Source organism: Haliotis rubra, unplaced genomic scaffold, assembly GCF_003918875.1.
Source record: "Haliotis rubra isolate DU_JTF1 unplaced genomic scaffold, ASM391887v1 Scf717, whole genome shotgun sequence".
Taxonomy (NCBI): Eukaryota; Metazoa; Mollusca; class Gastropoda; order Lepetellida; family Haliotidae; genus Haliotis; species Haliotis rubra.
Genome location: NW_025767432.1, coordinates 206,259 through 265,012, shown reverse-complemented (window position 1 = coordinate 265,012; position 58,754 = coordinate 206,259). Strand labels below are relative to the sequence as shown.

Here is a 58,754-nt window from a genome sequence, read left to right as displayed (position 1 = left end):
AATCAGAACCTAACCTTCAAAGGAAACCGCAGGTCGGCGTCCTGAGACTAGTGGAAAAATCAAAAGGTCGGCGTCCTGAGACGACACCGAGAAAAAACCCGCATTGCTGATTTCTGCACTAATCTCTCATCAGTAAAATCCTTCTTTTACGTTTCCTATCTCCCTCCCACTGAGACTGTAGTTAGGCCGAACTTAGTTTAACAAATATTTCACACTTTCGCATATTAACTACCTAAATTGTAGATATAAATGTGAAAAAACATTTTTTTTCGATTTCCGACAGTACTTTAATCCTTTTCTTAGTGAATAAAATAAGTTTAAAACAAAACGTGAACACTGAAACAAATACAACAGGCTATATGTAAGTCGGAGCATGGGAGTAACATAAATGAATACACCATAAATATAGCAACAAAACCGCTTAGTCTAGATCTACTTGTACATGGTACATGAACAACCTGTTCATTGATCCAGGGGCGGATACAGCATTTTTAAAAAGGGGGGGTGCATACTATTGAGAAAAGGGAGGGTGCACATTTCATATCCACCCGAGTTTCAATGGTCATTTAATAAAATTTCAGAACAAAAGCGGGATCCGCATGTGATCCATGCGTATATTTCATCTCGGATGGACTACTGCAACTGTCTACTCTATGGCCTGCCTCAATCCTCAATAAGAAAGCTCCAACGCGACAGAACTTTGCTGCTAGACTTGTCTCCAGATCACAGAAATACTCTCACATAACTCCTGTTCTGCAGAGATTACATCGTCTTCCCATATCAGAGAGAATCAAGTCCGAACTCAACCTTTTTGTTTTCAGATGTCTCAATAACATAAGCTCTAAAGTGAGTGAGTTTAGTTTTACGCCACACTCAGCAATATTCCAGCTATAGGGGGGCAGTCTGCAAATAATCGAGCCTGGACCAGACAATCCAGGGATCAACAGCATGAACATCGATCTACGCAGTTGGGATACGATTACTAAAGACCAATTGAAACCCGGACCTTCACGGGTCCCTAGCTCCAAAGAATCTCTCTGGTCTGGTCACCAGATGTCAGCTTAACCGAAATCTTCGATCTGAAAATCTTGGTCGTGTACCAGGTTTGGGGATCGATCATTTCAGGTGGCAGGACCCACTCTCTGGAATCAACTTCCACTGGAGTTGAGGACAATTAACAACCTGAAGATTTTCAAATCTAAACTAAGGACATACCTTTTTAAGAAAACATACATTGTCTAACTTTTCCTTCTCTAGTTCAATAGTCATTTAATAAACTTTCAGGACAAAAAGTGGGGGTGCGCACGCCTGCTCTCTCTCACACACACACACACACACACACACACACACACACACACACACACACACACACACACACACACACACACACACACACACACACACACGGACCCTTCTGGATCCGCCCATGAGAATGTTTGATTTTGATTGTTGAAAACAAGTGAGTAAATGAGTTTAGTTTCACACCGATATCAGCAGTATTCCTGCTATATGGCGGTGGTCTGTGAATAATCGAGTCTTGACCAGACAATTCAGTGATGACATATGTCAACCAAGTCAGCGAGCCAGACCGGTCCACCCGATCCCGTTAGTCGCCTTTTACGACAAACATGGGTTACTGAAGATCAATTCTGACCCGGATCTTCACGGGTGTGTTGAAAACAAAATTAAAATGGTTTCCTGTGCTCGGTTCCAGCTTAGAATAAGAAGTATAGAATCTACAATAAGACTGCCTCAAATTTCAAATCCGGGGCATATATCTCCCAAATGAACTATGCACGTTGCAGAAAATGACACACCTGTAACCAGAGACCATATAATATTATATGGTCTCTGCTGTAACCTGTTGCCGGCCCTCGCAGTTCGTATCAACCACGAACAAAAAGTAGCAGAGACCTGTCCACAGCTTTAGTAATTATTTACAGCCACAATGTCACTCTCGTCTAGTAACTTTATGTCAACCTCGACTCTAATGTGTATCACGTATCTAGTCATAGCCTGCTGACTTTGATGGATTAAAATATCGGGGCGTTATTGATAATGATGAATTGGGTCATGCGAATATTATCGTTATCGGTTATGGTTTTCTTTGAACATGATGAAATACTTCAGGCCGGGGAGCAATGCCAGCCTGTGCAACATATATATAGTCTCCCTTGTGCAACAAATAGTATATTCTCCATGGCCAGCTCTGTAAACAAAAACCTGACACTTTCAATTTCAAATCCCTTTGTATAACCATTTAAACAGTACGTTCATGTTTCATGCGTTTGTTGAATTTGATTTCAAAGAATTGACATAAAAATGATTATACAACTAATAATAATGCATTAGATTATGGAATGAGTATGAAACTGATGTTTTAGCGGTTTCCCATATCGACGGAGTTATCTTCCTTGCATGACTCTCTATGCAGCGTCCTTGACATTGATTACAAGCTGATGCAACTGCAACCATGTGAAATTTTCGCCGCTTCGCGATTTATTTAACTTACGATTTAAGTATACGATCTCCAGTTCGTGGCCCAGATTGTGTTTTTGATACAAAGTTACTGTGTTTGGTAATATTTCAAGCAAACAGTCATGGCAGATGAAGAGTTGGTGAGTAAATCTTGTTGGCTCGATGTCTGATCTTAAGCAATATGGCGGCGTCCATATTGAACATTTTCGGGCACGTGTGGTGAACAGATGAAAGTGGATTATGTTACATTCTCAACAGAATTCTGTTCAAATCTATTCATTCATTGTGAGAAATGTATATGTTGCAAACGAAATTTATTTCCGAAATTATAGGTGTGAAGTAAAGGTTTCGCAATCTGCGTAAACATGTTAGGGACAGATCGACATGATCCGGCTGTTTTAGGTGTGTAGGTTAGGTATTTTAGTATATTTCGATAACACAAACGCATCGGTTAACTACGTAATATTAACGCCTGTTGATGATTAACTTCCTTGGTTTACTGCGTAAAAGTTGAACAGCTGTTCAAGACCTTGATCATACCTTTGAGCATTGTTGAGTTCCAAATTGACAAATAGGGATATGTTCGATCGTACATAACAGATTGTAGATACAAACATGGGGCGTATATTGATATCAGTACTTTTTGTCTGGTGTAAAATATTTGTTATGACAAATGTAAACATTGTCGACATGTGTACCACTAGCCTCTCAAATGACCCAAATCAACAAAATATCTCGAATACTTGGCTTCATATTTTCCCTGAAGGATATATTACTATATAGTATTTGCGGTATTCTTATCAAAGATAATGTGTTGCAAGTCATAGAATCGTTGCTCTCTGCTACTGCGCCTTATGCATGAAATATGGTGGTAACAGATGGTATGAATTAGTCTGCTGTTAGTTATAGTAACTTATGCCGTGCATGCTGTTCACATTCATTATATAAAACCAAACCTTTCTCTAACCTTTTTGACTGATTATTATGGATTAAAAGATGTAGACACATTTACAGTGAACTCAGTAACTTTGGATCCTTTTCCGCTTGCCTTTTGCAATGTTTGTTTTTCACATTCTTGCCCCTAAGGCAACGACTGCTGGATGCTGTATGCGACCTCACAGATTCTGTCAGAGAGCAGAAATGTGATAACCCCAAACTATGTATGTCATTGTTGTCAGTAATTGTCTGAAGAGAGGGTTTTCAGAATAACAAGAGTCAAGACTAAACATGCTGAAATGTTTCACTGTATTTCAGTGTATTGCTAGGACCATGACATGAGTATGACTATAAGTATTGGAAATCAACATTTACAATTTAATACAAAGTGTATGAGGCTATAAACATAACAACTAACCATAGGTCTTGTTAAAATCAAGGAACATAGCTGCAAATGACTGAACATATGATCATGAATCAACTGTCATAATATCTTTCCAGCCCCTCTTTGATCCTAATTTGAAAAAGAAGAAGAAAAAGAAGAAGACTCCATTTGATCTCGATGCGGCCATGGGGGAGAACGAGAGCGGGGCGGCTGATGGAGCGCCTTCGGCTCCAGCTGAAGAGGCAGTGGAGGAGCCAGCCGAGAAACCGGACGAAGGTGGGTGATTTGGTGAAGTGTAAATGGTTGGAGATGCCGTTGAAGCTTTTGGGAAGTATGGCCGAAATAATGCGTTCTGTTTTTAGTTATAGGAAGCCTGGAGCAAAAAAATAAAATGCTTGATTGATGCATACTATTCTTGGATAAAACAATGAGCAAGCTATCCCCTGAGCCATCCCTCCTTCTCAGCACATCCGCATGGATGCTTCTCAATTCTAAGTAGCACAGCATTCTGAGCACCTCATTGACTTATGTGTCAAATAAAAACCCTAAACTAAACTGTCAGTTCCAAATGGTATGTGATAAAGGCTGCACTATGATGTGGAAATTTGAGATTTTCTCCCAGCTCTTGTAAATGGCATGTAAAAGTAGTTAAGCACTCTACAACTAAACTTGTTGACCGTGTCATTAACTCCACCCTCAACCCAGCACCCAAACCACCACTAGCAAGCCCGACTCCGCTCCCATTCACATCTCACTACCCTTCATCGGCAAAACTTCACATCACATCAGTTGCTTACTTAGACAGCAAGCAGGCATCAGGGGTGGAAATAACCCATTGCCCGACTCCCGAGTCCAGTGTTTTTTTCTGTCGGGCAAGCAAATTTGTATATCACACTGTACCGGTATCCAGTTGATATTCCAATGTTAGTTATGTTGTTAATTTAAAAAATCAACAAGAAAACGGCCGGTATAGTGGAAAAATTATCAGGGCAAGTGATTTTACATGTGCCACTATACCGGAGTACACTAGCAATTTTAAAGTTATTTCCACCCCTGGGCATAGACACATACTTCTCCACGGCCACGTCTTTCCAAACTATCAATGATCATTAAGGCAAACGGTAGGAAACACACTACAAAACAAAAACAGCCCAAAGGTGTGGTCTACAACATCAGCTGCGACTGTGGCAGCAACTACATTGGTGAAACATCCAGACCACTCAACATACGCATCAAAGAACATGAGACATCCACAAACAAAGCAGACACCAAATCAGCCATTTCGGAACACATCACCAACTTTCCTCAACACAACATCAACTGGGACACTGTCAAAACACTTGCAAACAACAAACTTGATTACACTCAGCGGAAATTGGCCGAAGCATTACAAAAACGACATTTTAAGCCCTCTATTTATAGAGATCAAGGCTATTACATCCCCTCAGCTTACAACCACCTAATCCACAAATAATTATCCACTCAACCCACTCTGGCTTCTCATCAACCTTCATACTCACATTCCTCACCACTGGCTTCTCACTAATTAATCCCCCCACCACCTTGGCTTCTGCATAATTAACTTACATTCACGAAATGTCATGGTAATCCCACTCATCTCATTTTGTTATCTTCAGCTCATCATCATGTCATTGTAGCTCATCATGTAACTTTCTTTGATGCTTTGTTTCCCCACCTTTGTTATTGTTATCCCATTATCTTATCTTGTATATAAACTGGTGTACCCCATCATTCCCCCATATGCTTGAAGACGGTATAAGAACCTATACTGAAATGTCGCTATTGTTAAAATAAACAAGTTGATCATCCATAAAGTTGTGTCATCTCCACTGTACATAGTTTTCAAGGCAATTGGCAATGAAGCTGAATTATTTTTAGAATGTTTTTAAACCTGACATATGCACAGGATGCATCTATAAAACGTTCAAAACATGTTTTGATCATTGGACAGCGTTTGTTAAAACTTCACATGACTTTGGAGATTGTTTGAGATAAAACAAATGTTTATCATTAGGAATACCATCAGAGATATTAATGAGATGGTATCATGCATCCTGACTCCTAGACTCAGAGTTTACTTGAATGTATTTATATCATGCTGTATTTTCAAATTGTAGAGGTATTTGGAGGATTAAAGAAGAAGAAAAAGAAGAAGAAGCCATTTGACTTGGATGATGTTGGAGATGCTTTGCCGGTGAGAGAAATAATTACATTAACTTTGTATAACATAGTGTTTCCTCATTCCTTGACTATGCTTTGTGTATCAAGACCCCAAATATCACACACATGATTGTCTAGTCCAAACTGAATTATGTACAGATCACCTTCTGTCTCATTGTAATAAAGACATTGTTCAGCCATATTATCCTTACTTAATACTAATTTCATGTTTTGTTCCCAAGTACTATGCCATTTTACTTTTTTTAACCTGTTTGTCCATTTCATTCTGTTAGTAAGATTGAAAAGTAATCAAGTTTCTATTTTCTCTTGTGAAGGTTAAATTCTGATAAATTCCGTTAAATATAGCTCAAACATCTTTGTCTATGATAAAATTTCCTTCTAGCGCCAGTCTCATTTGAGCATTTTTAGTTAATTTTTTTTCATAAACTGTTTCCATCTGAACATTTTTCGACCGCCATATCAGTACACCGCCATTATACAAACATTTCATCAGGCTATCATGTATGAGCTGATCGCTGTGTATAGTGGTCTCTACATATCAAGGTGCTATAATTAAGGAATGGAATCATGATCCCCAGTCGGCAGCGTTATATCGAGGGTTGGTTTATGTTGCATCACATTGTGATTTCATCAGATTTTATGGTGTATATAACTGTTAGTAACCAGCACAGTTCATCAGTTATAGTAGTTATACAGCTTGGATCACGTTAGAGGAATACAGTCAGAATTGGATGAACGAGATAGGAAGTTAATTGAGGAATATTCTAAGTGTTGTGTTCATATTTACGATGAAGGTGAAGAAGAAAACCCGCTTCATGGTGTGTATTTTGATTTGTTTCAAGTATTGTGGCGGAGGTTTGTTTTTGTCTTTTGAAATAGCATGTTTGTAATATTCATAATCATATCATCATGTGACCTGGGGGGGCGGTGGGGTAGCCTAGTGGTTAAAGCGTTGGCTCGTCACGCCGAAGACCCGGGTTCGAATCCCCACATGGGTACATTGTGTGAAGCCCATTTCTGGTGTCCCCAGCCGTGATGTTGCTGGAATATTGCTAAAAGTGGCGTAAAACCATACTCACTCACTCACTCACTCATAAGACCTGCCCAGTTGATATTTACGAGATTGGCTCAGTGACAAGTGTAATTGGTAGCTTTTCACTTGTTGGATGAAATAAACAAGCTATTTGACAAGAAATTATGAATGTTATATTTATATGTATTTTCTTTCTGATCTCTGTTCATGACTTTATGTACAGCTAATATATATGATAAATATTTGACTCATTACCATCGATTTCATCATGTTACTGGTATAGTACAGTTAATAGTATGATGAAATACATAAGCAATAAAGTTAGGTGTCAGGTATATTGTTTTGAGTAAACTTCAGTCTCCGTTCTACTAACTGTACCTCATCGTCACAGCGGGTTAGGTTGCTGAGTACTGTGGTCTGGCGATTAGGGGCCTGACTCTGACTCGTCTGAGAGGGTGGGTTTGAATCACGTGTAAGACTCAATCTACGGGCTACTAGAATCTGTACTTCTTTGAGAAAGAGTTATCCCAAATATAACATAAGTTACATTTGGCCAATTTCTGAGTAGCATTTTGTATTCATGACAATTTCTTCACTAGCCTTTAAATGCAATATTTGAAATTGTCTGTAAGGCATAGTTTAACAAGCTCATTATACCCAAAGCAAAGTATGAAATACAAATATGGGTAATGTTGATCAAGATAATTGTCTTTGAGAAATGTTTGGTTCAACAAAGATAAAATTAACAACTGTATGGTGCTTGACACCTGTGTGTCTAGAAGCTCTTTTCTACTAGAAATTTCTGTTCTGCCAAGGTTGTTACTTCATACTTGGTTGTTTAATGCCACAGTGAGTATTTTGCGGCTATGTGAAAGCCTGTATATAATTGAGTCTGGACTAGACAAACAAATTACCAGAATAGAGAAAAGATAGTGAAAAGGTAATGATCTTACCTAAAATGTCAAAGACTTTTAGTTCTTACTAATATCTTAGTACTGATACCACATGTACAGAACCTGTAACCATGGTTACACTTTCAATGAGTTGAATGACACTTTTTCTCGTGCAGGACGGTGGGGAGGGAAGTGAAGCTCCAGGGCAGAACGAGGGAGATGAGGGCGGGCCGAGGGATGAAGCAACAGACGAAACATTTTCCCTGGACTTCTCCATCAAGAAGAAGAAAAGAAGGAGGAAGAGGGTGGACTTTGGAGAGCAGGGTGTGGAGGAAGAGGTGGAGGATGGTAAGTTTCCAACAAGAATTGTAATTTGTCACAGGTATAATGTGACCATTTGTATATTGAATGAGCAGAAGTATTAACTTGCACAGCAAAGTTCGAAGAAAAGCTTTTATGTCCTTGTCATAATCCTAATAATCAAATCAAGACTTTTCTAGTCATTAATACAATTATAAAAATGCCCCCTGGTACCCTGTTTTAGTGTTTATTTATTTGAAATTCATAGTTCCGTATCCATATCTTGTTTATTTTATTTCAAACATTTTGTGAGCAATAAGAGTAAGAAATGAGTTGATGAAATGTTTAAAAGTAGAATGGAGGCATCAGACCTCTACCTGTATAATCCACATGGGAATGGAGTTTTGTGTGCAGTGTTTGAATGGAGTGTATTCATGTCTTTCAACTCAGGGAACCCTAAGTAAATCCTCTTTTAATATTATGGTTTATATGACTGGGCGTTCATGCTCAATTTTAAACCATGCATGTGTGCACATAAGGGCTACAAGGAGTCCAGTATGAGGCAAATTGATACAATCATGTATATTGGTAATGGATACAATTATTGGTTAATGAGTACCAGAACAAGTCAGCAGTTGATGTATTTTCTGATTTATATTGAAACAATATCAAAATGATTCTTTGACCTGCTTTAATCATGTTGACAGTGTCAATGACCAGTGATGACATATAGTCAAAGTAGATGTACAAGAGTGTTGAATATTTTCCTGCCTGTCTTATTTGACTTCCTTATTGTATAGACCCGTGAAGGTCCCGGGTTAGAATTGGTCTTCAGCAACCCATGCTTGCCACAAAAGGCTTACTCTAAAACCGTGTTGTCGTAAGAGGCTTACTAACGGGATTGGGTGGTCAGGCGAGCTGACTTGATTGACACATGTCATCGGTTCCCAATTGCGCAGATCGATGCTCATGCTGTTGATCACTGGATTGTCTGGTCCAGACTTGATTATTTACAGACCTCCACCATATAGCTGGAATATTGCTGAGTGTGGCGTAAAACTAAACTCACTCACTCACTCCTCTTTGTATACCTAGTTTTGATAAATAACACTCAAATTCAAGTAGAAACTCTCATTTTCATAAAATTCATGAATATTTGATTTACTTGGTAAAAAATAATGAATTCAAGTCATAGAGGGATATGGTTGGATTCACTGAATACGTGAGTGAATCGTAACAGCCTTAGTGCACAAAACAAAAAGGATTTACAACATTGACAGCGAGTCCTTCCTGGATATACCATTGTTATCATTTGATACTGATGTGAGTAAGGGAAAACAACAGACACATCAGCTACACTTCAATTGCTACTGTAAAGGATGCTACAGTATCATTAGTTTTGAAAGTTCTTATCACTACGAATGGAATTATCTAGGGGACACAACATGGTGAATACATTTTGTTGTACTGTTGCAGAGGAAATAACCGATAAGGATGGAAAACCTGGGGATACCAAATCATGGATTGGTTCTGACAGGGATTACACATATGATGAGGTGAGATATTGAGATGACACGAGCAAGTGTGTCATACGACTTGCACCCGACTTGTACAGAAACAATGGTTGCTAGGAAAAAGTGATATGTGCACATGTGCTCATATGATATATATGACACCGGTTAGGTTTCACCATATGGGTAATAAAGCTGGCTTCTGTTTACTTACAGTATTATTAACCTGTGAAAATATACTATGAAAAGTCCTTGTTTGTGAACTTTCGTTTTGAACAAAAGTAACAAAGAACAATTTTTGATGAACTCTATTTCAAGTCTTTAAGATTCGGAATTATTTGTTTACAGCTTCTGACACGGGTATTTGACATAATGCGGGAGAAGAACCCTGACATGGTTGCCGGGGAGAAGAAGAAGTTTGTCATGAGACCACCTCAGGTGCTAAGGGTTGGCACCAGGAAGAGTTCCTTCGCTAACTTTGCAGATATCTGCCGATTGTAAGTACATGATCACAAATCAGTGTCTGTGGGAACTAAAATAATGTTGTATCGCAGTGTTCAAGTGGTAAACACTGACAAATCATTACATCACTTACATCACATGGGCGGTGGGCACATAGCCTAATGGTTAAAGCGTCGGCTCGTCATGCTGACGACCCGGGTTCGAATCCCCACATGGGCACAATGTGTGAAGCCCAATTATGGTGTCCCCCGCCGTGATATTGCTGGAATATTGCTAAAAGCGGCGTAAAACCCAACTCACTCACTTACATCATTATGTAAGGAAATGAGGCTGGGCACATTCCACTGACGAATCTCAGTACATACTTCAGTTTTGACTTTAGGAAACTGTAATTGAAAGACCACTTTGTGAAATGGGTCTACATGGCTGCATTTTAGTTCAGTCTCATTATGTTCAGGTCTCTTACTGCCAATTCCATATGGTCTCTTTTTGATATCGCAAAATATCTTCCATGGCAAATTTGTTTGGTAATTTTGGTCCACATTTCTCGTTTCAGATTACATAGGCAGCCAAAACACGTGCTGGCCTTCTTGTTAGCTGAGTTGGGTACAAGGTGAGTTGCTGGCAATACACTATATAGGTTCCTTTCCTTGGGGAGTGCAATGTTGTTGATTCTATGGAATAAACATCATTAGTTAAACTTCGATCCGTCAAAATACTCAAGATGTCTAATTCTTAGTTTAATATGTAAATCTATGATATAACTATAAGCAATAATGAGTAAATCGAACACTGGTGCTGATTGGTGGATAGGTAGGAATAAAAAATAAACCCTTCTTGGCAGCCAATCAGAAATAAGTATGATTTCAATGCAGAAATCATGTAGCTATAGCAGATATATATTCATTACAACTTCTAACTGATCAGTTACCACCTACAGTTTTTATTTGATATACCTGGATATAAGCTAATGGGTATGTCATTGCTGTTCAAAACATTGACCATGACGTGTGTTACTATTAGTTTTCTGAAAATGCTATTTTTGTCCAAGCACAGTAATTATTTCTTGCTGAAAAGGGTTGGCACCTCTGTCGGAGTAGTAAAAGCAGACACACCCACATGCATATCGATCCTGCCGTGATATTGCTGGAATATTGCTGAAAGCGGCATAAAACTAAACTCGCTCACTCACTCCCCAATTTCCCCAAATCTGTCGTGCAGCAATGCAGGTTTAGACTTAACAAGCCAAACAGATTGGTAGATGTTGGTTGGTATTTTTGAACCTAATTGTATTCAAATTTAATTGTTATGTTTCCAAATATTAATATGCAGCAGAGCACAAGGTACAAATTATTGTCATGTTAACCTGTTTTCATGTAACATTGTTTTATAACTGAGTAATTTGATCTAATATGCTCTGTGTGACTGTTTCAGCGGATCTGTCGACGGCAACAACCAGCTGATCATTAGAGGGAAATATAATCAAAAACAGATAGAAAATGTTCTTAGGCGATATATAAGTAAGTACAGCGTTATATTTGTAACAATTGTGACAGCTGGAAACAACAGTTTTTTTACCAGTTGTCATTTGCTTTTCAAATTTTTATCAAAGAAAAAAAATCAGATATTTTATTTATTGTTGGCATTTAGTGTTTATTTTATTGAGACATAAATGTCAAACTCTATCATAAATATCTGCTGGTTAACACCCTTTCAATAGTAATTTTTGTTAATGATTAAATAATACTAGATTTTAGAGACCCTTTTAATTTCACACCCTTCAAATACATCAGGATTATGAAAATATTCACTGTATAATTGACGGAAGTGCAATTCGAAATTTATCCTGTATTTAGAGTATATATTCATTTTCAAGATACAGAAATCAAATATGCTTGTGTGAAGTTTTCGCTGACTCATGCCCAAAAATGTGTAAGCCACTGTCCTGAAGAGCTAAAGAGAATGTTGATTGGATGTGGCATGGGTAGGTGTCTGCAAAACTTCGCACAGTGAGGTAAAAAGATCTTATTTGATGATGTATTTTCTCCTCACTCCACAGATCACTTGATATATGTTTAATGATATGCAGTACTTCATTGTCAAAGATTTATCACTCAATAATCGTATGTTTTTGCAGAGGAGTATGTGACATGCCACACTTGTCGATCACCGGACACGCTGCTACAGAAAGACACACGGTTGTTCTTCCTGCAGTGCGAAACGTGTGGATCCCGCTGCTCCGTAGCCAGTATCAAGTCTGGTTTCCAGGCCGTCACAGGCAAGAGAGCAGCTATCAGAGCCAAGACTTCCTAAATCACCCTTCTTCTTTACGAGGAGTACAGAGGTGTTTTGCGTCATGTAAACAAGTTGACAGATTCTTGGATATATTCTCGATGACTGGATGGTGAATTTGATATTTGTGATCCAAATACACTGGGCTAAGACATGTCCAGTAAGAACAGAACGTGTTGGAAAAGCATGAAAACTGTGTCACTTTCCAGTAGACAGTGTGACAAGTTCTGTTTTGACTTCATGGTCTGTATTGGGATTATAATGAGATTCATTGACTTTGGAAGACAACTACATTTAGGACATATGCAAAGTAAAGAAATATACCAATTACTAATAAATGCGAATTACTATATGATCACGATGTTGGTCTGTATTGTCTTGAACAGCCTGGTGAAGGAATTCTTATTTAATTGTCAGCAGTGACATTGAACTGTTCCTTTAACCACTTGTGACTTAACCATTACAGGAGGTTCTTTTGTTTTCTAAATCAGTATGTAATTGATACCATTTGATGAATAGGTGTTGAATTTGAATTTTTATCTTCAGATAGGGATAGGGATTTGATGGCAAATATTAGTATTTTAGTATAAACATCACATTCACCTCAACTGTGGATATTCCTGAATGTTGTAATATTTCATCTGTAATATCTCATCAATGATGTACATACATGATCGAATCAAGCCATGTGTACAGTGTACATGATATAACTGTACATTAAACAACTGTACATTAAACAACCTGCACAGTGTATGGCGTCCCCCTGATGGGAGGTACTATCTCAACACTGTCCATGCTTGATAAAATAAATAGTTAATGTTGGTCCAATTTGTTCATTTTTCCGCCGACTTTTTCACCAAAGTCATAAGGTGTTTTTGTTTTTTCGGGGGATGTTATAGGTCACTACTATTTGTTGTGAAGAGTTGCGTCCCTTGGGCTTGCCAGAAACCTGTGATCATGGGTTCAGTTTTTTCTTTTTTTGTTTGTTATTTAACGCCACACAAAGCAATATTACAACTATATGGCAGTGGTCTGTAAAAGATGGAGTCTGGACCAGACAATCCAGTGGACAACAACAAAAGACGTGAAAATAGGATACTTGTTGGTCCCTGCCTGGCGCTCGTCATTACTGGGTACAACAAGGACTGGTAGGCTCGTAGTCGTATAATGTGTCTGAGTGGGGTATTCATGCTTACCTGCGGCATGGTATCTCAGTTGGCTAGCACTATAAAACCAGCTTTAGTCTGGGCTAGTACAAGCAGCCGCACATACACATATGCATCAAGCGCGACCTTAAACCCAATTTCCGTACGTATGTCCCGATTCTTGTTAACGCGATATCTCATGAATTGTTGTACCCAATGTCTTCAAATTTGGTGACAGCCTACATTGGGAGATTATGCAGACACCGGTCGATTTGGGTGACCTTGACCGTATTTTCAAGGACACCACGACACTTTGACCACTTTTCAATCTATGGTTAACGTGATATCTCATGGACTGTTGTACCCAGTGTCTTAAAAATTGGGGACAGCCTACATTGGGGGATTACGCAGAACCCAGTTTATTTTGGTGACCTTAACCTTATCTTCAGGTCAATGACACTCCAGTTTATTTTTAGCGATGGTGACCTTAACCTTATTAAGGCTTCAAGGGTCACCTTGATGACACTTTACGCTTTACCACTTTTCAATAGCTGGTTAGCGATATTTCATGGACTGTTGTACCCAATGTCTTCAAATTTGGTGACAGCCTACATTGGGGGATTTCACAGACACCTGTTTATTTGGGTGACCTTGACCTTATTTTCAAGGTCACCACGACACAGCACTTTTCAAACTCTTCTTAACACGGCATCTCATGGACTGTTGTACCCAATGTCTTCAAATTTGGTGATGGCATACATTGGGGGATTACGCAGACACCAGTTGATTTTGGGTGACCTTGACCTTATCTTCAAGGTCACCACGATACTTTGACCGCTTTTTAAAGGCGATATCTCATAAAACATTGCACCCAATGTTTTAAAGTATGTTGACAGCCTACATTGGGTGTTTATGCAGACACCAGTCATTTCAGGCATCTTGTATGTGACCCAAAAATAAAAAGTAGTAAATATAGATATTCCATTCTTTAGCCGCGGGGGACATTGCCATATCAGTGGCAAACACTTGTTTTGTTTGTTTCTCACACAGATTTTCCAGCTGTATGACAGTGGTTGGTTTATAATGAGGTCTGAACCAGATGATCCAGTGATTGACATCATGAGCATTGTTTTACACTTTTGGGATAGGATGGAATTCATCAACTAGTCCGAGTCTGAACACCTGATTCCATTAGTCACCTATTAGGACATGCATGGGTTGCGGAAGACCATTGTCTGAGAAGCCAACCCATACTATTGTATTTGTTACGAAAAAAGAATACAAAATAGGCGACTACGATAGCAGCAAAAATATATAAATTTTCTAAGAATACATTAAATTAAATTAAATTTCAACCATATTTTATTCAGTATAACTATCAAGCTATATTTGGATACTTACTACTGATTTAGGTGAGTACAACATTAATAACAAGTTCTTAGAACATCTGTACATTTTTTATTAGATATGAAATTTCTTTGGAAAAGTTAATACAAATTTTGGCAAAAAAATACTAATGTTAGCATCAGTTTTGGGCAAAATACTAAGTGGGCTAAATTAGGGTTGGCATCTCTGCATTGTAACCCGCTCCTACATCAAGTGGACAACTATGATATAACTGGTTCATAAAATACTGTGAAAGTTTAACTCATAAAATATCTTAGATATCTTCAATCTCTGTTGTACCATTTTAAGACAAATATGATTTAATGTATGTTCGTAGAAGCCAGCGTTCTGTTTCCTAAAGCAATCATAGGCTATGGCTGGGTTAACTCACATAGTTTAACACAAGAGAATGAAAGTTGTATCACACAGACTGCTTCATGAGATGGGGCATTAGAACTAGTGTTGGGAATTGGTTAAAATCTAATAATTGATGATTGGTCCATTACAACCGATCAATCATCGAAAATAATTGGTTAGCGTCATTTATCAAATGTTCCTGTTATTTTTGCATATTTAAATCATGATTAGTATGTTAGGAACACATATTTCCTGGATTCTTTAAGATAAATTCAATCATGACTTGGAACGAGCTTGTGGTGCTTATGAAATGTAAATTTAATGACACAGACAAAACCAGCCTTGTGAAAAATATTGTTAATGCAAACAAGTGTTCCAAGATTGGTCGTGTTCGATTACGAGAAAACATGTTCGATTGCTTGGTCGATTATTTCAATTAATCGGACCACCACTAATTAGAACAGGCATGGTTGTCGGTCATTATGCTCCAAGGATGCAGGTTGTTTGAGGCTCATGCTCTGAACCACGGGTTTACCAGGCTGGACATTTTGTGTCCTAAATATTGCGGACTTGGCAAATATTTATCACTGGGATTAACAGCATCTCGACCCGTTTCGTCTCGGGTGGTCCCGTTTGCTGATTTGGTTGAGATGCTCGTTGTTCTGTCTTCCCGTTTGTTTACAGGGCGCCGTCATAGAGTTTGAATATTGCTTAGTGCCTTCAAATGAGAACTGAGCGTGTAACGTGAATTGGTTTCGATTCGAGAGTAAAGTTCCGGGGCTTGTAACAAACGGGTCGTAGCACTTTGTAAGTCGAAAGGAGTCATGAGACCTTGTTTTTGTGATCATGTGCGTTAAAAATTACATCATCGTGTCTTTTCGGAAAGTAGTACCAGCGACCACAAGTAATGTCAGTGTGACACTTGCCCTCTGTGATCAGAGAGGCGGGCGTAAAATATATTTCGTAAAGCGTGTCTGTGAGACAGTTTTCCTCTCGTAGCGATATCTCACCTTTAAGTGTTGGTAGTGAACGAGTCTATAAATATAGATGTTTTACAGAAACTCACTCCATGTAGACAATGCATTTTAATGTCGTGTTTAACGCCATGTTACCTTACCACACAATAACGTCAAACAAAATATCAAACACTTTGTCGGCGCTCTTAGAACATGTTTTCCATTATTGTACTGCTTTAATACTATTTTAACCATACACAACGAGTTGAATGTGTTCTCAGACATTGACTGGCAGGGAGCAACATTAGTTAGATCAACTAAAACTTGTTTGTCTCCCCTCTTTTAAATATCTGTGATACACTTGAGGTGAGGTGAATTTGGGTTTAACGTCGTGCTTGAGAATATTTCGCTCATATGACGACGTGCATGCGTGTGTATGTGCGGCTGCTTGTACTAGCCCAGACTGAAGCTGTTTTTATAGTGCTAGCTCACTGAGATACCATGCCGCAGTGAAGCATGAATACCCCACTCAGACACATTATACTGACTCCGAGCCGACCAGTCCTTGTACCCTTTAATGCCGAGCAATACACTTGAGAATATGTGGTTAGAGAATCATCTTTTATGCCGCTTTTATACAATATTTCAGCAATATCAGGGCGGAGGACAACAGAAATCGGCTTCACACATTGTACCCACTTCAGGGAAACAGGGCCCTCCGTGTGACGGGTGACGCTATAATCCCCAGGCTACCCCTCTGCCCCCAGGTTACCCCTCTGCCCAGAGAATATGTGGTGTTATTCCAAATGAAACAATCAGACAGCCAGAAATCAACACATAAAAGAATTCGATGTGAAATCATCAAACATCAATGAAATGTCACACAATTAACTAAAATTGACTAATTTTAAAGTTTCTGCAAGGGAATTACAATGGCAACGTAATATAAAAGCAATGACTTTGGCAATAAGGGACCGTTTATAATTTATGGCTTGGGGGGGGGGATGATGATTTTTGTGGAGAAGCATGTACAATGTGAATGCCCCCCCCCCTAAAATGTCTGTACAAAATAGGTGACCCCCCTGCATGTCATGTACAAAATCAATGACCCCCCTCCCCTACCCATAATTTCAAAAATATTTTTATGTACAAAATTGATGACAACCCCCCACCCTCACCCCCAGTTCATGTGTACAAAATTTATGACAACCCCGACCCTTGCTCGCCAGAACAAAATGTGTGACCCTCCTTAAAATCACCATCAGCCCCCACTAGCCATAAATTATGAACGTTCCCTAAAGACAGTGATGATCATTCACCTAGCAGCCTACGTGGTCAAGTGTCCAAAATAGACCTTAGGGGCCGTTCATAATTTATGGCTGGGCGGCGTGATGATGAATTTATATGGGGAAGCATGTACAATGTACCTCTTTACATAGTGTAAGTCTACTACAACATTCCTTTACATGCTTTTTTAGACTGCTCTTTTAATCTTTGTACTTCTGGAAACTTACCATTCAAGTTGGGTTTGTTGTTTAACGCCGCACTCAGCAATATTCCAGCTATATGGCGGCGGACTGTAAATAATCGAGTCTGGACCAGTCAATCCAGTGATCAGCATCATGAGCATCGATACGATGACACATACACACTCAAGAGTCCCATTCTAAATATTGTAGATGTCCTCAACTGAATCTTAACAGAAACATTGTAATGATTTACGACACATAACAACGGTCACGCCAATGTTCAGGTTTAGGATGCGCTTATAAAGACCGTACTTAAAAACTTGTCAACCCGTGAAGATCAGGGGTCAGTACCCGGCTTTAGCAGCCCATGCTTGTTAGGGGCGACTAACGGGATCGGGGGTCTGGGCCTCGTTTCACAAAGCGATCGTAGCGCTAAGACAATCGTAACTCCCATACTTTAACATAGACTTACGACAGTCGTAGCGCTACGACCGCTTTGTGAAACGCCCCCAGGCTCGCTGACTGGGGGTTGATCCATGTCATCGTATCCCAACTGCGTAGATCGATGCTCATGATGTCAGTCATTGGGTTTGAGAAGTACAGTTTGATCTTCGTCAATGTATAGCGTATAGTAGAGTTCTGCCCTGAACTATTATAGTTAATGCACGTTACCAATGAACCAAATGATAAAAACATTTCGAGACGGTTTACGATCAGGTTAAACATCTCTTCTCTACCAATTAAATCAAACTTGTGATTGTCGTAAACAACACGGAACAATATGAATATCGCATTTTGTACTTTCATTATGAGTTTAGATCAGTGCATTTCGATCAAGCTGGCAAGTCACGTGACAATTCCACAGATGCATTGTGGGGTGATGATGATTTAAAGGTGGGGGTCACCCATTTTGGTCTGGGGAGGTGGGGGTCATCAAGTGGGGGCGGGGGTGTTTCATCAATTTTGTACATAATAATAGTTACGAAACATGCTAAAAAAGTATGGGAAGCGGGGAAGGGGGTCTTTGATTTTGTACATGATATGCGGGGAGTGGGGTTTGTCACTTCCTCTGTACGTCATTCACATTTTACGTGATTCTGCATAACAATCATCTCCCCATTAAATATGAACGGAGTCCAGTTTCTGCACGTGCGATATGTGCCACGATATCGTTTCCGCGAAGCATGTAGCATGTGTACCAAGTGTTCATGAGCCGAATCAGGTTTTCCGCCAGCTCTCCTCAACACGGTCCTATTATAGAAATGATTCTGCTAAAACAAAATTGGGGAACATAAATTTCAATATACATGAATGTGATCTGTAAATGCAGTAGATTCCTGAAAGTCTTCAACGTTAGAACTGAAATAATGGAGACACTTTTATACCTCCAACAAAGGCCTATGTATTTACTGAACAAGACATCAGACATGTAATAAATAGAGATTATTTTACGAGCACGTCGTATGACATACTTACTCGTGTGTAATATTTTCTTTATGATCCATTTTATTCATGTACATTTGTGCAGTAAAACACGGTAAGCAAGCGTGACGGCCCTCTTCATTGACGTCACGTTCAACTGTTTAATGATGTCACAGAAGACGAAATACGTACAGAAACAATGTTTGTTAGGCAAAAGTAATATTGCACATGTGCACATGATATAATTTATTATATTATATTATATGATACTGGTTATGTTTCACCACATTATGGGTAATATATCAACTGAAGGCATCGCCACACATGAAGCACAACAAGGCTGTAAAGTATCATTATACTAAACATTATTTCTTATTTAATTCTTTTTTCCTTCCATCATCCTGGTGTCCCGCACCGTGGTATTGCTAGAACCAGGGAGACTCTATATGTTGTGGAGTATCCCTGATAGAACACATTGCTAAAAGCGCAGATCACAGCGGCCCTGTGGATGAGCTTGGGAATAGAGCGCACAGGCCGAAAGGTCTATCGCTGCGACGAGCTTGCTTTATACTTTAGAGTTATCTCCCTTCAGGCCTCTGTAAATACGGAACAAGTAACTTTGACAAAATACACTCTTCTCATGTCGCGCAGATTATGTGATCATCGATCGACGCTTGTGAGATCGCGCCCTAGAGTGACGGGCGACGGCTGAAGCAGACAGTCGCAACGATGAGCGCAACCGACATGTCGGGGAATTCCTCGAGTCCTGCAATGATGAAAGAGGAACTGAAACAAAAGTTTTGTCGTCTGCATCAGAAAGCCAAGGAACTTGGCTTAAAGGACGACGACTTTAACAAGATAGAGGCCTTAAGGGAAATTTCGCAAAGAAACAAGAAGAAAAATGTTATAACTTTGTACCTCTGGAAAAGTTTTGGACTGGTTTTCGCCGTGTATGTTGCAATCTGTTTGGTTTGGTGTCTGGAGTGGCCGGTGAAAAATGATGTTATGCTCTCAATATATTTTCGGCTTCAAGGCCTAAGTGAAGAAGATATTTATCGCGAACCATGCGTGTTAGAACCACTGGAATCCATGCAAGATATGTTTCGGCCACCACTCCCTTGCGACTTCTGTAAAGGGATAAATAAAATCGACAAAGTTGCCAACATAAAACCAGAGGAATTTGAAAATACTTATGCATATTCGGCAAGGCCGGTTGTGATAACTGACGGGATGAAAAACTGGACTGCTACTGAAAAGTTTAGTTTTTCGTTTTTCAAGAACATTTATAAGGAGGGGAGCCCTGCTCTGGAAAATGTTGAGAATAACTGTCAGTTCTTTCCATACAAAACATCTTTCAAGAATTTGGGAGAAGTTTTCCAAATGGATGAAGAGAGAGCAACAATGAAGGATGGATCAACGCCCTGGTATATTGGATGGTAAGACACACTTCAATATAATTTCACCTACATGTGTCATATCCTGATAAGCGACAGATCTTTAACAAGGCATTTGAGACATAATAACATTAAATTTAAAGAGAGTTTTACAATCGGAGCTGAGATAATGTTCACTTAACTTCATGATTGTTCATAAAAAATTAATTCATCTTGGGACTAAATCTTTTGTTTCTACATCCTGAATGGAACACGAAATCTGAACTGTTACTGTTGGACACAACTTGTAAAGAGTGTTGTCATATTGACTTTTTATATTTCTCATCAATATATTGATGTATTTGGAAATTTTATTGTATCACATAGAATCTACATCGAAATGTCGCTCTAGTCTATGCAATAAACAAGAACTTGTCATCCATAAGAATGATAAGGTTGTATGCTTCATTTCTGACTCACTAACTTCTAGAATGCCAATCAAACAGCTAAATTCATAGTTCATAGCTGTAGAAACTTATTTTAGTTTATCAGATTGTTATTTTTCAGATGAAAAACCTAGTTAAGTTCAGTTTTATGCATTTAATGGCTCAGCTTAGTTCATATTTAGGATTAAACTGCAGGTACTTGTATTTCTACACATACAGAATAATGAATCTTGCTATTCACTATATGGATATATATTAGGGCTGCAGCGAATCTACTATGAGGTAAATATAGTACATCAGGATTATTGGGTAATGAATACAGTAACAAGTCAAGCAGTTGATGTATCATTGATTTTATACAGTGAAACAATAACAAAATATATTGTTTGACATGTTTTGTCCATGTTGACAGTGTTAATTTTAACAACAAAGTGTCAACCAGTGACCACAATACTGGCCAATGAAATATATAAGCGTTTTGACTGTTTTCCTCCCTGGCTTGGATATATTCCATTATGCATATCTCACTTTGATAAGTAACACCCAAATTCGAGTAAAAATGCATTAAAGAAACAATCATGAATATTTGATTCTGCAAGTGAATCCAGTGAGTGACAATCCTAGACACCAGACAATTGATCTTTGTCTCCTTAGATCATGTCAAACAAGGCGAACAGGCAAAGAAGCTTATACAACGTCCACAGTGTATAAACAGACATTTTAATCAAATCCTAGAAACGGGATATACTTCCTTGAAGTGCTAAAGAATCAGTGACTACAATTACATACAAATCCTTCCTGTGTTGTAATTCAAGCTGCTTAGATTATTTTCCTGGTTGCAGGAGCAACTGTGACGCGAATGCAGGGAACATCCTGAGACAACACTACAACAGGCCCTACTTCCTCCCACCTGTAGCTGAGTCCAGCAAAACAGACTGGGTCTTTATGGGAAGTCCTGGATATGGAGCTCATTTACATGTAGGTTGCATTTTCAATTTTAGTAATTTAGGCCGAAGTAAACATGCTAAAGAGTTTTTGGTGCCCATTTACATGCATGTGTCATTTTCAGTGTTTTAGGGTTCCATTTACATCATGCATGTGTCATTTTCAGTGTTTTAGGGTTCCATTTAAATCCATGTGTTATTTTCAGTGTTTTAGGGTTCCATTTACATGTGTTATTTTCATGTGTCATTTTCATTTTCAGTGTTTTAGGGTTCCATTTACATCATGTGTCATTTTCAGTGTTTTAGGGTTCCATTTACACCCATGTGTCATTTTCAGTGTTTTAGGGCTCCATTTACATCATGTGTCATTTTCAGTGTTTTAGGGTTCCATTTACACCCATGTGTTATTTTCAGTGTTTTAGGGTTCCATTTACATGCATGTGTCATTTTCAGTGTTTTAGGGCTCCATTTACATGCATGTGTCATTTACAGTGTTAAAGGTCACATGCAACGTAAAACACAACTTTGCAGATTCTGATACCTTTCGGCATGGACTTACTGAAACAAATCATCAAAAATGCAAATTCAACTTATAACGCAATGAAAAAAACCCGCGTGAAATCGGAGCTCAAAGGATTCTCTAATTTTCCCCCAGTGCTTGGGGGAAAAAGTGGTTTCAACAGCTGGGCTGGGCTGCGCTGGGCTGTGCTCATAGCACATGCGCAGTGAAATAGGTTCGCGCAGCTTGGAAGCGGGTTGTCCGGATTATAAGGTCGTGAGCAGGAGTAGTCTAATCAAAACAAATACCGGTAGTAAATAATCTACTCATTACATAAAATAACCTTGTTACGATCTAGATCTACTCAGCTATATGTCAACCAGTGAGGCGTTCGACATTTCAAGATGGAAATATATAGATATAGATAAGTCGTTGTCAGAGACAATGTCTGTTTTATTGAGACCTATCTGTCTGCCTGCCTGTCTGCTAATGACAATATTCAATACACAACTTCGATCACTGACCACATGCAATTTGAACTTAACACCTATCAGGCTATACCACAGGCCCTCGTGTCTTTGCGAGGATTAAAGATGGTAAAAATAATAAAACATTTGAGATGTCCATGGACCCCAAGACCCGCATTCTGGCAAGGGATGACTGTATCCTATAACTGCATATGGAATGCCCTTAACAAATGTTGCCCAGTAAGACCATCCTTATATTTTGTGTGTTTTACTTTTCCGTGCTCTGCTTTAGACGGATCCAAATGGGAAAGAAAGATAAGAAGAAAAGCTGCTTTAGTGTAAGAATAAAACTTAGTTGTCCTTTGTTCAAAAATTGGTAAACAACTAGATCATTATCTCACTATTTAAAAACAATCAAGGCTTACTGGATCTGTGTTTAGAACTTGACAGACAAAAAAGGCAGTGAGCTTAAAAGATGACAAATCTACCCAGAGCAGTAGCTAGAGCTACTTCACTTCTTCAAAAATCCTTACATTAAAGACAACACAATATGTTAAACATGAAATACTGTGACTTTTATTCAATAGGAGATGTACAAATGGGTGGATAGAAAGCACTGTTCGTTTGTGGTGTTCCGATGATCGAAAATAATAAAAAATCAATCGAAAGGAGGATTAAAAATAATTATCGATTGTATAAAACATATTTTCAGTTAATCAGAATTTTGTTGTTTTAGTATAGCATACTTGAATGAAGTAAACAAACCATTAAATTTGAAGAATATTATCTAACAAACATGCGCTTAACCGCGTAAAGTGAAGTTTCGTATTCATCACGAAATATTACTGTAACCTGTCTGTGAATAAATTCTACATCTGTTGTGAACATAATGACATATACTGATAAATATTTGTTGTAAAAATAACCAGAATAATACATATGTAGAAAGTAAAATTACTGCACTTTAAAATTTAGATATGAAAATATATTGCTAATCCTGCCTGTTGTTGAGAGGGCAAACAAAATGGCTGACGCCGCTGCGGCTGGAAGTTAAGATATCTGTCGATATTTCATAACACTGGCCTGATAGATAGTAATTACAAATCAAATAACGAATTATATTATCTGTACAGTGTTGAATATGATTAAAACTCACCATTAGTTTCATCATGTTTTGATGTGTTGGTGTGAATTGGTGAATGATTGTTACCATCAGTGTCCGTGTCAATATTATTGCAAACTATACTGACCATAATACTGATTTTTGATATTTTCACTTCCAAAATAAACGGCTGTCAGCAGTGTGAATGTGACTGTCTCAGTGTCAAATCATGGTTTGTTTGTGTATGCAGGTAACAGCTTTTAGAGGCAATCATGAAGAGTAATATAGTAGAGTATAACCAGATTCAGGATGCTCAGGAATGATGGTATATATATTTAATAATATCAAATAAAATAATCAAGTAATGAAAAGATGACAGTAAGCATTGTAAAATTTTAACCACTTTTATTGTTTAATTACAATTCCAGTGTCTTTCTTGCATGCTTGACCCGTGTAGGTCCGGGTTAGAATATTGGCCTTCAGTAACCCATGCTTGTCACAAGAGGAGACTAACGGGATCGGGTGGTCAGGCTCGCTGACTTGGATGACACATGCCATCGGTTCCCAGTTGCGCAGATTGATGCTCATGCTGTTGATCACTGGATTGTCTGGTCCAGACTCGATTATTTACAGACCGCCGCCATACAGCTGGAATATTGCTGGGAGCGGCGTAAAACTAAACTCACTCACTCACTCTTGCTTGCTTGCATTTCATTGCATGACAGTATTAGTTATAAAAAACATTAATTAGGCAAAACCTGGGGAAAACCCCCTAAAATTGGTGGCTGCATTAAAAATGTATATATTTCGATTATAATCGATAATCATTCACCACAAGTCCTCTGATAATTGATACTGGATTTGGTTTCCGATTCCCAACACTACTGTTCGTAAATGTTTATGTGGCACCATCATTTAGGACAGGCGGAGTTCATCTACATCATATGGAATAAATGTAGTCAGTTGAACTTTCTATTTCAATGCAGTCCTCCCACTTCTCTCAGTGTGAAGTGTAACAGATTGAGGGCCTGAAAAGCAACATTAACACGACAGAAACACTCCATAGTTTGCACATCTGTCACCTTACATGGTCAATGTGACTTGTTTGTTTCCTTGCAAAATGAAACCTATCCTCTGACGTGCCTTAATCTGTGTTGAGGAAATAATAAAGTAGATTTGATTTCATTGTGGCAAGGACAATTTCCTTCCGTGCACAAGGGGTGACGTTAACATGGTAAATTAATCAGATCAATTTAATCAATTTATCCTGATCATGGACTTATTGTGTGAAATTATCTTGATTAGAAACTGACATGTACTGATGTAGTTTGGAAGGACTGTAGACTTCTGTAGTCTCTTACACAGACCCAGAAATAGAAATATCTTAAAGCTCCATGGCATGTTTGCAGTAATTTGGTCTAGGTTCTCCAGTTTCTGATGGGTAGTGGGGTAGCCTAGTGGTTATAGTGTCGGCTTGTCATGCAGAAGATCCGGGTTCCATTCCCCACATGGGTACAATGTGTGAAGCCCATTTCTGGCGTCCCCTGCCATAATATTGCTGGAATATAGCTAAAAGCGGCGTAATACTAAACTAAACTCACTCACTCGCATACTCTCCAGTTTCTGAAAACTAAAAATGAAGAGTGTATGAGCTTCTGTTCATCATACCAAAAGTAAACAGGAAAACAATTATTTGTTTTAATTTCAGAGACAAAATGTGAGTCAAAGACTTTTGAAGAAGGTGAAAGTAACAAAATAGATAAATAGATAAATAAATAAATAAATAAATAGATAAATAAATAGATAAATAAATAAATAACCACCATCCAGACTATTTTGTTGCCTAAAAGATTATAACAGAGACACCTAAAGACTGACATTAACAGTGTGTTATTTTAGCTGAATGCCTGAAGCCTGAGAAGTTCATTTAATGTAGTAGAACTAAAATAAGCTAAAAATTATTCTTGGACTTTTGAAATTACTACTTGTCCTTCAGTTTAGAGATTTCGCTTATCTGCGACCAACTAATCAGCATGTCTAATCTGTCCTTTAAATTTCCAGGACTCACGTTTTGGCTTTTCAAAACGTCAAATTACCTGCCCTTTGTTTTCTGTTAGTATTGTACAGAGATTGCCTTTGAAGCTATCATTGGAAAGGGCCATCATATACAGTAGAACACGGATATAACGAACTCCAAGGGACCAAGAAATTAAGTTCGCTATATCCGTTGTTCATTATTCACATTTGACCGCCATCTTGGATTGTAGAGATGTAGACATTCACAGACATTACCTTGTCATGTTGATAAATATGAAGTTTATTTTTATAATAAAATTGAAATAATACAACTACAACTTAAATAAATTTATTTTTTAATGAAAATGCAAGCTTACATTTATAATGTCCAACAAGATTGATGTATACTGTACCGCTAAGTGGCTGAGCTGACACTGAGTGAGTTCGCTAATCACGTCGTTAATTGGGTCTTGGGGGTAGTAAATCAGTTCGCTATAGCCGTTAATTCGCTACTCACGAGTTTGTTATTCACGTATAATTTTAATGATATTATAAAGGACTGTTGACGGGACTTTTAAATTTGTTCGCTATATCCGTTTGTACGCTATATCCGTGTTCGCTATAACCATGTTCTACAGTAATTGCTTATTTTACTCACTATGTTAAAGCCTCTTTAACTGCATATATTCTGATATATTCTGTATCTTGTACATGAATTGTACTGTCCTCTCCCTCTCCCTCAGTTGGACAATGTCGGCCACGCCTCCTGGCAGGCCCAGGTGACCGGCACAAAGAAGTGGACGCTTGAGCCGCCAGTCGAGTGCTACCTGGATTGTGAAGGAACCATGGAGGTCACTGTCCGACCAGGCGATATAAGTGAGTTACAGAAAACATTTGGATTAGTCAGATTTTATCTAACTCTACCATGAACAGTATTTTACTTATGTCACACAGAGATATGTGCCATGCCTGTCCTTCACTTTGATAACTTCTAGTCTAGCATCTGGTTTCTAATATACTGAGGGAAACAAATAAGGAACAACACTTCATAGCAGTGTTCCTTTATTTATTCTCAGATTTTCACCCACAGTGCAATACAAAGCTTGTGAAGAAACCTGGAAAAGAATAAAGGAACACTTGTACTTTCATGTGTTCCATTATTTGTTTCCCTCACTCACTATATCATCCTAGGAAGGGGCTAAAACCTCTTAGATCCCAGATACAATGTTAAAAGACAAATAATGATCGATCAAATCAATACCTATTTCCTACAAGTATCTTGATCAGAGCACGCAGTGTACATATTTGCATGCAACGTGTCAGCTTGACTTCGGAGAAAAGCCCAGATGTTTATCTCTTAGGCTGTCTGTATTTTTTTTGTTCTCATCTCCTTCCTAAACAAAAGAGCAGGTTGGTGAAAAACAATATTATAAATTTAGTGAGAATGTTTTTTACTAGTTGTAACTTATTTTACGACATTTTGAAATTAATATCACACGGTAATACCATTTAACATGTTTAAATCAGTTTATGACAGATAGACTCGCTCTGCCTTGGAAACATGCTTTTAATAAATGTAAATGTTCTTTTCATGAGTGTGCAAGGTTAGGAGAGTTTTTTGTGACCTTAGGGTGTAAACTTCCACAGTGGTGGGGTAAGTTGAGACAAGAAAACATTTCATCATTTCATGTTGGAATGAAAATTCTCCCTCTCTGCTGTCATTATCAACAAATAATACTGACATAGTAGCATTATGTAGCACATGTAACCACTAAAAAAGGTGTAGTTTACATTGTAAACTTTAATAAAACATACCAGTTGAGACAAAGGAAATTGCCCCTGAGCCAACACAGTAACTGCCCACTGTTGACAAGTGCTGCTTCTGTCATAAGGGTTATTTGTCCTACTTGAGTGGACCGCCTCCGTGGTGTAGTGGTTAGAGTGTCCGCCGAGGAGCCCGGAAGGTCGTAGGTTTGATCCGCGACATACCAAAAGACGTTAAAATATGGTACTTGTTGGTCCCTGCCTGGCTCTCGGCATTAATGGGTACAACAAGGACCGGTCGGCTTGGAGTCAGTATAATGTGTCTGAGTGGGGTATTCATGCTTTACTGCGGCATGGTATCTCAGTGGGCTAGCACTATAAAACCAGCTTCAGTCTGGGCTAGTACAAGCCGCCACACATACACATACACACGCATGCACGTCGTCATATGAGCAAAATATTCTCAAGCATGACGTTAAACCCAACTTCACCTCACCTGAGTGTCACTTCACTTTCATAACTTACATTATGAGGCTAGTGACAAACCGTTTTCAAATATATCTGTACTGATCCTACAAAACCTTTAGCACAGACATAGTGTCTCAATAACTATAATCATTTCTGTGAGACATCACCAAGTGAGTGTTTCATGTGACAACAAACAGCACTATCATTTTCTCTTAAATACCTACCAACCGTAATAGAGTACATGATACATTATTCATTGTACAAATTTCCAATTTTTTCGTTGTATCTATTTTGTGAAATACTTTACAAAATTGAAAACTGTCAAAATAAGATATGCTAACTGAATTAACAAAAACTAAGAACTTCACAGCAAGCATAATTTGGGACAATAAGTTTGGAACATTGGAACAATGAATGTTAAATCATACCAAAGAATGCCTGTGTTTTAAAACTGTATCAGTTTTCTAGCAACATCGACATTTTATGCCCAAATGTACATTCTTGGCCCAAATTACCTGTGAGAAATAGGAACATTAACATTACCAATCAAGATTTATACATGCTTCAATATACAGTCAATGAGAACTGATTCACACTTTCTTGGATATTTATTGACTTGAAAATAGTTGGGTAGAGATGAAATTTTATTTGTATAGGTTAATTCAGGATCACGTAAACACAGCATATCAAAGGACAGGACATAAATCATTTCTGAAAAATATTGTGAATATGAAAGTGTTTCATCTAGTTTATCTTGTGAGGATCACTTGGATGTCTGTTATCTGTGTGTGAGTGTATCAGCATGGTCACCTGAGGGTGAAATTGAGGGGACCTAAATAGCTTTATTCCCTCCCAGTAACTCAGTCCGGGATATAATCTCAGACAGGTATTGATTCCTGTATCAAGTGGATTAGAGAAGGTTATTAACTGCTGTACTGGAGCGAATTTACTAGGGCGTGGGCCTACGTAGAAAACAAGTTAAAACCTGATTGGTGCAAAATTTGAAATTTAATTTGGTTGTTGATTTTATGCTTGGATGGTTTTCATGCTTCAGTTGTTGGCTGTGGAAATCACTGAGATGTGAAACCATCAGCTTTATTGTATTGCAACATGTAAATACCTGCATATTGTGTTGTATTCGGTTTCAATTAGCATCATTGTTCATGTTTATACAGGTATTTTTAAAACATTAGGTAATTGTTTTAATTGATTAATATAGCTTGAATAAATCTTCAACAGATATAAGTGCATTTTTCCCTGAGAGAGTTGCACATTTAGAACATACATGGGATAGCTGTCTGTGAAGTAGTCTGTCTCACAGTCCCTGAACCATATTATTTTCCCGCCTCCTAACCCTCCCTGCAATGCTAAAGGCCTAAATGAAACAAGTCTAGATTTCCCCAGGGGCTCCTTTTCATTTTAAGTGGGTATATTTGTTACTGTCAAAATTATATATGTTCAGAGACTAAGCGTTAGTCTATCTGTAAAGGTTCACATGGCCATTGGTTTAAACTAATGCTTTGAGATTGTTCATCATAGCAGTTACTTTCAGTATGAGAATTGAGAACTGTTAGTGTTATGATCACTATCTCATTTTCAACCATTAGATCATTGTCAGTACCCCACTCACTCTTGTATACACAGAGTGAGTGAGGGTGTGTGGTTTTATGCCACTTTTAGCAATTTTCCAGTAATATTCTAGCAGGGGACACCTGTGGGTCGGGAACACCAGAAATGGGCTTCACACATTGTACCCATGTGGAGAATCGAACCCGGGTCTTTGGCGTGATGGGCAAACGCTTTAATCACTAGGCTACCCCACCGCCCACTTTCTTTGGTATGCCTGGTTATAATAGCTCGGTCATGCGGGATACAGTATCTTGTTTACCTTACCATGAATTTGTCATTGTTTTATGAACAGTCAAATAACATCAGCTATTAACTCCAGATGTCACAGACAGCGTGTTTTACGCACAGGTAGTTGCAGGGGAAGCTACTTCAGGGTTTTACACAGACTTTGAAAAAAGAGAGTCATGGAGACCCACAGCATATATTTTTGGGAATCATTTTCAATATTTGGGAGTCATTAAAATGTTAGCGTAATATTTATGTGTGTATATAAAAATGCAAGAGTTTTGTAAAGATTTTATTGTTTTGTGTTGTATTGCCATTTATATGTTAGTTGATAAATAGTACACTTTTCACTGTTCAGTTCAGTCATAACAAACTCCAGTATACTGAACAAATAATCAGGCTTGTGATTTATTCACTGTAACACACAGTTATTAACATGAATTGAAAGAAATATCTAAATTCATGAAGACCTCACGAAAACTATCATTATTTGCTTATAAGATCGATTTTATTGACTCTGAACTGAATTCTGAGGGTCACTCATAAAACTTGCGTCAAGCTTGACTCGTATGATAATATTTTGAGAGTCTTTTACAAAATTGTTGCGTCAAATACGCAAGTATCACGCGTCATGTAAAACCCTGTACTACGAGTGTGATGAGCGAACACTTTAACCACTAGGCTACCCTACCCCTGATATGCTGCAAATTGATATTTTGGTTAACACAGTTATTTACATTTATGTAAATACATGTACAGGTATAACTGATATAATATGTATTGTAAGGATAATGTATGTAAATCATATGGTAGAAGGTTTATGGTACAATCTTTATGGAGAGAGATGAAACTATTCTCCTGACAACACATGATCAGATAGTGTTCATCACAACTAGCTCAGCAGTGAAGTGGGAGAAGCAGGTGCCCCTGGGACACATTCCATGTAGCTTTCTTAGCGCTAACGTGATTGTAACTCCATACTCTATCATGGACTTACGGCTGTTGACTGTCATAGAGCTATGATAGCCCTGTGGAACAGCCTAGGTGCCCCAGTCATTGGAGGCATGACTGTTCACCGTACAGAGTTGAGCCCTTTCCTTGCCAGAAATCTTTGATCATGGGTTCAAATCACAGGCCCTCGTGTCTTTGCGAGGATTAATGATTAAAAAAATATTGATTTTGAGATGACCCCCGACTCGAAATACTTCACAGTACAATACATCATGGCAAGGCCAGACACTTCGGTATACCCCACCCGACTGCTTTGCCGTTCGCTACGCTACCATCGCATGCAATCAATTAAAACTTCATGGAAACATAATCATGGATGATTGGCCTATCGAGCAGCACTCATGACACCTACCAATTCTTTATTGTTATTTCTGCAAGTCGATTGAAACCTGATATTGACTCTCAACTAAACGATCTTGACACAAATGGCTGACGATATATTCGCACAAAACGGGTGTGTGGTCGAAGCAAGCCCTCTGGTTGGTCAACGCTGCTGAATCTGCACATTCTTTATAAATTCTCGGGAATTTTTACTTTCATCGACTGCTTGACTTGGAAGAAATGTAAGATTTTTTTCCAGCAATGGCTTCTCAAAAGAAAGCATCATTTGTAAATGGCTCCTTAACAAACATCCTTCCTAAACACAAATGTGTGCAGAACAGCCCTGATGACATGTCTACCATGTTTACAGCTGGTAATAATTATTTCTGGCATTCAGTAGATAAAAAAAGCAGCGCAAGAGAAAATAATTAACTTGTCTATATGTAAATTAGGTCTGGTACGAGTTTACTATGAAGCAAATATGTCACATATTACGAATACTGGGAAAAATGCAATAATAACTCATCATTTATATAATATAGCAGTTTATTATCCTCAGTGAAATGATAGAGTAAGTTCTTTGACATTTTGAATTTGACTATGCTGACAATGATAATTTATCATAATAACCAGTGGCCACATTACTGTCGGTTTAAATACATAAATGACTTAAATATCATCCTGCCTGTATTGTATTTATTTCATTTTGCCTATTTCACTTCGACAGCACCCAAATTCAAGTCAAAACACATTTTGTAAAATATTCAAGTTTAATGATCACAACTAATGAGTTGAACAGTTTGATTCGGCAAATGCACACGTGAATCGTAACAGCCCTACTGTACATGATGAAATATTCCATGGTTGACTAGTGAGTTATTTGTTGGATCAGTACTTTTCAGTGCATGTATGTACTTCAAACCTGAGGCGCTGGGATAACCTAGTGGTTAAAGCGTCTCAACGAAGACCCTTATTTGATTCCCCACTAAGGTACAACGTGTCCCCTGCTGTGATATCTGCTGTGATATCTGTGGAATATTGCTAATAGTGACTTGAAAGTAAACACTTATTCACACTCACTCACTCACTCACTCACTCACTCACTCACTCACTCACCCACGCACCCACCCACGCACTCACTCACTCACTCACGTCTCTATTTACTATGCTTATTTTTCAGTTGTCCTCGACACCAACAAATGGTACCATTCCACCCTGAATGTTGGAAATGACATCAGCATCACCATCGGCTCCGAGTATGATTGAGAACAACGTTACATTCGGAAACAGTTCAACTCCATATTTGCACTGTCAGTTTTTTGTGGGTATTATCTTTAGTTGTCATTCTCCACTGTTTATGCTTCATGGAGACATCGCCAACTCCGTCTACTGGTTTTTGCTCTAGTTCATGTTTCTGTGTTTGGTAGTCCAGGTTCAAGTCCATTTTCATTAAAATCATGATGAAGAGTGGTCTTCGATTTTAATGAAATTGGGGCTGAATTTTTAGTGAAATGGACACTGGATTGTCTGGTCCAGACTCAATTATTTACAGACCGCTGCCTTATAGCTGGAATATTGCTGAGTGTGGCATTGAACAACAAACAAACCAGCCAAACCAACCAGCTTCCTGTCAATGAATATATGTTTCATTCTAATATTAAAGCATTATCTGGAGACAGTTGTCCTCCTGACAGTATAACAGCAGGATTGTTTCTGTATTTATTGTTACAAATAGCTACATAGTTCTGAATGCCCATACAATAAATGCCCATTATTCTTAATATTTCGAAATCCCTCTATCTTCCTTCATGTCCAATGTTACCTTGTTTTATTGACAACTGTTGACATTGTTTGGAAAAGGTATTCCATTTTGATTTGCACAAGAATCTGTCCGTATTATGTGCACATGCTGTATCATATGCTGTTATTTGTCTGCCTGTATTTAGCAATGGCAGCTGTATTTAGTTACGATTTGTCGTAAGTGCTCAAATATGTGACATTTGTTCAGCCAGTCACATCTAGAAAGCAATATTTACTTGGCTATACTCGTGCTAACAAAGTATTTGTTTTGGTATGTCGTGTACAATGCTGTGCATGGTTTAAAGCACAGTCTATAAGTTGACTCTGACAATGTATGTTGATCATGTTGCTACATTGTTGATGAAGGCAGGGAAGTTGTTCCAATAACAAGGTATTAGAGATTATTTTACAAATTGAAAGTACAATCCTTACATACAGGATTAAGCAATACATTTTCTGTAATTGATAGACATATTAAGGCCTCAATGAATGAATTTTTGCATTTTCATCCAATTTATGTTGAAAATGTGAGTAATAAGGCATTTTGGTTTTATGGGTTTAAAAACACTTTAAAAATCTGTGTTAATCTGTTGAAATATCTTATTTACATGAAGCTGAAAGATAAGTGAATATTGTAGTGAAAGAAGGAACTGAAGTGATAAATATGTTTGTTTTAACATCACATTCAGTAGTATTCCTACTAACAGTACTATAGGACAGTGGCCTGTAAATACTCACGTCTTCACCAGGCGGTCTAGTGATTGATATTGTCAACAACTTTCCATGCTGTCAGAAATGGAGACATCAGACAGACAATCAACAGTCAAAGTCTGGCCAGCAATAAATTGAGTGGCCTGCTTACACCAAGCATTCCCAATTGCGTAGATTGATGCACATGGTGTTGATCACTGGATTGTCTGGTCCAGACTTGATTATTTACAGGCCGCTGCCATATAGCTGGAATATTGCTGAGTGCGCTGTTAAACAACCAACCAACCAACCAACACCAAACTTTGGTTACTAGGGGCATACCACTGTCCTAACCCAGAGCCCCTTCAGGGGAATATTGTGGTGTGAAGAGGGTGTTTGGTCATGATGCGGGTTGGCTTAAAAATCTAGTTACATGTATGTATTTTGACATGGTATATGAGGTCAGTGTAAACAGCTTGTTATTTTGAGCCTTATGTAAATATATTCACCATTGTAACATTTTCCGTTGCATGTACAAACTTTTCAAATGATATTGTGTGATGTAAAAATCCTGAACTACATAAATTATATTTGCTTTTCATACTGGTATGTATTGCCTTTAAGCTAAAATAAACATTTATAGTCTATACAGTCATCTTCATGTGTTGTAACTGGAACACTGTCTGACAGTGGAAGGGTTAATCAGTGCAGTAGGTACCAGTTCCTTAAGTTATGGAAACTTCCAAATGTTGTTAAAAAAAGGGAACATTTAAGTCAGTAAGTGCTGTCTAGATATATAAAATATACATCAACACCTTGAGCATGCACTAGTTCCGTGGACATGTGCGCTATATAAATATCCTATAATAATAATCAGTGTCCTGTATATTTCATGGGGCGGTGGGGTAGCTTAGTGGTTGAAGCGTTCACTCATCACGCCGAAGGCATGGATTCGATTCCCAACATAGGTACAATGTGTGAAGGCCATTTCTGGTGTCCCCCACTGTGATATTGCTGGAATATTGCTAAAAGCAGCGTAACACTAAACTCACTCACTCACCATATATTTTGATCATCATGACATGTATTATTGTGAGTATTATGCAAGTCATGTGCCCTGTGATACAGCCTCATTGCACTAGAAGTGCTGGTCTGTTTTGAAAGGCTTGCAGTGATTTAAGTGATTGATGTATGAGCCTGTAAGCTTGTTGGTAGTTCAGCTGGTCTTTCACCAGGCTGTCAGCTATAATTATTTCTTGTCAGGGCTTTTACTGTTACAGTGGTTGCCCTGTTGATTCCTAAGGGTGAGTCTTGTTTGAGCAGTATTCCAGTTATGTCCCTGTGTGACAGTTTGATGTGGAGGTAGCTGAAAGTGATACAGGCCTTTGATGTTGCAGTGAAAACAAGCACCTGTTTGACCCTGACAAACGCAACAACATAATCAGGGCGATTATAAGAATCAAACCATCATAGGCTTAAGACACCTGGGAGTATCAACTCTGCAGTGTGTATTGCTGGACCTTAGAGAAGACAGGACCTCCTCTGTACCCTAATATAGAAATGGGGGCCAAAGGGTTGCCAAGTGGTGAAAGCGTATGCTTGACATGCAGATCCAGGTTTGATCCTGTACATGGGTACCTTGTGTGAAGGCCTTTGTAGCATCCACACTGTCATGTTGCTGTCATGTTGCTGAAAGCGGCATAATACCATACTCACTGATATAGACTGAGTGAGTAAATTGGGTTTATGCCCTTTTAGAAATAATCCATGATCATATCACAATGAGGGAACACCAGAAATGGGCTTCTCACATTGTACCCATGTGGGGAATCAAACCCGGGTCATCAGCATAATGTTTTAACCACTAGGCTACCCCACCGCCCCCATTGATATAGAATTGGAGAAGGTGATCTGGCAGGATATTATTTGTACTGCAGGCAAAATACAGTTGAGCACATTGCAACACTGGGGTTGATGTGACACAAATAACACAGCATAATGTAATGAATTAACATGTAATGTATATATGACACAGTTTAATTATGCTTGTTACGAAATCAAATACAAAAGGCTGAATATCAGTAAGAGTCAAATGCTAAACTATTACATTATTTAAGTTGATAATTTTGTTCAGAAGTGTATGATTTCATTTTTCAGATTTCATTTATGTCCTATGTTTTGTTCCTTGCTAATTACTTATTTATCAATATGTAATTCATATATTTCAGAATGTGTTGGTTCTAAATTTTTTAGTGCAATGTATTTTTCAAATAACAGAATGCACCCCCAAAAGGCTACCTTCAGTATCTGTGGTGCCTAATTTCAATTCCAAATGCAACTGACCGCCTCCGTGGTGTAGTGGTTAGAGCATCCGCCTGGAGTGCGGAAGGTCGCGGGTTCAATCCCCGACCGCCTCATACCAAAAGACGTTAAAATATGGTACTTGTTGGTCCCTGCCTGGCGCTCGGCATTAATGGGTACAACAAGGACTGGTCGGCTCGGAGTCAGTATACTGTGTCTGAGTGAGGTATTCATGCTTCACTGCGGCATGGTATCTCAGTGGGATAGCACTATAAAGCCAGCTTAAGTCTGGGCTAGTACAAGCAGCCGCACATACACATACACACACATGCACGTCGTCATATGAGCGAAATATTCTCAAGCACGACATTAAACACAATTCCACCACCACCACCATTTAATGACCAAGATAAAACCATCAAGTGTAGCCAAGGAGGAGGAAGTAATCTGGTAAACACACAGTGACATCACCCAGTCCTAACCCACCCTTGTGTACATAGTCTGAGCATGTTCTCGTGTCCTCACTTACCTGCTCCTGATTAATAAAAAAATAGGATTTAGTTACATATTTTTAACAACTTTCGTGTTGGTTTTCCTCTGCAACGCTGAAGTATGTTCAGGTATTTTAAATCCAGGCTTCCAGAGTACATCTATATTTGAATGAAGTTAACATGTCTCTACATTAAGAACATTGTAACATGGGTTTCTCCATATAAACAGTCCTCTTTATGTGGCCATCCATGGTACATTTCTCCGTATTATTTGAATGACGTATACTTCCCAAATTAGGAACATTGTAACCTCCTCCTTGTATGGTCATCGATGGTACATTTCTTTACAAAAGTATAAATGGGTTTCTGGTTAGTTCTGTATTATTTGAATATATACTGCTTCACCTTTGAGCAATGGAATATTTCGTGTGTCTATAAAACACGCAGACGAATCTCATAATGTTTCATGTGTATGTTTAAATGGAATGACATATCTGATTATTAAACGTTATTTGTGTGAACATACAACAGCCGAAAGTATAATCAGTTCCGATGAAACAAATTGCTAATAATACCGCCAATAATGATCAAATATACAATACTGAGTGGCATATTAACATATGTGCCTCCACGTGTTAATTTGTGGAACAGGCGTGAAATACGTAGCAGATGGTTTGTGCTTGAAAGCAAAATACAGGGAAAGAAATTACCGCATGCATTCTGTTTTGAATATTCATAAGGTCTTTCAGCCAAATGAACACCTGGTTCATCGACGTATGCATGGGGATTGTTGTGTGGAATATTGGATTGTTAGTGTACGTCATTGGTGATGTGAAATCACTGTGTTTATGTATGCCTGTATGCGCGCTTTATACGTGTAGCAGCTAAACTTGAACACCCCACCCCATACAGTTTACTGACTGCGAGCCGACTGGTCCGTGTTTTACCCAGTGCCAGCGCCAGGCAGGGCAACAATATCTAATATATTTGAACGTCGCTTGGTAGGACGTGGCCGGGATTCGCACCCAACTCTCCACTGCACCAGGAACAGGGGCGCTGTCAAACACTCACCCAAGTCTTAAAACACCCAACTCTGCTGCACCAGGAACAGGGCGCTGTCAAACACCCAAGTGTTTCCAGTAATTTCAAATGAAATTTTCAAGAAATTTCTTGAAGTCAGTTGGTAATATAAAGAAGTCAGGAAGAATAGTTCACGGATATTGCCATCACTATATTTTTTGATGGAATAAATGTAACAAACCCCGAAATAATGGAGCCACGTAGGATATCTAGACTTACGCCTAGTTTCTCAAATAAATATTCTTGATAGAAACAAATCATTTAATTTAAATGGAAAAGGAGCACAGTGCACTTGGACGTGCTTCATTTAGGGCGTTTGTATTGCAAAAAGGGTTTAGACGGAAGGGAAAATATTGTGGTTCAGGGACCGAGATGCAGACTAGGAGAAAATCCAGCAAACCCCTGATTAAGTGAGTGAAGTTAGTTTTACGCCGCACTCAGCAATATTTTAGCTGTATGGTGGCGGTCTGGACCAGACAATCCAGTGATCAACATCATGAGCATCGATCTACGCAACTGGGATACGATGACATGTGTCAACCAAGTCAGCGAGCCTGACCACCCGATCCCGTTAGTCGCCTCTTACGACAAGCATGGGTTACTGGAGATCAATTCTAACCTGAATCTTCACGGGTCCATTTAGCATAAGAAAAGATGGACTTTTAACATTGTCTCGCACAAATGATTTTACATTTAAATTTACAACTGCCGATGCTAGCCCCATTTTCAACATCTCGTGCTTGATAACAGTGTTAGCATCAACACAAAAACGTCATTTATTGTACTAAAGAAACTGCATATTCACAGAAATACCCCCATATATATATATATATATATTATGTAGTGCTAAAACCCCGTTAGTTACAGTATATACCTTGATGCGAGATGTTTTGCGTTACAAGCCCCGGTGGTCAAAGATAGGTGTATACTTTCTTTTACTTGATTGGACAGTAGGGTTGCCTAGTGGTTAAAGCGTTCGCTCGTCACGGTAAAGACCCGGGTTCGATTCCCCACATGGGTACAATGTGTGAAGCCCATTTCTGGTGTCCCCCGCCCTGATATTGCTGGACTATTGCTAAAAGCGGCGAAAAAACCATACTCACTCACTCACTCACGTTTGCCTAATTAGTGATAACGTGTGTGTCTGCTAATACCAGCAGCCCATATATGTCTCATGTAGGCTCGCCCGGGCATTGTAAGACTGGCTGTATCACCTCAGTGAATACATTCTTGAAAGAATCTGTGGATTTGTTATTTGCAGCTTGATACAAACATGTCCAGATGTGGTCACCTATTGACACTGTAATGGTTGTATGGTATCACACAATGTTTATCCTCCAGCCAGCTGGTGACTATGTCGATTTTCACCTTCAACATCAATGATGTGTCTATTATATGCGCTAGAAAATGTTCTGTTCTATACCGCTAAACCAATACCAGTGGGTCGCCCTGATGTTTATGAAGTGACTGAGCGAGTGTGGTTTTATGTCACTTTGAGCAATATTCCAGCAATCACACAGCTGGGGACACAATAAACGGGTTTCACACATTGTGCACGTACATGGAATCGAACCCGGTCCTGCAGCTAGACGTGCGAACGATCTAACCACTAGGCTAATCCACCGACCGCTTTCTTTGGTAAGCCTCGCTATAATAGCTTTGTCATGCGGGCTACATTAATTATCTTGCTCAACCTACCATGAATTTGTCATTCTTTTATAAAAAATATAAATGAACAGTCAAATGACATCTGCTATTACTTCCAGATGTCACAGACAGCGGGTTACACGCACAGGTAGTTGCAGGGGAAGTTGGTACAGACGCTCCAGGTGTGGTCTCAACTACAGCATACACACAGTGAGTGAGTGAGTGAGGGAGGTTTCATTGCCGCTTTTAGCACTAATCTAGCAGTATCACACACGGGGACCACCAGAAATGGGCTTAACACATTATACCCAGGGACGGTACTAGAATGTGTTAAGCCCATTTCTGGATACAAGCACAGCCCCTCCCCGAAAAAAAGTCCCCTCCCCGAAAAAAAGTCCTTGATGGGCATTCCCCCTAACCTTAGGACTTCATGATTTATGTGTGCTCCCCACCCCCACCCCCATCCCCCTTCTTTAAATCCTGGATCCGCCCCTGATAATCACGTGGGGAATCGAACCCGGGTCTTCAGCAGAGGTGGCACCCGTGAAGAGACACCTCCTCGTGGTTGGTGCTGGGTAACGCTAAGAGCCCTTCAAACCCCCGTTGTGGACCCGGGGGTATATTTGGTCCACCAACCTGTTTGCCGTGGGTTGCGCCCCTGTGTCGGTGGAGGACGGGAGTCTGGTGGTTGAGGGCACTGGTTCCAGGAACAGTGTTCCTTTGCCCAACACACCACTTCGCCCCTTACTTCACCTAGACGGGTGGTTGAATGGGCCCGGTTCAATCAATCGGCTGGTCATGCCAGGCCCTGTGCATGTAAATTTTCTGTAACTGCACAAAATTTGATTTGGAATTATATACATTTTGGTCTTGGCACCCTTTGTTTATAGAACAGCATTTGACTTGTTGCTGCATGCTCGAGATCCGGTATCAGTCTCTCCTCATAGATCACTTAACACCAGCAAAGGAATCGTTAGAGACCGAGATCGATTGTTCACTGACATGTCCGAACTTGATCCTGTTTCAGAAATGAAAGATGAAGGGGTCACTTACGTTAAGCATTTTACAACACTAATGAACCAGGAAACCATTCAGACGAACACTTACCTGTTTTCATCTTCTTCTCCCAATGCTCCCAGATCAATAATGGCTGGATACTGTAACATTACTGTTGACACCTACATACCAAATCATCTGAGGTGTTTTCAATGCTTGAAGTTTGGTCATGGTGTTAATACTTGCACATTGTCTGTTGTATGTGCTCACTGTTGTGAGAAGACACACACAACAGAAGATTGTGAGAGTACCTTAAAGAAATGTACTTACTGTACTAACTGCGCAGGCACTCACTCATTATTTTCCAAAGATTGTCCGATCTGGAAACAGCATATGGAGATCAATTCGATAAACGTTACTCAAAGCATTAGTTTCTCTTGTCTTAAGATCTGAGATCGAGGAAACTTATGCGTCTATAGCAAAAACATCGTCTGATATAACCCCTACAATAACCAAATTTGGCTCAAAACCCAGTCTCCCTTGGCTCATTTTATCACCTTTTATCACCTGCAATGTTTACACAAACTGTGGAACGGAGTGGAACTGTAGAGGACTCCGGACAAATTTTAACGAAATACAGCTATTAATCCAGGATTTAACACCATCAGCGTTCTGTCTCCAAGAGACGTATCTGAAACAGACAGATAAGTTTAGCTTACGTCAGTTTGAAGCCTATCATTATTTTTCCCCTTTGGGTGATAAGGCCACTGGATGTTCTACTATCCTTATACGACAGGATGTTATTCACAGCCCTGTTACACTTAACACTAATCACCAAGCTGTCGCAATGCGACTTACTCTGGGTGTAGCATTTATATTATGCTCTCTGTATATTCCGCCTTCATCGGCACTTCAGCAGACTGATCTTCAATCACTCTATGATCAACTCCCAAAGCCATGTGTTATTATGGGTGACCTAAACGGTCACAACCCACTCTGGGGAAGTACTAACACTAATACTAAAGGCAAAATATTTGAAGATTTCATTTCCAATAATGACCTGTGCATATTTAATGATGATTCAAGCACCTATCTGCATCCTGCAACTGGCACTTATTCTTCTTTGGATTTGTCTCTTGCAGATTCTAACCTCCTGAATGAATTTGATTGGTCTGTTCATAATGACCTTTGTGGAAGTGACCACTTCCCAACTATCCTTTCAGAAATACTAGTAACTCCATCTGATTCTCCATCGTATACAAGATGGAACTTTTCGAAGGCTAACTGGTCTTTATATCAAACTATTTGTAAATCGAAACTGCGACCTGAATGTTTCAGTGATATAACTGATCCCATTCAAACTTTTTCTGACGTTTTAAATGAAATAGCTGATGAGTGTATACCAAAGTCCTCTATGACTCCACATGTATAAAAACCATGGTTTAATACAGATTGTAGACAAGCCAGAAAAGCGAGGAAAACGGCAGAGAATTATTTCCGCCGTCAATTCAAAGAATTAAAGGCAAAGGTTCAAAATCTGGTGTTCACCATCTTAAAGATGGTGATAGTTTAATTACTGACAAATCTAAAATTGCAAATAAAATTGGCGAAACTCTATCCAAGAATTCATCATCGGCCAACTATCTCCCTGAGTTTCAGAGATATCAGAAACAACAGGAAAAGACAAACCTTAATTTCGATTCAAATAACGGTGAGGATCATAATGAAGTGTTTTCATTACATGAGCTACATACTGCTCTTGAGCAAGCTCATGACACTGCACCGCGTGATGATAATATACATTACCAGCTACTGAAACACTTACCTGAACCATGTCTGATGACACTTTTAGATGTATTTGACCAAATATGGACGTCAGGCTAGCTATTCTCTAAACGTTCGTAGCCCTACGAACTTCTTAAGCCCATTCTTAACACACTGGCTACGATCAAAGTTAAGAATTCTTAGGACTACGAACGTTTCCAGAATAAGGGCCCTGGTGAATTTCCTCCTTCATAGCGTAATGCCATTGTAGTCCCAATACCAAAACCTGGCAGGGATCATACAGATCCGTCGAATTACAGACCGATATCTCTAACTAGCTGTGTCTGTAAAACCATGGAACGTATGGTGAATAATAGATTAACTTGGTATCTTGAAACCAATAAGCTTATAACAAATATGCAATGTGGTTTCAGGAAAAATCGTAGTACCATTGATCATTTGGTACGTTTAGAATCCTTTGTTAAAAATGCTATAGTAAATAAACAACATGCTGTATCAATTTTCTTTGATCTTGAGAAAGCTTATGATACGACCTGGAAGCATGGCATTTTGAAGGATTTACATGATTTTGGTTTGAGAGACCGTTTGCCTCTTTTTATATCACAGTTTTTAACCGACAGACAATTTCAAGTCCGAGTGGGTTCAACCCTGTCTGATCATTATAATCAGGATCAGGGTGTCTATAAGGCAGTATTTTGTCTGTCACTTTATTTAGCAACAATATCAACAGTTTATCCAAGGTTTTAAATGATTCAATTGATGGATCATTATTTGTGGATGAATTTAATAAGAATATGCATACTATTGAACGGCAACTGCAGATGTGTTTAAATAAAATAAATAAATGGTGTCTTGAAAACGGCTTTCAATTTTCTATGTCTAAAACTTATTGTCTACACTTCTGTAGAAAATATAAGCCTCATAAGGACCCAGAACTATCTTTAAATGGCACTCCAATCAAAGTTGTAAAGGAAGCCAAGTTCTTGGGTCTAATTTTCGACTCACATTTAACCTTTTTGCCGCATATTTTAAAGATAAATGCCTGAAGGCACTCAATTTGTTGAAAGTTGTTTCCAACGCAAAGTGGGGAGGGGATCAAACTACCCTCCTCCACCTATATCGATCATTGGTCCGCTCGAAACTTGATTACGGCTCTATCGTATATGGTGGAGCCTGCAACATCAACCTAAAACTACTTGATTCTGTCCACCACCAAGGTCTAAAACTTTGTCTTGGGTCCTTTAGAACCTCTCCTGTTGACAGTCTCTACGTGGAGGCCGATGAGCCATTTCTTACACAACGCCGTATAAAATTGTCCTTGCAGTATACAACAAAACTTTATTCTAACGAGTCTAACCCTGCATTTAACTGTGTCTTTAATACTCTTTATGAGGATTTGTACAACAAAAAGCCTTTTCTTGTTCCGCCTCTTGGTTTAAGAATTAAACCATTCATTTCTGCTGCCGGCATTGAGCTGGAAAATATATCTCCTTCTCGTCTTCTTTCTTCTCCTCCTTGGCAACTGGTGAGGCCTGAAGTTGACCTAACTCACACAAAGTTTAAGAAAATCTGAAACTGATGAATTACAATAAAAACAAGAATATAATCAATTAAAATATAAATATAATACATACAAATCCTTATTTACAGATGGGTCCAAGGATGGTGGCGTGGTGGCATGTGCCACTGTCATTGGATCAAGAACAATATCTTCTCGACTACCAAATAACAGCTCTATTTTCACAGCAGAAGCTAACGCCATATTAACAGTAACATATGTTATATTTGGGATTACACTTTCTTAGTAAAGTACAAATTCTAGTACTTACATTTGACCACTTTCTAAATGGCATTGTGTAGCCATATTAACAGCTCTTAAATATATTAATAAACACCGTCCGTAAATATAAACGATACATAATCTTTTCCGATTCTTTTCGTGTCTTCAGGATATTATAATTCTTTCTTGTAAACATCAACTTTTATTGGAATTATTGAATTGGATAATGAGCCTGCTACTGGCCAATGCGACATCGTGTTTTGTTGGTTACCCAGCCACGTTGGCATTTCTGGAAACACAATGGCTGATCTTGCTGCCAAGGCAGCACTCAATACATCTGTGACACCACTTCTTATTCCATACTCTGATTACAAAGCTAGCATTAGAACCTACATCCGTGATCTGATGCAAAAGAAGTGGGACACCCAAGTAGGTATTAACAAATTACATGAAATAAAACCCTATATTGGTTACACCTACTTGGATTGTCAGACCAGATTTGAAGAGGTCATCATGCGATGATGTCGTATTGGCCACACAAGATATACTCATGAATACCTATTGAAAGGTGAGGATCCTCCGTTTTGCATCCCTTGTGATGAAAGAATCACGGTCAAGCATGTCTTGCTTGACTGTTTTGAATATTCCATCACAAGGGATAACTAGTTTAAATCACGAACTACGAAGGATCTTTTTAATAGTATCATTTTATTATTTAATTATTGCTTTTTTAAAAGAATTAGATTTGTTAAATGATTTGTAAATAGATAAATATTTTATGATTGGAAGTTTGAATTAGTAACTAAGATTGTTAGTGGCTGTATCCTCGAGGTAGGTTAAAGTACTGTAATATTATTGTCCTCCTGAGAGGGTACGTAAGTCCTAAAACATTCAAGGTAAATTTAAACTTTCCTTTTCTTAATCGTAGAATATGTGTAATTTTAATGTATGGCTAGATGTATCTAAATTGCTGACAGCTGAAGAGATGATGTAAATCCAGCTAGTGTCCATGCAGGAAGTAAATGTACTGTAAGTCCCCATGGTCCCTAGTATGGTGATCTACCTTCAGTTGTTGGCAATCTATAGCTGGTGTTTATATTGCATTGTCATTTATAGGTAATTACTAGTCTTAAATTTATTCCTGTGATAATCTAGTTGTTTTACTGTCCTTTGTCGACAGGTGTTTTATAATATAATTGTGTTTATTGTTAATCTATAACTTATTAAGTCATAATATGGCTGAAATATTGCCGATGTGACACTCACTCACTCACTCAGCAGAGCTAGTTTGATTGACTCGCACAAAGAAGACCTAAAAAAGGAACGTTTCTCCGACATGCATTTTCTAAAAGTCTGGAATTTAAAAAAAATAATATAAAATAAATAATAACTACGTGGTACCCACCATTTGAGATCAAAATATGATTTCAGTAGATTTCGGTAGATTTGTGCAGCTGAGCTACACATCGTGTACCCTTGGAATGAAAGTATATGTACATCATCATTCTGTCATAGCTATAGAACAAAACGTGCTGAGTAGACACAATTAATTATGATGGGGATAACATTCCTTTGTTGTGACCTGTACACGTCTTTTTACCGTTGGCAAACACGACTGACACTTCAAGTTTTTATCCATAATTATGGGTCTACGAATAGAGACTAGCATCAACACTTGTATAAACTCTCACGAACTCCAACATTCACGTGTAGATAGAATATAGTTGCAGAAATAAAGTTATCGTTTAAAAAATATAGTAAGAAATAAATGTTAGATTGTTGACACAAGTCAGGTTGCACATCCACGCATCACTTCTACGCGCTCTTTACACAGTGTTCCAGACTAAACGCAAACTTGTATCCGTCTAGTCTAATCCATACTAGAGACATTACTGAAAACCCAGGTGTTGTTTATAGCCAATTTGTAAAATAGATCAGTTACACATTAATTATAACGACAGATGTATATTGAGTTAAATATGGGCTATGATTTATCTATATATGGTATAATATGCTTTGTTTTTGTATGTAAATTCTTATAGGCCTCAGTATCACAAGTTGCCCGAAATGTTTGGCAAATCCACGAATTTCTCGACTGATATACATTTACCATCAAACGGAACGGGTTACAATGAAACCCTGGCGTGACAGTCCCAGAAACAACTAGAGAACATTTTATCTTTACATAATTGTTCTACGCAGTGGATGCAAGTCTGCTCCAATTATTGGTAAAGCACTCCGTACAAAAACAGGACAACGAGCTTTAACATTAACGTTGAAAACACGCTGTGTGCCGCCCGCCTTTAAACAAGGCTTTCTGTGAAGCGCGGGACACAGGTCCTGTTAGGCAACACGATGGATGGACTAGGGGCCAATGGCGTTATAACATGTTTACTGACTACAAGTACGCAATGCCACGTAGAAAGTGGTAAGATGTTGTTTTCAGATTATAATTCCTCAGTGAAGAACAGATTCTAGTACTTTGGTTTATGTTGAGACCCATCCGGGATTCGATCATACACTCTCAAAGTCAGACATCAAAGTCAGCGATCTAACCTACTCTGCCACTGGGGAAGTGTATACGTTACATGTTTACAGATAAATCATAAGTTGTGCCTCCGAATTGCAGATTTTATCAAACGCTGTTGACGACGCGACCACAAGCGTCAAGGGAGGACACCAATGCTTGACCATGATCGGTTTAGGGGCGGCCGTGTCATTGTTTGCGATGGTAGTACACGTGAACTGGTCGTTGTGGATGGACTGGCCAGCAATATGTTAACGAGATTTTGCGTCCCGTCGTTGTTCCATTTGCAGAAAGTATCCGCAGAAAGTATGAACTGCCTCTGTCAGACCACATCGTGCCCAGATCTCCGACGGTGATGCACGTGGACCTTGTTTAGGATCGCCAGGTCTCCTGGCATGTCCCGATATTGCCCGGAGAGTGGAGACGCCCCGGTGAAGTGCCGGCGCAGCATACCCAGGGAACCAGGCTGGCCATAGCGAAGCCCCCAACAGCGTGGCCCAGCTTGGGGTAGCTCTTCGGGCGGAATGGTGGACAATGCCAACAACAGCCATACCCTAGCTTACCAACAGTGTGCTATCAAGATACATGAATCGCACAACATGGTGGACACATCAGATATTGATCTACTTAGGAGATAAACGTATTGTGTTTGGAAATTAGATGAATGTTAGACCGAATTGATAGTCTCTAAATTTCATTTGAAGCCGAACGCCATTTTAGGTTGTGACACCACATCTCGTCTGTTTGAGCTAGGAAAAGGTCTAGCATTAAAGAAGGTGACTTATGATGTCATTTTCACTGATCAAGCCAAGTTCTTCAATCAAGAAAGATACGTATCCAGGGACGATATAATTGCAGCAGGAGAGAAAGCTATAGCTATGGCGGTGTCAAGGAGGAAACGCTTGATTCTTTACGATACATTCGTTTCTGTGACAAAGTATCCAAAAGTACTTTTCTTGTGGAACCATCGATTCTTCCATCGACATCAGCAGCTGCAGGCTACCACAGTCTACTTGTGTACTATCAGGTGATGGCATGGAAGGGAAAACATCTCAGCCTGAAACCGGAGAACTTGTGTTGGCACCTTGTGGATGGAAGGTGTATGCCGATACAAACCAATCAGCGAGCAGCACCACCAGAACTGCTGGATGTGATTTGCTGCAGTTGCAAGGAGGATTGCAACACAAGGAGGATTGCAACACAAGGAGGATTGCAAACACAAGGAGGATTGCAACACAAGGAGGATTGCAACACAAGGAGGATTGCAACACAAGAAGGATTGCAACACAAGGAGGATTGCAACACAAAGAGGATTGCAACACAAGGAAGATTGCAACACAAGAAGGATTGCAACACAAGGAGATGTTTGTGCAGGAAGTATGATCTGCATTGAACGCCGCCATAGGCAAGAACGCCGTGGTACAATTTGCAGATATGCCCATGGGCAGTTGCTCGATTTATTTGAAAACGATGAAAATGACGTTTAAATTGAGACATTGACGTTTCAATCAGAACTATTCATTTTAACATCAATTGTTTGTTACACAAGATATTCTGATTTATTTTAGGATTCCTATCCCTTTGTACATGTAAAATCATACTGTGGATGGATGTATATCAATAAACTGATATTTGCACATTTTGTGTTTGTGTAATTTAAAGTTGGGAAATGCGATTTCTCAAAATATAGCCTAAGGAGCATACTTTTGGCCTAATTTCGTAACAATCTGAAGTTCATATTTGGTATTTTGAAAGTAACTTCACGCCAATTCTTTTGGAATATACCCTAGAATCATGGTAGAGTCTAAATACACTGTTTGCGAACTTTACATGACATACATGTCATGTTTTAATGCCATAAATGTGGGAATCTTTTTATTTTTGCGGCCATTATGGATATTTTGGAATGACTTATTAAGCAAGTCATGTTACAACATATATTACGTGAATTCTTGCTGCCCAAGTCCCCAGTTTCAAAACATAAATTAATTAATTAATTAAGGAAGAAGGGTATATCATCTGTGGAGAAACAAGGAGTAAGCCTGAAAATGGAAAATGCATCGATAACTCATTTTCGCCACAGTATCTAAAAGGAAATCTATGGCTGGGTGAAAACAAATTGGTCTGTGTTAAGAAATTACAGCCACACGAGCCCTACCGTGTTTGAAATGTTGTCAGTTTGTGTCCCGAAAAAGGAACTTTATTCATCATAATAATTATAATTATAGTATGTAAAAATACTCATCGGCAGTTAAATAGTTGATGATGCGTATTTCTAAATAAGATACAACTCAGTGAATTGTGAAGCACCAGGAATAAAATCTTCATCAAAATTCAAGATAACCGGTAAGAGTGCTAAAAGAATAAAGGTCCGTAAAACGGTTGGACGAACATGTGCGCTGTTCTTTAAGGACACTGATCACATAGTGTGCAAACCAAGCATCTCCAAACAAATCTAAACAATTAAACATGTGGTTATTAAAAGTCCAATTTGCTGGAAATAAGTGTGAAGATACTGCTGAGCTGATTGTTGATTCCAACATGCAGTACTTGTGTTAACTGAAACTTGGCTGAAACACTCTTGAGATGAATCGAAAATAGCATCAATGACGCCCCCTGGATACAAACGCTCACATTTGCCACGTGAGACAAGAGGGGGCACTTGCTGTTATATTTAGATCAAAACTGAAAATAAAACTAAAACCTGCTGATTTCAACAGACAATACATGTCGGTTGAATCTTTAAACTTTTTATTGACTGCCGGAAGCATGACAACAAAGATAATTGCAATATACAGGCCACCTCCACCGAGAAGAAACAACTCGTCGTTTACTAATTTCTATGATGAATTTTCTACACTGCTGGAAGGTGTGTGTGTGGCTCGATCACGAATGATTGTACTTGGTGATTTCAACATCCACTATGACAATCCGTCTGACCAAGAGATGATCAAAAATGTAAAAACTCCTCAATTTTCAGAACTGTGTCCAACTTGTAAATGAGACTACATACAAGCGAGGTCACATCCTTCACTGGGTCATAACAGAGGATGATGTTAACTGTGTGCGTCACGGTCACGGATCTGTAGATATCAGAACATTCTCTGATCCCAGTGAAGTTCAATGTTGATCGTCCCCCAGTACCAAAGTCGGTTAGATGTAGGAACATCAAGAAATAGACAGGGAAGCATTTCGTTCAGATATTATGACACCCCCTCTAGACTTTTTCTCGATCCGCCCACAGATCCGAGGGAACTTGTTGATCTGTACTGTGCTGCAACTCCTGGACAAACACGCATCAGAGAAGACAAAGTTGGTGACTCAGAGATCTGCGTCTTGGACAATGACTCCCGAGATTAGGAAGGCAAAGCTGACAGGAGAATTACAGAGAGAGCCTGGCGCAAATCAAAATTGGAGGTTCATCGGCAGATATATTGTTCAGCCAGTAACAAGGTAAATCTTGCTATCAAACGAGCAAAACAGAGGTATCTGAATGACAAGATCAAGAACAGCATGCAGGATACAAGAAGCATGTATAAAACGCTCTTCAGTTTACTGGGCAAGCCTGCAGACAACCCTCTCCCAAGTCATGAGGATACAATACACTATGTGACCAGTTCCTTACTTTCTTCACAGACAAGGTCGACAACATCCGGGCTCCGATGATGCAAAATGAGATTGAACAAAGGAACACCAGTCAGGATCTTACTCCGACAGTATCCTGTAGACTCACGGACTTTGATGAGTACACTAACCCTGACATACTCAAAATTTTCAGAAAGTCTAAACCAACATTTTGTGCTCTCGACCCAATACCAACTCGAATTGTCCTCGAATTCATTGACATTCTTCTACCAGTGATCAGGTCAGTCATAAATGGTAGTCTCTGCTCTGGAACTGTTCCGGTCGCCTTCAAATCAGCAATTGTGAAACCCCTGCTAAAGAAATCAACGCTGGATTCAGATCAGCTGAAAAAATATCGTCCCGTATCCATTCTTTCATTCCTATCAAAGGTAGCTGAAAGAGCAGTCAGCCAAAGACTCTCAGAGTACCTCTCGGAGAACAACTTCCATGATCAATACCAATCTGCCTACCGTGTCAACCACTGCACCGAAACAGCTCTCCTCAAGATTCTCAACGATCTGGACTGACCATTGACAACGATCAGGTAGCGCTTTTAGTGCTTCTGATTTAAGAGCCGTTTTCGATACTGCTGATCTCACTTCTCGGTACCAATCCGTCTACAATGATGGATCGTACTCGAAGGCAGTCATGCTCAAGTGTGGAGTCCCGCAGTGGTCTGTGTTAGGACCTCTACTTTTCACTTTGTATGTGGAGGCTCTTGGAACAATCATTGATGACCACAACGTCCAGCATCATCAATATGCTGATGACATACAGCTTCACAACTCATCCGCCTACGGTTGGTGCGGGAACCGCTTCTGTGCACGCCGGCAAAATCTGCTACTCGCCTATATCGGAAAAGAAAGACGATAGAGAAGTCGAATTGCTGCTTCCAGACCTTGGGCGAGAATAGGTTCTACGCGTCCTTCCAGACACCACAGGGCTAGGGAGAGTAGACCCTCCGACAGCTCGCCTAGTATTTTTGCAGATGCAGTTGCGGGCTGGGGGTTGCAAAGGACGAATGGAGTCGTACACTTGTCTAGGCCCGTTTTCGTTTTCCAACTGCTTTTCGTTGAATTCGTGGTATGGAAAGTAGGGCGCACACCCCCAACGGGGGAAAACAAATGCATGGTTCGTATACCCTACTACAATACTTACCACCCCCCAAAGCAAAGGTGCACCTATACCGTTTTTTCTTATCATTCCCCCTACTACTCAGCTATCTGAAGCTGGATGATGACAAGAATGAATGCCCTCTGACTGGAACATCTACAGGTCGATCTCAATGCTCAGTGTCCAATTTTGAATGCGGTACTTCCCAGATCCCAATGTCTGATACTGTAAAGAATCTTGGTGTGATTCTCGACCCAGAGCTTTCACTCGATCACCATGTCACCAATTTGATCAAAAGCTGCTTCTTTCATCTGAGAAATATCGGAACATACGCAAATACTTAACAAAGGACTCTGCTGCCATCCTCGTCCTGTCTCTGGTGATGAGTAGACTGGACTATTTTAACAGTCTCCTGGCCGGTACTACAAAATCTCAGATCTCGAGACTACAGCGTGTTCAAAACACTGCAGCTAGAATTGTGTCACAGACTCCAAAATCTGAACACATATCTCCAGTCTTGCAATCACTGCACTGGCTCCCAATTGAGCACAGATGAACTTATGAACTATGTTGTCTTGCTTTTAAGTGTCTCTCTGGAATGGCTCCAGACTATCTGTCCAGCCTCCTCGATATCTACCAGCCAACTAAATCACTCAGATCAGAGAACAAACGACTCCTTGCTGTCCCTCGTGTCCAGGCCAAACGATATGGCCATAGAACATTTTCTTATTCTGCTGCTACTGCCTGGAATAGCCTACCCATTGAAATCAAATGTCAAGACTATTCTTCCTTTCGTTCTTGTCTCAAGACCTACTTCTACAGACTCGACTCTTCCAAATGATTCCCACCACTATTCTGTGTTCCTTCTTGTGTACACCTTGAGCATGCATTGTGCATGGAAAGGCACCTTATAAACGGACTATTATCATTATTACTAGTGCATGGAGTCTAGCGGTCTACAAATACACTGTATTATTATCAGTAGTAGTACTCGTATGGAATATAAGGGTGTTTGTAATCAACACATTCTGTAATGCCAGGTGGTAAATTGGAATGGTTATGTTTAATACAAATCGACACCACAATCACTGGAACTAATTGTTTGAATATTGAGAAAACCAGCTTATTACGTCCCACTGAATAATATCCCGTGTTACATCTATACAGCAGCACAATATTGGACTAGCGCTTTCTTGTTTATCTATCAACTTCCCATCAGTGTTCAATATCAGGGATACTTTCCTTGCAGCAGTTTCAGCATGAATAATTTAACAATTTCAGCAAATGGTATTACCTGAATATGTGTGAAGGAAATCGGTTGTTATTTCAATATTCTACTTGTCCTTACAAAAAACATCTCCGAATATATCCTAACATCTGTCGCTTACATTCTATCGTTGAGACTGTAAGAATATATATTTGGTTACATAACAAGCTAGGGAATCACCTCTTATAATGATAGATAATTATTGGAATTATATATATTATTGGGGTTTAACAAATACGTAGTGTCATGTTTAGTACCGGCTAAGGAGAAAATGTTACTTGTTTCAAAACATATTCAATGCACGCCAAATATTGCTTCTGTTGTAATTGTCCCAGCAGATTATGCTTCAGAAACAAACTCAGGCGGACACCGTTATCACGAGACTCGCTATCTCCAACCAGTTACCTGGTTCCGACCGTCTCAAAATAAGACTACATACACATCTGACTGCTTACCTCAAATACAGATAAAGTGCATAGCGCTATCTTGAACCTTGGTTTCAGTCTCAGTTTCAGCTTGTCTCAAAGTGACATATCAACCATTTTCAGAAGTCTTTCAGTGGTATTTAGAAGTGATACACTTAAAGGCAAGAATTTATGGATGTCAACTTCTTTTGTTTTAGGAAAATGACGTTTTGGATTATATTCATTTCCTTCATCAGACCCAAATAATCATTTTTTTACAACAATTATCCTGGATGCATGCTGTGCCCTCCAGAATGAGGTCCCTTGAACATTGAATCATAAGAATAGTCACTAAACATTGAACACTTGAACATTAGAACTTAGGTTTATCCACATAAGCCATGCGCTTAAAGCGACCAAACATATGTCCTGGCCTTTTTTTCGAAAACAAAATAAGCTCAATTTTTATATGCAATGCGTCTACTAAAGTACATCTGCCACATACCCTATAGATTATTACTTACATTTCAATCAGTGATCGTATTCACATGTTGCATTCGGAATTTATCGTGTACGTAATTGTGTTTGAAAAGATCTATAACAGGCCTACACAATCTGTTTCTTATTTACTGACAGTCGACTTTCGTGAAATGTCCTTTCAATTTCTATTTGAACAAAATGCTATTCAGAAAAATACGAATACACAATTAATTATACATACTGTTATAATGACTCATTCAGGACAGCCATCGTCCAAATATTTAAAAAAGTCCAAAACTATGTTATCAAGACATGTGAGACTTTATTGTAAAATATATATATGGCGCTAACCTGTATTCTTAATCACTACTGTACATCCTTATCACTACCACATTGTACATTGACTTGTCAGACCATTAATTATTGTATAAGACATTTATAACCTTCATTGATAATCCACCTTAGTCGTGTCTGCCATCACATCAACTGGTCAAGGAAGTGCTATTGTTTTTCTGTCTGTCCATTGATGAGTCGTCGCCCGTCCATTGTTGTCAAAAAACTGTATATATATATTTAGTATGCTCACATCTAGACTGTGAAGGAAAAACAGAGTCGAGTCCGGCATACCGCCTGCTTGTGTAAGGACGACCGCGAGCAGGATAATGCCGCTCGTAGGAAGCCTCCTGGGGTTGAGCAGGTACTCCGCTCACCACATTTATGTCTTGTGTATTTGTCTGTCATGTAACTAAAGAAGTTTGAACTCAACGTATTCCTTCGTCTTGTCAACGTATTGTACGTACACTTCATCTTAAACATGAGCTAATTCCCCAGTCGACACGTATACCACGCGTTGACAATACTATATAAAACAGCTCTTCCCCGAAAATGATATTTTCACACACGCACGCACGCACACACATACATACACAGGTTTTACAAACAATTGGTGACGTTGTGCTTCACCTGAATCCAGGCCCCATACTGTTGCTGGTTTTTCATATTAATCTTAAGTAAATGTATTTCATATACTGGGAGTAGTTTGTTTAGTCCTAAATCTCTCACAGTTTAAACATGAGGGTATAATGGATAGACGGATCGGTGTTGGTCAGTGAAATTTTATTAAAGTGAAAAGATTTTTACTTTCTGTAAATAGGTGTACATAATCAAGCTATTCCAATGGATCATCATCATTGTCGTCACCATCATCATTAGTGCAGGAAAATGACTTGCAGTTCATCAGCAGTATCAGCATCAACGTCAGCATCTGTATTCAGCATAGATGTGGACCTTTCGTATATTTCCATACCATGTATATATTACAAAGCTTTGCAACGAACAGTCCTTCAATGACATATCACCGTCAATATTGCGTTGCATAAGCTACAACACTACCAAAGTCTAACATATCTCTCTTATCAACATGCATTATTTCGGTAAAGTGGTAAAAACACTGTTTTTCTTGTAAAAATAAATTCGAGACAAATCTGCATAAGCTCCCCAAACAAGCAAAACCTGGTTCTAGTATTCCACGTATCCATTACACACTCTACAACGTCTCCCTCCCCTTGGTTGTACATAATATCGACCAAATGTCTAGGAAGGAAGGAAGCTACGTCGAAACTGGGCTAACACTGGACGAAACGTGGTATTGGTTTCATTTTCTTTATGTCTTTTCAGAAGGAAGTTATATTTCAGCATCTTCAGTATGTATGGTATCACGTACACTGTCAGGATGGGTATGTGTCTGGAACGCAGGCAAGCATCTAAAAAACAAGTCCACATGCATCAATAGGCTATGCTTAATCTGTGAATATAAACTGCCGTACACAACAAGCACACCAGGTGTGTACTTTCTTTTGTGCTTCAGTTTATATAACATCGTTAGCGCCCGCTAAATCTATTTAAATCCGAAAGGAGCCCAAGTGAGCCTAAACATGAGGAAAATCAAGACCAGCTTCATTAGGGCATCAGCAGAGCAGAATGCGTGGGGCGGAAGGGAAAATCACTACAGTCTCTGTGGTCCAAGGACTGTGAGACAGGCTAATGCATCAACGATGTTATCGTCAACAATGTTATCGTCAACATTACGCAAACTGTTATGGAAGAGCGTAGTGTAAATAGAGAATCTCACCCAAGTGTCTTCTGATATCAATTATATCAACACGAGTTGATAAAGTTACAAATATCCGAGGCTTGCCGAGGATATTTTTACTTTATCAACGAGTGTTGATATATTTGATATCAGAAGACACGAGGGTGAGATTCTATTTATATTTATCATCCAAAATCACTCTTCATTAATTTTCAATGAAAAATGTACATCTCTGAACATGTTACTGCCATTAGACTTGCATTGCATCGATGTCATAGCATTGTGACGTCATCAAGTACATGACGTCATAGCATTGTCAGGGCATTGTACAAAATCTACTTTCAAAACGATATCTCCTAGGAGATATCGTTTGATCTCACACAAGCGATATCTCCTGTGGAACACAGTTTTGGATGATAAACCGATATATACTCTTCCCGTGAAGTAGTGACGGACGATGCGACCAGAGACTATATGGCCTCAGATGCGACAATCTGTTCTTGCGTCACAAAATGATATTGCACAATAGTTTTGAGAGTGAGTATGGTTTTACGTCGCTTTTATCAATATTCCAGCAATAGCACGACGGCAAACACCAGACACGGGCTTCACACATTGTGGGAATCGAACTGAGGTATTCAGCGTGACGGGCGAACGCTTGAACCACTGCACGACCGGACTGCCCACTGTGGTGTACAGAGAAAGTACACGGGGCGCATACATGTATGACCTCGGTTGATACCAAGAGGTTATTACATGACAGTTTTCCTTTACGCTTATCAGAGGGGTACACACAGTCCGCAGTCTAGACTACCCGACTTCCATTTGTGTGGCGCGGTGGCTGAGCGGGTTAGGCGTCTGACTTTGTGTGCTGGCGATTATGTTCCTGACTCTGAGGGTGTGGGTTTGAATCCAAGGTGGGACTCAACCCAACAAAAGTACTAGAATCTGTACTTTACAAGAAAGTGTAAACCCAAATGTAACATATGTTACAGATTTCCTTTCGCCAGTTATCTCAGCCCGAGACTACCATATCAGCCAGAGACTATCATATCAACCCGAGAGTACCATATCAGCCCGAGACTATCATATCAGCCCGAGAGTACCATATCAGCCCGAGACTACCATATCAGCCCGAGACTACCATATCAGCCCGAGACTACCATATCAGCCAGAGACTATCATATCATCCCGAGACTAACATATCAGCCCGAGACTACCATATCAGCCCGAGACTATAATATCAGCCCGAGACTACCATATCAGCCCGAGACTACCATATCAGCCCGAGACTATCATATCAGCCCGAGACTACCATATCAGCCAGAGACTATCATATCAACCCGAGACTACCATATCAGCCCGAGACTATCATATCAGCCCGAGAGTACCATATCAGCCCGAGAGTACCATATCAGCCCGAGACTACCATATCAGCCCGAGACTACCATATCAGCCCGAGACTATCATATCAGCCCGAGAGTACCATATCAGCCCGAGACTACCATATCAGCCAGAGACTATCATATCAACCCGAGACTACCATATCAGCCCGAGACTACCATATCAGCCTTCCGAGACTACCATATCAGCCCGAGACTACCATATCAGCCCGAGACTACCATATCAGCCCGAGACTATCATATCAGCCCGAGACTACCATATCAGCCCGAGACTATCATATCAGCCCGAGAGTACCATATCAGCCCGAGACTACCATATCAGCCCGAGACTACCATATCAGCCCGAGAGTACCATATCAGCCCGAGAGTACCATATCAGCCCGAGACTACCATATCAGCCCGAGACTATCATATCAGCCCGAGACTACCATATCAGCCCGAGACTATCATATCAGCCCGAGAGTACCATATCAGCCCGAGACTACCATATCAGCCCGAGACTACTATACAGCCCGAGAGTACCATATCAGCCCGAGACTACCATATAAGCTCTCGACTGGCGAATGGGAAACTGTCATATCATAACCATTTTATCATATACCACATCAAGGGACGTAACTCACAAACTTTAACAACTGCTTACAGGGATGTTCCAAGTATTCTGGCGACATGAAGGAATACAATAACCACCAGTGATCCTGCTGACACTCGGCTATCCCGAGATAGCAGTCACTCGGGTCCAAGACCGAACCGAGAGGAAACAGTATTCGGTGGAAACCAGAAACAAACAAATCACTCGGTAGCAGTTGATTGCAGAACCATTGTATTCATGTTTACAGGAAAACACGTTTAGTTACCGCCGATAAGCCTATTGACGTCAGCAGAGAAGAATGGGTCTATGTGTTGGCACGTGGTATGCAGCGGCTCTGAAGAATACTAAAAGTCACACCTGGGACCACCAGGTGGCGCTCATTAACCAATCAAGGTTTGAACATGGCCTTGAATATTACAAAAGCTGTTTCATACATGTAGAGTGTAAGTATGAAGTATGAAGTATGGAGAAATAACTTCCAGAGGGTTGATGAATCAGTTTAAGTGATTGTGCACTGCAGAACTCGACTGTATGCAAAGTAGCTGAGTCAGAGAGGTCAGACGACGCTGCTCCTCCCACGGTACGGACACCAGCACTAGTTAAACATGTAGTACTGTTGTGAGTCGAACCTAGGTTTTCGGCGTCTCCTATGAGCCAAAGTTTTTACAACAACAACAACCAACAACAACAACTGACCATTAACCAACAACTAACCAACAACCAACCAACAACTACTGACCTTTAACCAACAACAACCAACAACCAACCAACAACTAACTAGCAACCAACAACCGACCATCAACCAACAACAACCAACAACTAACAACTATAGTAGAATTGGTCTTCAGAGGCGACTGAACGGATCCTAAGGGGCCACGAACGTGGTTTGACACGTGTCATCTTATCCAAACTACGTAGATCGATGATCATGCTGTTGATCACTGGATTGTCTGGACCAGACTCAATTATTTACAGACCACCTCCATATAGATGGAATAGTGCTGAGTGCGGCGTTAAGCAGCCAACCAACCAATCAGATGACAGAGTTCAGAGTAACGTCCCTTTGTTTACCAAAGGTATTCCTTCCCAGCTTTAATTGTCCGAATTTTCCTGGTTTTTAATAGTCACATGTCACACTTGATCCACGGACATTCCTGTCCCAACCTCCTGCCATTCTGATTCCCACGTTT

General features: G+C 39.4%; 2 protein-coding genes across 2 annotated transcripts; both read left to right on the top strand.

Annotated features, from left to right (window-relative positions):
* Positions 1-2,437: 2,437 nt before the first annotated feature.
* On the top strand, positions 2,438-13,314 carry LOC124259309 (eukaryotic translation initiation factor 2 subunit 2-like). The gene is made up of 9 exons (XM_046693417.1): positions 2,438-2,618; positions 3,916-4,075; positions 5,938-6,014; positions 8,104-8,275; positions 9,704-9,783; positions 10,087-10,235; positions 10,757-10,813; positions 11,635-11,720; positions 12,338-13,314. The coding sequence occupies exons 1-9, from the start codon at positions 2,601-2,603 to the stop codon at positions 12,511-12,513; spliced, it is 975 nt and encodes a 324-aa protein (XP_046549373.1). The 5' UTR covers positions 2,438-2,600; the 3' UTR covers positions 12,514-13,314.
* Positions 13,315-19,796: 6,482 nt separating this feature from the next.
* On the top strand, positions 19,797-34,631 carry LOC124259305 (F-box protein At5g06550-like). The gene is made up of 4 exons (XM_046693413.1): positions 19,797-20,663; positions 21,889-22,024; positions 26,818-26,950; positions 32,673-34,631. Exons 1-4 carry the CDS (start codon positions 19,957-19,959, stop codon positions 32,756-32,758), a joined length of 1,062 nt encoding a protein of 353 aa, XP_046549369.1. The 5' UTR covers positions 19,797-19,956; the 3' UTR covers positions 32,759-34,631.
* The last annotated feature ends 24,123 nt before the right edge of the window (positions 34,632-58,754 follow it).

Coding starts and splice junctions, on each gene's coding strand:
- LOC124259305 (XM_046693413.1), top strand. CDS start 19,957: ATGAGCGCAACCGACATGTCGGGGAATTCCTCGAGTCCTGCAATGATG. Junction 20,664..21,888: donor ACGCCCTGGTATATTGGATG/GTAAGACACACT, acceptor TCCTGGTTGCAG/GAGCAACTGTGACGCGAATG. Junction 26,951..32,672: donor TGTCCGACCAGGCGATATAA/GTGAGTTACAGA, acceptor CTTATTTTTCAG/TTGTCCTCGACACCAACAAA.
- LOC124259309 (XM_046693417.1), top strand. Junction 9,784..10,086: donor GGGATTACACATATGATGAG/GTGAGATATTGA, acceptor ATTTGTTTACAG/CTTCTGACACGGGTATTTGA. Junction 11,721..12,337: donor TGTTCTTAGGCGATATATAA/GTAAGTACAGCG, acceptor ATGTTTTTGCAG/AGGAGTATGTGACATGCCAC.